The 71,852-nt window shown below is 39.3% G+C and overlaps 4 protein-coding genes across 5 annotated transcripts in view; 2 read left to right on the top strand and 2 right to left on the bottom strand.

The window, feature by feature from the left end:
• LOC120560679 (serine/threonine-protein kinase N2-like) overlaps positions 1 to 6,534 on the top strand; it is a 19,666-nt gene extending 13,132 nt beyond the window's left edge. Inside the window, exons 17-20 of the mRNA XM_039803433.1 lie at positions 907 to 1,049; positions 1,176 to 1,283; positions 1,659 to 1,739; positions 2,216 to 6,534. Coding sequence (XP_039659367.1) covers positions 907 to 1,049; positions 1,176 to 1,283; positions 1,659 to 1,739; positions 2,216 to 2,419 — 536 coding nt within the window. The 3' untranslated portion in view covers positions 2,420 to 6,534. The remainder of the gene's footprint in view (positions 1 to 906; positions 1,050 to 1,175; positions 1,284 to 1,658; positions 1,740 to 2,215) is intronic.
• zdhhc12a (zinc finger DHHC-type palmitoyltransferase 12a) lies at positions 6,444 to 15,118 on the bottom strand. Of its 2 annotated transcripts, none has more exons than XM_039803434.1 (5): positions 14,762 to 15,118; positions 10,901 to 11,034; positions 10,685 to 10,765; positions 10,046 to 10,215; positions 6,444 to 7,707 (listed from the first exon to the last, which is right to left on the bottom strand). In XM_039803434.1, the coding sequence occupies exons 1-5, from the start codon at positions 14,856 to 14,858 to the stop codon at positions 7,392 to 7,394; spliced, it is 798 nt and encodes a 265-aa protein (XP_039659368.1). In that variant the 5' UTR covers positions 14,859 to 15,118; the 3' UTR covers positions 6,444 to 7,391. The 2 variants fall into 2 exon arrangements, with proteins under 2 accessions (XP_039659368.1, XP_039659369.1); XM_039803435.1 differs by having other exon boundaries at positions 10,046 to 10,212.
• Positions 15,119 to 15,841: 723 nt separating this feature from the next.
• slc25a25a (solute carrier family 25 member 25a) lies at positions 15,842 to 23,150 on the bottom strand. The gene is made up of 10 exons (XM_039803801.1): positions 22,989 to 23,150; positions 21,294 to 21,420; positions 21,086 to 21,173; positions 20,875 to 20,986; positions 19,460 to 19,618; positions 18,569 to 18,721; positions 18,363 to 18,470; positions 18,085 to 18,252; positions 17,564 to 17,714; positions 15,842 to 17,236 (listed from the first exon to the last, which is right to left on the bottom strand). The coding sequence occupies exons 1-10, from the start codon at positions 23,148 to 23,150 to the stop codon at positions 17,052 to 17,054; spliced, it is 1,413 nt and encodes a 470-aa protein (XP_039659735.1). The 3' UTR covers positions 15,842 to 17,051.
• Positions 23,151 to 31,220: 8,070 nt separating this feature from the next.
• Positions 31,221 to 66,846, top strand: fam102aa (family with sequence similarity 102 member Aa). The gene is made up of 12 exons (XM_039803503.1): positions 31,221 to 31,341; positions 31,432 to 31,736; positions 52,808 to 52,928; positions 54,418 to 54,447; positions 57,173 to 57,289; positions 58,628 to 58,674; positions 59,741 to 59,892; positions 61,838 to 61,942; positions 62,642 to 62,837; positions 62,945 to 63,066; positions 65,541 to 65,610; positions 66,484 to 66,846. Exons 2-12 carry the CDS (start codon positions 31,594 to 31,596, stop codon positions 66,527 to 66,529), a joined length of 1,149 nt encoding a protein of 382 aa, XP_039659437.1. The 5' UTR covers positions 31,221 to 31,341; positions 31,432 to 31,593; the 3' UTR covers positions 66,530 to 66,846.
• The last annotated feature ends 5,006 nt before the right edge of the window (positions 66,847 to 71,852 follow it).

The raw sequence follows: 71,852 nt of genomic DNA, 5'->3' as shown, positions 1-71,852 counted from the left end.
ATAACTTTTTCTTAAATAATCCAGGTCATTCTTACATGGACAGCAACCAACCTTACAACCTATATCCACATTATAAATTATATGTGAGCGAAATGTTTTTAAATGCAATACGTGAATCAATAAAAGGTTTCTTACCATCAACACAACATCACATTTCAGCAAGTCATGTATCAAAAGTTTTGCCGACTTTCTGAGTTGTTGTTCCGACATGAGGGGGCGTTCACATGGATTTTCCCATTTGGGAACTAAGTTGTACAATTATTCGGACACAACTTGGATGCAGCATAAGTACATTTACTAAAGTACATCCAGTGGACTTTTGCATGCGGGTGAGCAGTGAGCTGGCAACATGGAGGGAGGCTCAGTTGACTTAGTTTTGGTTTTTCTCCACTACAACTTTAACAGATTTACAGAAATTGTGATTATCGTCATTTTCAAATTATTCTCATGGAAGTTTTTTGCTTGTAGAAAAATGAGAAAATCATAAAGAATAGGTGCAATCTTTGTGTTATCAGCCCATTAATTTCTAAAGCTGAGCTGGGAATACTCTCAAAGTCAGAAATGGTCAAATTCTATACACAAAGGCTTTAATTACTCACACTTATGATCCTTAATTTAAATCGTACTCAACACTCTTCTTAAGTCATATCAAATGTCTGTAGCGGAGCGCTTCCAGGACTCAAAAAGTTAGCTTGAGGTGCTCTTTGGATGGGATAAATATAATGTAGAAACCAATAAGGAAACTCCAAGGCACTCTCTTATAGAATGATACAAAGCCTTTATTTATGGCTTAGTCATCATAAATCTTCAAGTACTCTGACGCGTTTCGGCATACAAGCCTTTGTCAGGGAGTCAATCCTCTTCTTAAGTCAATCTGCTGTGATTCTTTTGTCAATATTTCGGCAGGGATGGGTCACGGGGATCATACCTCGACTTTCTGTGGGACTCCTGAGTTTCTGGCTCCTGAGGTCCTGACAGACGACAACTACACCCGAGCAGTGGACTGGTGGGGGATGGGCGTCCTCATCTATGAGATGCTCGTGGGAGAGGTTGATTACGCATATTTTTGTTTTTCTTTCATCAGTTTTTTGCATGTCTAGTTGCAAGAGTAGATTATCAATGCGAAATTCCAAAATATAAATCTCTAACGGAGCATCTCTCTGCCCTGCTACCAGTCTCCGTTCCCCGGTGAGGATGAGGAGGAGGTGTTTGACAGCATCGTCAATGATGATGTGCAGTATCCAGGGTCTCTTCCTCCTGATGCTGTCGGCATCATCCAGAAGGTATACAAGCCTCTTATCTGTTGCTGTCTTAACTCCAATTTTATTACAATTACTTGATATATTTATACCTTATTTATTACCTTCCCACTAATTCACTAATTGGGTATATTTGAAAACCTATAAATCATGATTAGAATAAAATGTTTTATATACTATAAATATATGTATTTATTTATTTTTTAGGGTCAAACAAATACACACACATATAGGAAGATAATAACAATACCACTAGCTGTTATGGCTAAAAGGTGAAGCTTTAAAAAGGCAACAAAAGATGTTTAATATCATTGTAGAACCAAATGGGACTGCGATGCTTCGTATTACTTATTCATGTTAAGTATATTTAATTTACAATCCTGGATCATCTGTCTACAGTTGTTGAAGAAGAATCCTCTGAAAAGACTCGGAGCCGGAGAGAGAGACGCAAACGAAATCAAAGGAGAGAAATTCTTTGAGGTAAATCCCTTTCTTGAACATTACGTACTCTCTAAAGTTACATATAATGGAAATACACAATTACAGTATATATATATATATATATTGGGGTGCACGATTCAGAAAATGTCACGATTCGATTCAATATCGATTTTTAGGCTCAAGATTCGATTCAAAATCAATTTTCGATTCAAAAACGATTCTCGATAAAAAAAAAAAACGATTCACAGTATGTAAATGTAGTTACTTTTCCCATGTGATTGCAGTAGACATACAATTAAAAAAATATATACATATTTTTTTATTTTATTTTTAAATTAAAAAATATGAATTGATTTTTGGAATTCTATGAATGGATTTTGAATCGGTCGAGCTTGAATCGTGATTCAAATGTGAATAGATTTTTTATATATACTGTATATATTGTTAAAAGTTACAATAAAGTGTTAACAACTGGTAATATTGCTTCAACATGAAAGGGCAACTTTGTCTTTCAGACCATCGACTGGGAAGCCCTCATGGCCAAGACGGTAAAACCGCCGTTCCTGCCGTCAATCAAGGAGTCGATGGATGTCGGCAACTTTGACAGCGAGTTCACTCGACTCCAGCCAATCCTGTCGCCTCCCGCCAAGCCCTTCGTCCTCTCTGCGGAGCAGCAGGAAGCCTTCGCCGACTTCGACTTCTGCGCCTTGCATGGATGAAAGAAGAGCTGAAGTAACCAGGGTGGGAAAATGATTACATTTAGTTTGCGGCTGGAATGTTTGGCCACTTTAGAGGACCAAACATCATCATTTACGTTTAATCAACTCCCCTATTGGCAAGTAAAATAATTCATTCATTAATTCAAATAATAATTTATTTATAAAGTGATTAACTACTTTATTTATATATTTTTTAATAAAAACATTAAAGATGTAGTTTTAACAGTTGGACTTGCAAGAACATTGACAGGACTTTTTTAAACTTTAGTATTTGGTCTAGTTTTCACTCATTAATTAATAGTCAAAATGGCACAAAATGAATCAGTGACAAATGTCATGATCGAATAAAGTCCTTTTTCTAATACAAATACTAAAGGTTTGCCAATTACAACCACAAATGTGACATGAGTTTTTACTTATGGACTATTGTATGTTGTAATGGCCATTAGTCATCATATCTTTTGACAGTTAGACTTAATTGATCAATCAAAGGAAAAAAGACTTAAGGAAGACTTCAACATTTTGGGAGATAGTCTTATTTACTTAATATCATACAGATGATATCTGTACAAAAAAAAGGTTACCTTCAGCAGAGCTTAGCTTAGCACAAAGACTGGAAACAAGGGCCAACAGGTGGCCTGGCTCTGTCCAAAGGTAACTAAATCTGTCAACCAGCCCTGCTAGCTGTTTCCTCATCTCCAGTCTTTGTGCTAAGCTAAGCTAATCAACTGCTAGCTGTACAGTATAGCTTCATATGTATCGTACAGACATGAGAGTGGTAGTGATCTTTTCATCTAACTCTCGCCAAAAAAGAAAATCTGTGTATTTCACAAAATGTCAAACTATTTCATTAAAAAGAAAAGAAATTATTTGTTAGTTAGCCCTAGTTTGTTTCAAAAAGTGAGTTTTGGAAGCCAGAAATCTGACCTCCCAGCCTAATAATCATTTAGCTATTTGTATTGATCAACAATCCTTAAAGAAAGTCTCCCACCCTGGTCTTCGTAGTACCACTAAATGAACGAACACCTTGGATATTTCTGCAGCTCAGTCATTTGCAAACAGGACTCTACATACGATCCCGTGGCTGATTTTGCTGACTGTTCTCACCGCCATCCAATCGACAGCCAATTGTCGATCAAATAAACCAGGCAGCATATTTTTGTTTTGTTTTTAACAGAGCAAAGAAATTAATTATTACCCTTTATATTCTCTGTGGAGAGTCAAGCTTTGTTGTGACTGTTCCTTCAGTAATACAACTCACCTGCTCCTGCTATAAAGAGTTTATTTATGAGAGCTGCTCAGGTGAAATGTTGTAAAAACAAATACAGGATGCTTGAAGAGTTTATTATCACATTATCACATCTTTATTCTTCTTATAATTTAATTTTAATACTCCAATATTGGATGATTTGCTATGTACCAGTCAAAATACAAAGTAGTACAAACAAAACCTTAAATTATAGTAGCCGTGCAATACATGTAATACATAATACATAAAATATGTATGTATAGTTTTGGTGAGCCCTTACATGCATCCAGTGTTCCTCCGTTTGACGTCATAATTTCAGCCACTTTTCCTCTTGCCACATTACATAATTTTGCTAATTTTGCACCTGATACACAAGTAGTTAAGGCAGAGACTGCCTGGACTCTGTAAGAGTCTGTAAGTTGCCTTATGTTGCCTCATAAATGTATAAAATTATGATTGTCATACCTCTCTGGAAGTTAACACATACTGTAATGCTGACTCATATTCACGTGTGTAGCAGTGTTTGTTGCCTAAGTTGCGGGTGCATCAGTCACAAATGGGGCATAATTATGTGATGTGGTAAGAGAAAATGTGTCACGGTTAGAAGAGCAGGCAGCAGGAGAAGAACAGGCAGACTGGTGCAGTTCAATGATTTATTAGGAGAAAGGCTTACAGGCAGAGAGCCCAAAGGCAGGTAGAAATGATGAACCCACTCAGGTCAGGTGACTGCAGGGCTGATGAGGGAAGTGGGAACAGGTGTGCAGGTGGGAGGGGATTTCAGGTGGGCTAGCAAGAGAATCTGAGGGCATCTTATGGACGGTTCAAGAATGGCAGATGTGGGGAGTGTACATGGCCTGGGGGAAGTCAGCAGGTGACAGACACAGAGAGCCAGACAGCAAAACAACAGACGAGACAGTCCTGTTGATAAAATGACTCACGGATCATAACATAATATCACATAGGAAAACTGCAATGGTACAAAGACAAACTAATAACACTGACTGAAAGACACTTAATGGAAAATTACAAAAGAAAGCCTAATAATTGTCCATAAAGTTAAATCAACACCTCTGAAAGTCTCATCAAAAAGCAATTTACTTATCAGCTTCACCAAATGAATTTACTGCAGAGCTAATTGTCTTGTCACATTTCCATGATTTTGGTAGAAGTAATATGTCAGCCACGAAGTAAAATGTCAAGCTTTAAGTTTCAAAAATCCAGGATTGGTCGGTTTATAATAATAGCCACAACTCCAAAGCTTTTACACTTTCAGCTTAGTTAACCAGCTGTTAGAGCCAGCTCAACTGGCAGGGAGCTGAAGAAGAAGTACTCAGATCTTTTACTTGAGTCAAAGTAGCAATACAACAGTGCATAAATACTCTGGTACAAATATAAGTCTTGCATTCAAACTCAAAAGTACGAAAGTAATTGGCATCAAAATATACTTGAAGTATATTGGAGCTCATTTGAACTACTTTAGCCTATATACTGCTGGGCAGCTTGTGAATCCCACATATCAATTAACCAATCAATTATAATACATTGTAATTTATTTGTTGATTTATATTTTTTGTTGACAATTTAAAAAGTACAAGTACCTCAAAATGTATTTAAGTCCAGTACTTGAGTAAATTAACTTTTATATTTTTAAATATTTTACCACTGCAGTACACAAATTCACTATAAATCTACAGACCTTTGTTTAATAAAAGTTCAAACATCATTGCCTTTTTTAAATAAATGTATACATGTAATTCTTGCCTCTAATAACCAGTCGTAGCCTCTTCAAGCATCCTGAGTTTTGGAGATTGAGCTCGCTTTGTGGCCTTTGCTTATTTTCAATATTTACCCTTCAGAGGTACAGTTCGTGCTGCCGTTTCTATGCATCACTGTGACAGGCTTCGCCCACTGCCTTGACCAAACAAATGAAACAAGCTAACCCAATTTATGGTTACAACTCTTTTTTTAAATATGGAAATGTTCAACGTTTATGTCAAGTCATTCCCTTGTAGCAAAGACGCATTCACACGTCCGTCTCCACCTGACTGTTTTCTGTGCGTGTAGAAGTGCATGGCACCGTGGTGAACTTGTGCACTAGAAATCCTGTAAAAGCTAGCGATATATTAAAGAGAAGCCATAGAGAATCTAATATAGCCATAATGATAAGAAACATGTGTATTTTGAATTTAGCATATCATATTCTGTGATACTAAAGCTCTAATGATGTCAGTGCAATAAAAGAAGAGGAAGAAGAGGAGCGGCAGGGACGAAGCTTTAAGATGCATGCCCTATTTTTGTTCAAGTGCACCAAAAAAAAATCCTGATATTTCCATTTGGCTCATTTTTTTGGGGATATTTTCAAACTCACAGCTGAGTTTAAAAAACATTAGCACTAAGGGAGAGCTTGCGCAACTACTGGGCACTGTATCAAAATTAGCTAGGTGACTTTAAAGAGAAACACTAAATCCAATTTTATGTACAGTCATTTTATCAAACTATTAATTGATCTAGTCCCAGTCTTTAGTGTTCACAGCAGTTCTTTCATTATTCATCCACCTGCTTTGGAGAAGATTGTCAGCTAAATCAGTAAAATGTAACAGGACAAATAGCCGGTGTTGATTTAGCTGCTGTAGCACTTTAAGTTTCTCCTGCTGAATTTTACATGCTACTTGTGTGTCAATACTGTATTTATGTATGTATTTATGTATGTATGTGAAGCATCCTGACGAGGAATGTCAGTCTGTACAGATGTACTCTATAACAACATGCAGATCATCAGTGTTTTAATGTACTTTTATTGTCAATAAATACAAACCGAACAAATACAGTAAAAAAAAAAAAAGGTTGTAAAATATTTGCCTCTCGGTGAGAAGATTATCTCATAGTAATAGTCAAAATAATCATCAATATACAAACAGTTACATTAAATCAAAGGCACAAGACATAAATCGCACCAGACGTAAAGGCGATTAGTGTTCAGATGTGGAGGTCACCACTCTCACGAGGCAACAACGCAAACATTTACAGAAAGGAAAGTGGTGACTAGACCTGAGGAATTAAATTTAATAACCTTTAGTGTTGGGTCTTGTAATCTCATGTGTACTAATCCCAGTGATATTCTAGACATACTGCAGGCAGAAAAGAGTCAAGTATCAAACTGTGAAGAACCAATAAAAAGCGCAGAATGTCAGATTTGTAGCCTTGCTTACTTACTCTTTTGTCGGATTAAGCTTTAATTATAATAATATATTATATATAAGATGCATCAATTTCAAAAAAGACCCTAAAGATCCTGATTCGGGACAGCCATACCTACACCAAAGGCATTAGGATTTATCCTCTAAGAAACATAAATGTTAATTTATTTAATGACAATCCATCCAATAGTTTTTGAGATATTTCAGTCAGGACTAAAGTTGTCTGACCAAAAAACAGGCCAATGTGTTTTTAAAATGTGTTTGTAGTCAAAAGCCAGCAAATCAAAGTATCATGTTTTGTTATCTGTATGAAAAATGTTGGAAAAGTTGGTAAACTATATATATAATAAGCTTACTGCACGTCTGCTCTAACAACCAACAACGTTTGCAGGTAGTTAGGAAACATTTCGTGGTCCACTTCAGTTGTAAACTTCGACCTAAAAGGTAACATAAAATAATTCAAATCTCTGCTGTCGAGGTTCAAAAATGATTTTCTTTCCCGGAGACGTGCCGTCTGGTTGGAGGTTCAGACAGAATTTGGGGTGTTTCTGTCGTACGTTTGCTCCCACGCCACCGTCCTGCAGATGCAGAAGAAATCCCACATGTTGCAGAAGACTCCGCGGTCAAACGGGTTCTCCTCGTCGCCGCAGTTCTTCAGGTACGCGATCCTGTGACGTGACATGAACTCCCAGGTGGTGCAGTTGATGGAGACCAGGTAAAGGTGGATGCCCAGCAGCATCGCCGCCACCACAGAGAAGACACCGACGACAGCCAGCGCCGCCAACAGGAACCCGTTCACTCTGAACCACAGCGCCCATGTGAGGCTGGGTGAGATGCCAGACCTGAAGGACAAACACTAGTGTTAGGACGAATATTATCATTATATTAAAAGGTTGTTCTCTTACCTGAACAATCGCGGGCAGTCTGAGGGTCTCGCCAAGCTACATATAACCCCCCAGCAAGCATCATTCACATCACCACCAATCATATGGTTATTTTAAAAGGTGCCCTGCCACACGTATTTCATTACTTTGTGGTAATGTCTGAAGTTCTACCATGGACTCTGTAACATTTTTTGTGGTAAAAATGCCTTGGTTACCTTGTTTCAAGCCATTCTAGCGTGGTATAGAAAGCCTGCAGGAAGACTCAGCTCGATTTGTGCCAGTTCTCATTAATATTCAACGAGCTAAGCTGCTTGACTCTGATTGGCCAACAGCTAGCCAATGAGAGCCTGGCTATCAGCATCCTTTACCCAGCGCAACTGGGCGAGCTCATGAATAGTAATGAGCTCAGGCAACACCACGTCAGACTAACCAGCTTTTGTATTTGGCCTGATTTCTCCGCTTATTTCTCTTCAGTGGCTAGAGCTGACAGAGGAGGTAGCAGTTCATTTTCACATTCACAACATAACACAAACTTATATGGACCTAACATATTTCAAAAAATACAAGTAAAAACGGTTTTGTGTGGCAGGGCACCTTTAAGGTTTAGGTTATTGGTGGTATAGATTAGACTTGTGATTTTTTTTCACCCATCTATACAGTCATTGCTTATTATTTAGATTTGATTTATGGACAATATATTGGTGATATTTTGGCAGGAATTGATAATAATAATGCAAATAATCTTAATGTTGCAAAAACAAAGCAAGCATGGCACATTTGTGACTGGTAGAAATTATCTCATTGGTTGGGCTAAACAAGTTGTTTTGGCTAAGAAATATTAGACTCAAAAAGCAAAAGAACAGCGAAGCGAATTTAGCCAATTAGCAAGTTATCTTTAGTTAGCTTAATTAACCTTCAAAGTAGTTGCACTAGACCCACTTATATTTATTGACATAAATGTCCCGCATCTGGCTATTTCCCAAACCATGCCCCCTTCATCCCAACATCAGGAGAAAGTTATTAATTGTATATTTATGTCACTTAGACCATGGGTTCCCAACCGTTTTGCCTTGTACCTCTCAAAACCAAGCACTTGCTACGCCTCATCACGTTCAAGTAAAGAGTGACGTATTCCTTGTTTTATTTAAATAATTTTGTTGTTAAAGAAGTATAATGATCAAATAATTTCCAAGAAAAGGAGGGCAACGATTGGAGGAAAGTCTGATGCAACTTTGTGCAGCACAAATATAGATATTTTTAATGCTTTCCTCTTCTGTTAATCATCTTAGGACTCTTCGTGGGAGTCTCAATCACTGAACCATGACTGTTACTCCTTTTATGTTCACATTAGTCCGTCTTCCTTGTCCCAGCTGCACCAGCCCTGTGCTAGCTTCTTTTCACTGGCTCCCAGAATTGAGTTTTTAAATTAATTGTCTTTTAGACACTCATGCTGCTGCCCCCTTTTTACGTCTGGGACCTTTTCAACCCTCAAATGTTTTTGAGGCTCTCTCCTAAAGCGATTGGCATTTCTGCAGTTGAGACTGAAACACAAGACAGATTTAGCCTCTAAACTGTGGATCTGTATTGCAGATTTTTTGGGGAAATTGTTCACCACTTAGGTCAACTTGTGTCACTTTCTACATAGATTGACTTACCTTCTATATTTTACCAAGTTAATATGCATACCCATCAGCTTTCGTTGTAGTGCTTACCAAAGAGTTCCTTCTTTGTCATTCATGTCTTTCCATTTAGTATAGTTTAGTGCAGTTTAATTTATGTCCTCTGGCTCTTCTCACTGAGCTTTAATCCAACCAGTGAGTTGATGTGTGTGTCATTAAACCTACAATCTACAGCATGCTTTACAGCAGTTCAGTCCTACTATAAAAGTCAGCTGGGTCGATTTCAAAAATTAGGATTACTTGAACTTTGAAAATTGTAGTTGAGCAACCTAAACAAACTCTTCTTTTTCTTTTTGTTAATATTAAACTGTTTGCATGATGGAAGCCATAATACTGCTGACATTCTCATGATAAAATGCCTGGGAGCAACTTCCTGACTTTGTGGGAGACAACAACATAATTTCTTATTATGACTTCAGTTTTACTCATAGTGCTGCTGTAAGTGCTGTAAAAATGTGACTCTACTTGCAAGTAAACAAACTTTGAGACAATTTCAGCGTTTCTGTCCATCTCTTGATAAATAACTATCGTAACAGCAACACATTAGAGTACCCATTAACCAAATGTAAACAGAGAGTAATCAATCAATTTACTGGTATTCTCACACTCTCACGTACAGGGCGATGTGAAGCGCCCACAGAAGAGCGAGCAGCTGCACCAGCAGGTAGACGATGAACCAGCGGTGGTTCCTCTCTCCCACGCAGTTCTCGATCCAGGGGCAGTGGTGGTCGAAGCGACGAACGCAGTGTTTACACGTCTGACAGTGCTTCGCTCTCATTGGCTGCTGCTTGAAAAAGGGGAAAGAAAGCGAGAGAGGTGCTATTTCAACTGGAAACAAGTTAAACCATTCTCCAGAATGAAGCAGTGGATATAAATGGATATAAGCAGTATGTCAAAATACTGGGTTGTTTTATCTCCTTTACAGCCTTACTGATTGCACTGATCTGAATCGTCATGCAACATGGTGACAAGATGTTCCACCACAGTGAACGTGTTGTCCGATTGTAATTTTGACAAAGTTGCATTATTACTACAAAACAACAAACAATATTAATACAAATACATCAAAAGAATATAACGTGTTTTAAATACAGCGAGGAGAAAAAGACGATCTGCATTTGAGTTTGACGGGTTGGAATTGAAACAGAATATATAATATACAAATGATGTGACTGTGCAAATGTGTTAAAGACAAACTCATGTTCAACTTCAGATGCTGCTGGACACAGAGTGAGTTTGAGTTGGCAGCTGGTTACCTGCAGCAGGCAATGTCCACAGCGCCGCAGCCGAGGGGTCGAAGACTGAGGAATCATCGACTCCATTTCCTCATTTGAACCCTGAATGCAGCACACACTGATGTGGGTCAAATGTGTACAGGTGTGACCTTTACTTAAAGGACTATAATAGGGTCCTAAAGTCCATAATGTGTCTGTTTGGTGTATGAGATGTGGATTTTAGTTAGTTCATCTCACCTTGACACTGTCAGCGAGAACGAAGCCAGGGTCCATTAAAGAAACAGCAAAGTATAAGAGCACCGACAGCACGACCAGGAGGAAGAATAGAACTGGCAGCAACAGCTCGCCTCGCTCCTCACACTTCCGCAAATCTGCACACACATACACACACACACACACACACACACACACACACACACACACACACACACACACACACACACACACACACACACACACACACACACAAAACCAAGCTTCTGACCAAAATGCACTGAGGAAATGATATATTGGACTATTGGTGCTTCCATGCAATAGTATATCTAACCCACAGTTGGATGATATGGTCTAGAACAGTCACACACGTGTATTTAACAGTAAAATAGACTTTCAGACCACGAAAATACAATATTAACTGTATCATCACACCTCTGTCATATATAATGATGTCAAATGGGGCCTTCCACTGATTTAACTACTTCAGTCAAGAAAAACAGTTGTATTAGATATAGTCAGCTGCAAATATGGCTTGACCCCAAAAAAATTCTAACAAAAGATTTTTCAGTGGTTTACAGTAGTATCAGATGTACCTAAAAACATACTAAAAGTTTACCAAAGTTTGACTTCAAGAAAGGCCCCATTTTCAAAATGGCGGCCGCGGGTCCTTAAAAAGACCATTACTCCTTTGTATTCCTACTACACCATGAACACTGGTACCTTATACATGTTTTGGCCATTTAATATTCTAATTAATATTCTAATTAAATAAGCACAATTTATATATATATATATATATATATATATATATATATAAAAAATTGTAATTGTAATTATAAAATTTCCCTTAAGTAATTGAATATTTCTCATATCATTTTGCCTAGTGTTGGTGGTTTCTGTCCATCAGCTCCCTTCTGATGAACCTCTACCACATCAGAGCCATCTCTTAAGTTTTTACAGCAAATGTGGCAAGTTTCTTGGTTTACAACAATATGACTCATGTTCAAAGTTGGAGTGTACTTTTTCCTCAAGCTAATCCAACAATGTCATCCTCTCTTAATACACTCACATTGTTGGCCTTTCTCATGTGTTAGAAATCTTTCTAATGTTCTTTTGACACCCCCATAAAATGACACTGAGCATGTGTCTGAGAATAAGACATTTGTGCTGTAATATACACTACCGGTCAAAGGTTTTAGAACACCCAATCTTTTTAGTTTTTTTATTGAAATTTGAGCAGTTCAAGTCCAATGAATAGCTTGAAATGGTCCAACGGTAAGTAGTTAACTGCTTGAGGTTAAAAAAATAAGTAAGGTTACTCAAAACTGAAAAATAATGTACATTTCAGAATTTTACAAAAAGGCCTTTTTCAGGGAACAAGAAATGGGTTAACAACGTAAAGCTGTTCTGGAGGTTGATCAAGCTTTGAATGTTGGTGCTACCAATTCCCACAGGTGTTCCAACTTGTCTGGGTTACTTACATCCCCCTCTGTTTGTGTAAAAGTATTGTTGGAACACACTGTGGTACCGTACCCTCGTGAGCATTGTATGAACAGTATTGTACTGCAGAAAGTAGTGTGTTGCTATAAAAATGGTGGGAAAAAGAAAATTAACAATGGAAGACCATCATAACACTTAAGAATGTTGGTCTTTCCTACAAAGAAATTGCGAAGAAAGTCAAGGTGTCAGTGAGTACAGTATTCTTCACCATCAAAAGACCCTTAGAAACTGGGGGAAACTCTGACAGGAAGAGGTCTGGCAGACCCAAAGCCACAACAGAATCAGAAGACAAGTTTCTGAGAGTCAACAGCTTGAATGATAGGCGGCTCACAGGACAACAGCTTCAAGCACAGCTTAATAGTGGTCGTAATGAGCAAGTCTCAGTTTCAACTGTAAAGAGAAGACTTCGAGCTGCAGGTTTGATAGGTCGAGTTGCAGCAAGAAAGCCATTGCTAAGACGTCAGAATAAGAAAAAGAGGCTTGACTGGGCCAAGAAACATCGTCAATGGACTACTGAAGACTGGAAGAAGGTGTTATGGACTGATGAATCAAAATTTGAAATCTTCGGTTCATCACGCAGGATTTTTGTATGTCATCGAGTAGGCGAAAGGATGGTTCCTCAGTGTGTGACATCAACTGTCAAACACGGAGGAGGAAGCCTGATGGTCTGGGGCTGTTTTGCTGGATCCAGGGTCGGTGATTTGTACAGAGTGAAAGGCACCCTGAACCAAAATGGCTACCACAGCATTTTGCAGCGCCATGCAGTACCCTCTGGTATGCGCCTAGTTGGTCAGGGGTTCATCCTACAGCAAGATAATGACCCAAAACATAAGTCCAAGCTTTGCCAGAACTACTTCAGCAACAAAGAACAAGATGGTAAGCTTAAAAACATGGAGTGGCCAGCACAGTCACCATACTTAAACCCCATTGAGCTGGTTTGTGATCAACTGGACAGAAAAGTGAAAGCAAAGCAACCTACAAGTGCCACACATTTATGGGAACTTCTGCAACAGAGTTGGGAAGAACTTTCTGAAGAATATTTGATTTCCATTGTAGAAAGAATGCCACAAATTTTTTTCCCTTTTTTATCCCCCCAAAAGGGGTTTTTTTTAAAAAAAAAAAAATTTATTTTTTTTTTTTTTTTAAAATGTAAATGATTCCATGATTTCTTTTTTAACTTAAATTTGTTCTATTCTTTCATTTGAGAGTACAATGAGACATTGAACTGCATGAATTTCAATTAAAACCTGGAAAAACTGGGGTGTTCCAAAACTTTTGACCGTAGAATACATTTTTTTTTTACCCACCACACGGAGGAGGGGTGTGGTGGTGGGGGGTAAAAGTAATTTAAGTTACTTTTGGGTGGAATAACTTTTACATTGAATGTCAAGTCTGTGTTTTAGCAAAAAAAGGGTATGTGTCCAAAAACGCATACTGAATAGGAGTTACATGACATAGGTTAAATCGTTTACATCTCTGATTCACCCCAAAAAAGATAAAACCTTACTGTTCTCTCACAAAATGTATTCCATAAGTATGTCATCATGTCAGTGCAATTTAGACAAGTCCAATGGATTCATAGACCCAGAAAACATGGGGTTAGACACCAAGATTACTTGGCTAGGTCAAATAATGAAGGAGTTATTGTTATATTATATTATATGTTATAATATTTTGAGGGCTTCCTGCCCATCTTGGACGCCATCTTGAAAATTATACTTTTATAGTGGTCAAACTTTGGTAAACTTTTAGTATGATATTAAGGACACCTAATACTACAAAAAACAGCTGAGAAACCTTTTGTTAGAATTTTTTTAGGGTTAGGTGTTTTTTTTTCATATATGCAGCCGCCTAATAAGATAAACCTTTATTGATCCCCAGCGGGGAAATTCGTACAAAACCGGAAAAAAGAAAGTATGGTTCCAGCTTCACAAATGTAAGGATTTTTTATGTTTGCTGTTGTAATTATTTAAATCTAGCATATGAAATAACTCCTGTTTTTTTTTCTTCTTCTTCTGCATTGAGTATTATTATTATAATTTTTTTTTTTACTTTTAATACTGTAACAACATTTTTCTGATTATACTTACATACTGGTACTTTTACTTTTTACAACAATACATACATTGCAAACAACGTGGAGCATAAATAATATCCAGTTAGGGTGTATATGCAGGTGGTATTTGAGTTTTCAGGACTATCCAAATAGAGCTAAAGCAAATAACTTTGGGGTCAGCCTGGAGCTAACACTACTATTTACAATTGTGTTGGTGTTGCCAAGAGTACTTGTTTACAAGTGTTAATTGTTTTAGGTTTAGGTGGTTAACTGGTGGTCTGTTGTTAGCGGTTTCAGACACCTTGTCCCAGTTTGAATGAACTTACCGGTGTTGTGCAGGAACAGTATGAGGGTTATAACCCAAGTGAGCAGGGTGTGTGTGGCCCGAACCAGAAACCCGGTCCGAAACATGTTCTGCATCATTTTAATCTATTAGCACCGCTGCTAACTAGCTAGCCTCGGTAGCAACAGCATAGCTAGCTATTTTACGAAAATAAAACAAACAATATTTAAATACATATTAAATAAAATACGTTTTTAACTAGGCTAGGAAATAAACGTGGAATAAATAAAGTTATCATGTAGCTAGCTACAGTAATACATGCAGATTTTTTATATTTTTTTCTCTGGTTGTAGCTATATTATCCATTAGCCTCTTCCTTATTTTGATACGGAGAGTTGCGAAGGACAAAATAGGCGAACTGAACCCTCCGCGAAAAAAGTCAAACGAGTTTTAATCGACAGTAATCCTATGTTATATAACAACCACTTGTTATGTTATACGTGTGTGTGTATTTATTGTATTATAATGCTGCAGCTGGTAAAGGTAAAGCTATTTTTAATTATTTTATATACTGCTGGGTAGCTTGTATATTTTTTATTTTAATGTGAATCTGCAAATTATTTGAGGTTATCAAATAAATGTAGTTAAGTAAAAACTAGATTTGCCTCAGAGTGGAGTAAGAGTGTAAATAAGCTAAAATTGGAAATACTTCAAGTAAAAGTACCTCTAAATTGTACTTAAGTACTTGAGTAAATGAATTCAGTTACATTCCACCACTGGTAATCCTAGTCAACTGTTATATAACACTGTTTACAAATCCCATCCCATTTAAATATCTGCAGTTTTCTGCAGTAATTCTAATTTTTTTGGGCTTTTCCACCTTTAATTGACAGGACAGCTAGGTGAGAAAGGGGATAGAAGGGGGAGTCATGCAAGAAATCACCAGTCAAATTCAAACCCACAACCTCTGCAGCTCACCAGAACTTGGGGGGGGGGGAATTATGTTTTTGTCTTAGCTCTGCAGTCTTATCTATCCATGCAGATAGTGGCAGCATTGGACAAATCACAGCTCTTATACTGTATCTACATGATTCTGTACAATAGGAAAAGACTCGAGACTGTCAAGAATTTGCATTTTTTATTTGCATCAAAATGGTCCATTAAAACAAGACTAAAACTCCTTTACAAAAGAATTAAATCCTAATACCTGGATTGAATTCAGATTCATTCAGAGGCCCTTCAAGCATTGATTAAAGTGCATTATGTTGCTAATCCTTTTCAAAGCCCTTGTTTATCCAAGTATAGATGGGATAAGAAAAAAATAACTGCTTTTCTGTGAATTAAACATCTGCCCTTAACCTGAGGTCAACATTAAGACATTTATACCTTTAAAGGCAAAACCATCTACACATAATCTGAACAGTTATTTTTAAGTCTCAAACCTCATCTACAGTGCTTAAGGAGTACAAACTCCAACCTTGTTCAAAACATTTCAGACAACTATATTTAGTGTTTCATAGCCACATGTTAAGGCTGTTGCCTGGTGTTCATTTCCCACCCTGAAAACACTCACTGCATTTCAACAGTTATCAAATCGCACATTTGGCTCTGCAGACAGGAAGCATGCAGCATTGTAAGTCCTCTCCCTCTCTCCTAGACAATAAAAACAATAAATATAGGACGGATGGAAATAAATACTCCATTGTCTGTCACAAATTCTTGTCATCCAATCATTCATTCATCTGGGAAAGGGGTGGAGAGAGAGCAAACTCAACATGTGCAAAATCCTCTCCTTTAGGGAGGATCATTTCTTACTATAGACATAACTGTTAAATACAACTTTTCAAAAGAGCTCAATAAATGCTATGCTATCTGCCATGTAAATAGTGCTCTGAATAGGAGTCGTTTTCAGTAGAGTTGTGTAACACTAATGCTGGTGATGCATTGAACTGACCGACCAAAGCTTAGTGTCACACACACAAAAAAAAAATAAAAAAAAAAAAAAGACACTTGCTCAGGCACCAAAACTCAAAAATTGTAGAAAGAGCAAAAACCATTTGGTCCTCGATTAACAAATTACCCACATCCATACAACGTTTTTCGTTTCAGCTCTTAACACAAACTTATTTAAAAAACAAATAGCAGCAGTCACAATCCTGACATCCTGAGCTCACAGAGTCCATAACCTCCACCTTGGCCTTTCCAAGTGGCCTTTCTCGTCTTTCGTCAGCTGACATTCACAGAATGAGATCGTCCCACAAACCCCCAGCGGGGCCAAAGGTCCGCTTGTCACATTCAAGCTTAGAAGTAACATGACAATGAGAGGGCTGGTTTCAGCGCGATTTCACTCCCAGCTGTGTCTTCATGTGCTCATACACCACGTAGCTGATGCTGACGGCAGGGATGACTTTGAGGAAGTTGGGGGCCAGGCCTCTGTAGAGCCCCGTCGGGCCCTCGGTCTGCAAGATCTGCTTGAAGAAACCAGACATTGTCACCTGCTGGTTGCCCCCTGTTGCAGCTGTAAAGAAAAAAAAATAAAACCAGTTACACTTAAGATGATGGGAGAAATATTACTGTGACTAAAGAATTAGGAGCTTCCTCGTTTGTCCCTCTTTTTCCATGTCAAAAATTCTCTGGACTCAAACAATAAATCAATATAATAATAAGTAATAATAATAAGTATTTGCTGGTTCATTTACGGTCAATTGATTAATCATTACAGCTCTGGCCTAAATTCTTTTTTGTTTAAGCAAATGCCAAAAAAAAAAAAAAAAAAAAGATACTTTGAGGTTCAAAAATGCCGTAATTGACAAAAGGTGCAGTATCTGTGGAGCAGAGGCCTCACCTTGTGCTTGCATGCGGGTGCGGACCAGCGCCAGAGGATAACTGGCGAGCTGACCGCAGGTGCTGGACACTGTGCCGCAGGCCAGCAGGACGAACACGCCCGGGTTGGTGTCGTTGGTGCCGTACTGCTGCAGGTAGTGGTTCTTTAGTGTCTGAGGAGGGAAAACCATGAGATGAGAAAAAAAAAAAGCAAATTCTTTAAACCTACGCTTGTGTATATGGCTTTTGTTGCAGTATTATTTCATTCCAATTGTGTTATGCATCTCAGTTTGGTGCAGTTTTATATTGGCATTGACACTATGTGCAAAGTTAAAAAAGGCAAGAAAAACTGTAAATGTGCAGCTGAAAAGATTAACATTCTTCCTCTGATTAAAAGTAGAGTCACAATAATGAAAGGGAATGTGTTTAGTTCATTAGTAAGAAGATGAACTAGGCTAAGAGGCTAGAGGCTAAAGAATGCAAGCCGAACAAACCCACGGAGATTTAGATAGTGCACGTGTGTGTGTGAGTGTGAGTGCTCACCTCATACACTGCCAGGTCGATGCCTGCATAGGGGATGATGCCCAACATGTTGGGGACGTAGCCTTTATAAAACGCTGCAAGTCCTTCCTTCCTGATAATCTGCTTTGCACAGTTTAAGATACCCGAGTACTGCCCGGTCTTCCTCAGAGCAAGACGGGTTTTCAAGACCTGGGACATATACAATAAAGAAAATGTCAAACATTTAGTTGCCAGCTCCTAAATAAAGCTTTCCTGATGCTTTTTATTTTTAGAGCAGATGTAATTAAACTGATAGTCACCTCCATGGGGTAGATGGTGCTCTGGGCGATCACTCCGGCCAGAGACCCGGCAACAAATCGCTCCACGATGCTCAGAGTCTCCTTTTCGCTGCAGATTAGTTGTTTGATCTAGAGAAGCCAATCGAGAAAAAAAAATTACATTAATACATGAACACTAAGTGTCAGGAATTATACATTCGAGTTACAGCAAGCGTCACTTGTCATACCTGCTCATACGCCATGAACTTGAGGGCTGACTCGGGGGCAATTTTGAGGATGTTGACACCGTTTCCTCGCCACAGCGACTTCACACCACCCTCTTTGATCATCTGCATCATCCCGCTCATGATGCACATGTTGTTGGTTCGAGAGCCATAAACCTGAGATTGAAGAAGTCGTCAATTAGATACAATCCTCATACTATTTGGAGACCTGACTTTGTTTTAATGGCTTGTGAAAAAAAAAATAAATAAATAAAAGTGCCATACGTGACTTTGGACCCTAAACTAGGCCAACAAGGTTTGTTTAATAAGTCGTTGAGAAAATGACCCAATCGATAGGGGCTCAAAGTCGACTTTCCACCTGACAACTGACGCACATCAGTTCCACTGACACAGATCTGACTCTGCGCAGTTAAGACCTTTATCCCATTTATGACGGTGAAGTTTACGCAGTTGAAGGGGAGACGACCCAGTCATTGGTCGGCAGAGTGGCCTGGCTTTAACAGTCGTCAGTGCCTGGACTCTGGCCCCCCCCACTCTTACACACTGTCTGTTAAACATCAACTTGTTTCTGGCTCTTAGGAAATCTAGTTCCTTCTGGATTGTGCCACCTGCGGTTACGAAACGAGGTTAATTGCGGCTTCTGGGAGAACCTCATTTACATTTTGTTTTAATTCAAAATTAGATTTTTAGGGCCTAAAATCTTACAAATTCGGCAGGTTTTTGGAAAGATTTACATTATGTCTGGGTGGCTAAGAAAAATGGCTGAAAACTGGTCCATATCACCCCACATGCTGATGATAATTCTCTACTGTAAGATAAAGAGTTTCCACAACTTCATCGACCCACTGCCATGTTCCCAAAGACACCACACTTTCCCTGATTCCAGCACCTTACCTGCATCATGACTTTGAGTCGATCCAGGGGAGCGGTGAAGGTCCTTGAAACGGCTCCAGCTCCTCCACCTGCGACCAAGTGCCTCCACAACATCCCAGTCTGCTTCTCCTCTACAGTGAACTCATCAGGCACCATAAGGTTCTCGCCTACATCGAAGATCTGCCAAGAATTGAGAGACAAGAGGAATTATTAGTTGGAATGATGGCCTATAAGACTAATTTCCCTACATTTGTAGCTGCCCTGTCCAAAGACCTCACTAGAAGGGTCCAATGTCATGAGATGGTTTTAGTAGAACTTTCTTTATTTGGGCTATTCGTTTGTCTTCACCACCAACAGCTGTCATTTAGAGTTCCTCTTCTTAACCAAACATCCAGTTAGCCAGTAAAAATCTACACAGGTGGCACTAAAAACCTGCCGCTCTGCAGGTGTACTGTTCTGAACAGTTCTCTTGTGGGCAGCACATGCATCACACTCTCATGCCACAGTAACTAACCACTGTGGCCGTCATTGAGCACCAGATTTGTTCTTACAGACAGCCCAGCAGGTGGAGGTCATGATTCAACTGATTTCAGTGGCTAAGTAAGGACACGCTGTACTGCTGTGAAATCTGAGCCATAATGTTAATGAGGCTCCAGTAAGGTACAGGGCAAAGTCCATAAGGAGACAAAATGATCCAAGTTAGGAGCAGGATGAGGATACAAACTCCATCTGTCTAAACCTGCAGCATTGGATATCTGGTCCCCTTTTAACAGAATTCTCAAATTTTAAAAAGGTTTCATCAGTAATTTGGCTGCATTCTGCTTGGCCTCCCAGGACGGGTAACTCCAGATCTATTCTTAGCCCCGTCAGTGTCCCCTCATTAGAAGGAACAGCCATGACGTAACTTGTACAGCACCCCAGATCACACCTACCTCCTGCAGGAGCACTGCTAGATAATTTCAGTTTCCACTTGCTGACTGATAGTTGCTCTCTTTTACATAAGATAAATCCTTCCGACATAATCCTCACGGAATGGGACCAACTGAGTTCATAGCTTAATAGGGGCTTAATTGCTGACGCACAACATTGAGCCCTTCAGGGAATTTGCTCTTTCCCAGACAGGAAGAAGGTGAAACACCCTATGTACTTTGATTAGTTCCAGCTTGAGTGAAACCATTATCGAACACCCTGATACCGTTATCGGAACTAAGGCTGGGTCAAAATAGGACATGGGAAGATTTATGCAACACCAACTTCTGATACAAACAGTGGAATTCTTGTTATTTCCACATTATTTTTTCTTCAAATGAAGAAAAAAAAAATTATTCAACTTCCCTGTGAAGGTTCTGGTAGTGAATTTTTACAGCTCAGCTGTCTCTACATGAGTTCCCTTTTGGGCAGAGACTTGTGGTTTCAGTGCAGACTGTTGAACTAACCGTGGAGTGTTTCCAGTAGAGGATGATCTCAGGAATGTTCTCAGTCTTCTCCACCAAGGGGAAGTTGCTCCAGTCTTCACTGCTGATTGTTATCATTCCATTCTTATCCATGCTTTAAAAAGAGAGAAAAACGTAAGAAAAAAGTAAGACATTGAGCACCTCAATCAAACAATCCAGGATTGCAGTGGATGAAATGGACAAATTAAATTACCTCTTAAGGGCTTTCTCTGCATGCTGCATGGAAATATGCACACCGAGGTCCTTAAGAGACTGCATGAACTCATTAGGATCAACGTGGCCTTAAAAAGGAAACAAAGAAAAGGTGTAAGAAAAAGTTGTCTCATACTGTAGGTGAGCTACTGACAAAGTGAAAGATGAAACCAAGCTTCATCTGCAACGTCTGGGTTCCAGCCTCATACCTGCATTCTTCTTGTTGAGACTTTTCACCACAAGCTTCAGATCTTTCTCATAGTCCTGCAGATAGTGAACAAACTCCTCAAAGTCCAGCTGTCCATCTGCATTATTTTCTTCCCCTTTTAAGGTTTTCTGCAGGGTAAACATATACAGGCAGTGAGACATGGTTCTTTGTTTTGAGTAAGATACAAAAAGGACAGCAGAGTTTGAATAATTTGAGTTGGGGGACTAAGAATTCCACTTAATCGATGCAAACCAAATTTGATAGTACATTGTTTCTACACAAAGCTTCAGGGAAAAACCACAGAAGCAGATGACATGGTGCAGTGGTGTGCAGAGAGTCACTTGCACAAACCCATTAAAATAATTCACTTCCACTTATGTAACTGGTACATCTAGTTCTGAATGCACTCCAATGTCCTGTCTGACTGCCAATCCTGGCTGAATGTGACTGGAGGTTTAAACGGTGTCCTTACTTGTGTTTTATGACCCCACCAGACAGCATTATGACCCCATTTGCTAACCCGAAATGCTCTTGGCGTTATTAAATTACTGGGATGACAAGTTACTCCCAGAACAGAGGAGGGGGGGTTGGTCAAACTCTGGTCTTATCTGTGACCTGAACTGCAGGCTGAGCTGCCAACCGCTTAAATCCAGTCTAAGCTCACACGTCCTGAGCTAAAACAAGACGAGGACACAGGCAGTCCTCCAGCCTACTGACAGTGTAAACCTGACCCCGCTGCCCATAGGGCAGGCACACGGCTGTCACACTGTAATGATACTCTGCAGAACATTCTGCTCTCCCCTGCAGCTCACATTAAACTACCTGCACAACTTCACCAATGTGACTTCCTGCACGGCCAAAGGGGAATTGTATGTCGAATCTTAATTCTATTGCTATTCCTGTACTAAGTGACCAGGTTTGGTTAGTGTTTGCATGCCATTTTCCTTAATGTCTGAAATACCAGAGAAAAAGCCAAGTGGCAGTTGACTTTGCTGGAGGCCCAAGATGCTAACCTATATTGTCATACCAAAGTAGTTCATATTGAACTATTTTTTTTTTTGCACGTGCAATCATGTCACTCACGAAGAAAAATGTGACCCCCTTAACTTCTGACCGGTCAGCATGAGCATGAGTCACAGCGCAGTGCAACCTTTTAGCACAAAACTCGAGGAACAGTTCAAATTTCATGTGTAAGTAATAAGTAAATTAGAGCTGTGTGCATTTCTCTGGATTGAGAGATTCCCAGTATTTATAAAGCACCTCGACCTGCTTTAGGACTTTGAAGTCTCACTTTTTACAAACTCGAAGCTTTAAAGTACAGAAATTGATTAACATGAAATCAGACACTAATTTAAGCATAACGTTACAGTTGCATATGGCAGCATATACTGACTTCACCTACTTTTCAAATTCACCAGCAATAGCATAGCATAGCATAAATTCCTTTTTAGGGTGGATATTCCCTGAATGAATTACGGTCTGTAGCCCGCGCTAGGTTTCGGTAGCGACTTTTCTGGAAGCCGGGTAATTTTGCGGCCTAGTCGTAAGGTCTTTCGCTACCCCATGTTAAAGCTTTCCGGTGCCCGGAAAGAAAGGATTTAGTGATGGTCAAAGTAAGGAGATTTAAACAAGCAGGTGGTTGTAATTGTTGACACAGATATAAAGCGATAAGTAGGCAAGTGTTTCTCCCGCTCACCTTTCGCCACCTTTGGTAGGTTGAAAACTCCTGCGACGGAAGGAACACGCTCAGTTTGTTAAAGAGGGACTTCAGTTCCGACGGCAGTCCGTTAGATTCAAAATATTCCACTTCAACCGGGTCTGAGTTGGACACGGGGACGTAAAGGCACAGGCCGAGCATGTTTGGCTTCGGAAATTTTAAAAGAAACTACAATAAATAAATAAATAGCCCCAGCGATGTCTCTACTCCACGGGGTAAGAGAAGAATGAAACGCCGGTAAGGAAACGCCGGCTTCTAAAGTATGAACCCGTCTTGAAGGGTACGCCCCTTCCCGGAATAGCTTTACGACATTGGCTGTACCGCCGGCATCCTAACGTCATTTTACTACTGACCAATCGCTGAGGCCTCCCATTGATGGGCTCGGCTCGATCGCGCCTTCATCTTGCGTAAAGTAACGGAGAACGGCCAGCCAATCCTGTTCCCCCTTTTAGCCAGCAAGGATTGACCAATCCCGTTTTTTGTTTAATTTAAACTGTGGCAGAAGGATTGACTGTAAAATTAGTTATTACTTAATTAGTTATTAACAGTCTTTGTGCAGAAGTGGACATAAGGGGCTCCTGGCGGGTATATGAGCCATGAACTCCTAAAACTATTGATACAAATTAAATATAAATATTATAGGCTTATGTTATATTTATAAATAAATAAATACATTAAATTGCTTTGGAAATATTACTTTCATACAAAGTTTGAGAAAATTAATATTTGTTGTGTTTTTTAGAGCCAGAAAATGTGTCAGTATTAACTATTAAGCAACTTTAACTCTATTATCCCCAAAAAACAGGCCAACAGAAGACCATCAACATTAAAATGCTTTATGCTCAGTTTGAGTCAGACACGTCAAAACAGACTCATCCAAAAATATGTATCAGTTAGAAAAACAAACTCACAATATATTAAAATAATAAGTAAAAAAACAAAACAAAGTAAAACATGAATAATCGATAAACAAGTTTTGATTTTGACAAAAAGTGAGTAAGTTCCCTCAATTTATTTCTGCTACTTTAGTCTCAATTAAACAGAAGCTTTTGGAAAGCTAAAATAGTCCTGATCTGTCTCTCTGCAACCAGTTTCTTTGCTGATGTTACCACAGATAATAATATTGCATAATTTATTTGCCCATGAGTGTGAAGTAGTTACATTTAGGCCTGACCTCTCTGTTAAAGGCTGGAGGGAGGGATGAAGGCTGAAATAAACTGCGACAACAAGGATGAGCGCCAAAAGGTGCTGAAGGAACGCCAAGTGCTACTGCAGAACCTCACACACACACACACACACACACACACACACACACATACACACACACACACACACACACACACACAAACACACACACACACACACACACACAGCAAAGTTCTGTAACTTCATGCTATTGATGGAGTTTAGCTATTTTTTCTCTGCTCCAAAGTTCCAAAGAAGGCAAGTTTTCATGCTGCATGCAGCAAAAAGTGATATTTTAGACAATATTGTACTTTGGCCCGTGTACTTCTGTTTCATAAGACAGTTGTTGTTTTCCCAGTTTAGTGTTGAAGAACTCGACTGGCCTGCACAGAGCCCTCACCCTGAACTCCACCAAACACGGCTCTGTCACACAAATCTGTTTAAATCTTTTTGAATTTTTGCTTAAAAAAAAACATTGGATAGTTTTACCTCTTACATCCTCAAACAGTTATTTAAATTACAGTAAGCCATTTGAGAAGTTAGAGGTGAAATGTCTCCAACAACTAACTAACTAACTAACTACTTCCAGTGGTCTTATATGTATTTAACTATTTTATGCAGTCTATATAGTATTCAACTATATTTTCCAAGATCTATGTTTGCAGTCATTTCAGCAGCTTACAAACTCAACAGTCCATTAACACAGAATGCAGATAAAGTCCAGTGTAAACCAAAACATGTTGATGTTCAATCGTTTGCGTCACTCAGCTGAAGGTACATGATAAATGCTGAGACACACTTTAACCTGTGGGATCACACAAACAGTCCAGCTGCAGCAGGACTAAAACAGGGGAGAGGTGAGGGGGCGTAGTCTTATCAATGACAGGGAAATCTCAGCGTGGTACAACCCAATGATCTGGTTGTTGTTTGACTCAGGAAAGGTGCAGTTTCACAGTTGGATGATGGTGTTTTTGTGGTTGTCGGGACAAGTAGGGAATATGACGTTCCTTATCACCAAAGGTTCACTTTGTCTTTGATTCGCAACATTTACAAAGTCCAAAGACGTAGTATGTTGTCTTTTATACAGAGGAAAAACAGGGACTACTACTATTAACAATACCAAGCCAAAGTTATATAAAAATACAATAGAAATCGACCTTAATATACTAACTGAGCTTATACTTTGACCATTCTAGTATAATTTAATTCAGTCCAATTGAAAATATTGTCATTTTTTCTCTGTACTTTTACTCGGTCTATTGAGAAGGTAGGCTAATAATAATAATAATAATGATAATAATAAATTGAATTTATATAGCGCTTTTCATGGACTCAAAATCGCTTTACATGGGAGGTATATCACAAAAACAGAACAAAACAAAACAAACAAAACACAACAAGATTCAGACACATTTGAAAAGGGAGGGGGTCGTGGGCTAGGGATAGGCAGAGGTGAAGAGATGGGTCTTGAGGCGGGACTGGAAGATGGTGAGGGACTCAGAGGTGCGGATCTCTTGGGGGAGGGAGTTCCAGAGCCTGGGAGCTGCTCTGGAGAATGCTCTGTCCCCAAAATTGCGGAGTTTGGACTCTTGGATGGAGAGGAGACCAGCTGAGCTAACTTAGCTTCTTTTTTTTTTACTGCAATCTGTACTGTGTACAACTGTCTTGACCATTTATATTAACAGTCTGCTTGACAAGCAGTGTTTCACCTCTATTCACACACACAATGAGGCATATTTTCAGTTGTGATTGAACTGTATTTTTTGAGTTACTATATAGGCCAACTTTGATCTTGACATAGGCTAAGCATTCTGTAGCAAATAACAATAAACCCACTATTAATTACATTATCTTAATGCAGTGTCACTACTTCAACATGCATGTAAATAATACAAAAAAAATGACGAACGTTATGCACTCTAACAATGCAGCCCTATTTCTGATACTGTGGGGGGCAGAAATGTTGCCGTGGGGGGCCGACACGGTCAAATCAAAATAGAGGAAACACTGACAAGATACAGCATCAAAGTTAATAATAGGCTACAAGTAGATGGATCCATTCTGCCTTTCCTTCAGTACTCTGCTGCTCTCTGCTGGGTGAACAAGAGAATGAAGTCTGCTTAACACTCAACAACCTACTGCTTAAAAACCAGGCTCGCGCAAAATTCAGAATTTCAGAATTGGCCTCCATTCAATTCATGAATTGGTATTTTAATAGAACTGACTCCGCCCCACAGGAAGTTGAATTTGAATTTGAATGACAGGAAGTGGAATTAAATTCATGGCAATTCAAAGAAATTCCACACAGTCACACAACAGAAAGAATGTGTTGAATCTCACATACATTCAGTGTTAGGAAGGTTACTTTGGAAATGTAATTGCTTACCCATATTAAATTTGGTTTGGATTACTTAATTTGGATTACTTTATCAATGCAAAGCAATTTCCTTTTGATTTGATTAATTAAATTACACATTTTACCTCAGTAATACAACTAAATACAATTACATTAATTTAGTAATTTAATAACATAATTTCATTACACTTAACTAGTCACTCCTCAACCCTGCATACATGTTGTTCCAAAATATAGAGCACTCTTTCAGAGAACAAATATTTCTATTAATTCCACAATTGAATTGTTTTCTTGATTTACAATAAGTAATAAGAAAAAAGTGTGCTTGCATGCTTTTAAACACATATCATATCCAGTGTTGGGGGATTACTTTGCATTACTTCCTTATGAAGTAATGCCATAATATAATCACATTTGGCTGTAACTGAGTAATGTAACACATTCATGTTACTGTTACTGTTGTTGTGAGTTGAAGGTGTGTTTGAAGCCCTTTATGAGCTCTATGCCAGGCTCTTGCTGTGTTGCGCTACAGTAATGAGTTACTATCCAGAGAGAATAACAAGTAAGGTAATGCATTATGTTTTTTTAAAGTGAATAATGTGTATTACACGTTCTTGAGTAATGACCTCAACACTGATGATATCAAATATCAGTAGCATATACCATCAAGAGATGGTTTTCAAAATAAAAGACTGTCTGTCTGTTAACTTACTTGTAGATGCCTTTTGAAATGTGAAGTAGCCTTGATGGAGCCACAGACTGGAGCACTGCAGTGCTTGCATATGGCTCTGTGGTTTCCAGGTGTTCTTGTTGGAATTGGTTCTTCAAAATGAACTAGTACAGATGACCTTTTAGGCCTGCTATTATTTTCCATGTCGCTGTTATTACAGGTGTCAAATCTATAAACGTTTGTAATCTGAAGTTGTAAGGTACTTCTGAAACTTAAAAAGTCCAGTATTGACCATCAAATTGTGTAGAAAAGAAGCTTTCAAACAAATGTCCACCTCACATTGTTTGGCAACAATTTTAAATACTTGGTTAAAGTAAAGCATTCTGGGAAATGGAGTCATGTTCCATCATGTTCCACAAAATTACAATTACAATAAATCAAACTTAACTATTTGTTCTGTGACTAGAGCTTTAACATTCATTGCTGGGGGAAAACATTTCCTGTTAATGTAATCTGTAGTAGTTCAGACTAATATCGTTTATCGAATATGTAATGCAATCATATTTGACATATATTGTAAAGCTTCATTGTTAAACACTTCACTTAAATTATGTATATGAATTTCTTTGAATTTTTATTGAATTGCAATTCTGCTTCCTTTAATTAAAATTTGAATTGTAATTCTAGATCCTGTTTTTGACATCAATTCAAATTCAAGAATTGAATTGGAATTTAGGAGTCATTCTCAATTCAATACTGAATTGTGCACAAGCCTGTTAAATACTTTATTAGCGCTTGTGAAAATATACATTGCTTCATCAGATATCACATAAATACAAGTATAAAAATATTACAACGATAACTCCAAAAAAATATGATTCTGTTGTGATACAGCCTAATACAGTGCCTTGCGAAAGTATTCGGCCCCCTTGAACGTTTCGACCTTTTGCCACATTTCAGGCCTCAAACATAAAGATATAAAACTGTAATTTTTTGTGAATAATCAACAACAAGTGGGTCCCAATTATGAAGTGGAACGAAATTCATTGGCTATTTCAAACTTTTTTAACAAATAAAAAAGCGAAAAATTGCAAAATTATTTAAGCCCCTTTACTTTCAGTGCAGCAAACTCTCTCAGAAGTTCAGTGAGGATCTCTGAATGATCCAATGTTGACCTAAATGACTAATGATGATAAATAGAATCCAGCTGTGTGTAATCAAGTCTCTCCGTATAAATGCACCTGCTCTGTGATAGTCTCAGAGGTCCGTGTAAAGCGCAGAGAGCATCATGAAGAACAAGGAACACACCAGGCAGGTCCGAGATACTGTTGTTGTGGAGAAGTTTAAAGCTGGATTTGGATACAAAAAGATTTCCCAAGCTTTAAACATCCCAAGGAGCACTGTGCAAGCAATAATATTGAAATGGAAGGAGTATCAGACCACTACAAATCTAACGACCCGGCCGTCCCTCTAAACTTTCAGCTCATACAATGAGAAGACTGATCAGAGATGCAGCCAAGAGGCCCATGATCACTCTGGATGAACTGCAGAGATCTACAGCTGAGGTGGGAGACTCTGTCCATAGGACAACAATCAGTCGTATACTGCACAAATCTGGCCTTTATGGAAGAGTGGCAAGAAGAAAGCCATTTCTTAAAGATATCCATAAAAAGTGTCGTTTAAAGTTTGCCAAAAGCCACCTGGGAGACACACCAAACATGTGGAAGAAGGTGCTGTGGTCAGATGAAACCAAAATCGAACTTTTTGGCAACAATGCAAAACGTTATGTTTGGCGTAAAAGCAACACAGCTCATCACCCTGAACACACCATCCCCACTGTCAAACATGGTGGTGGCAGCATCATGGTTTGGGCCTGCTTTTCTTCAGCAGGGACAGGGAAGATGGTTAAAATTGATGGGAAGATGGATGGAGCCAAATACAGGACCATTCTGGAAGAAAACCTGATGGAGTCTGCAAAAGACCTGAGACTGGGACGGAGATTTGTCTTCCAACAAGACAATGATCCAAAACATAAAGCAAAATCTACAATGGAATGGTTCACAAATAAACATATCCAGGTGTTAGAATGGCCAAGTCAAAGTCCAGACCTGAATCCAATCGAGAATCTGTGGAAAGAACTGAAAACTGCTGTTCACAAACGCTCTCCATCCAACCTCACTGAGCTCGAGCTGTTTTGCAAGGAGGAATGGGCAAAAATGTCAGTCTGTCGATGTGCAAAACTGATAGACATACCCCAAGCGACTTACAGCTGTAATCGCAGCAAAAGGTGGCGCTACAAAGTATTAACTTAAGGGGGCTGAATAATTTTGCACGCCCAATATTTCAGTTTTTTATTTGTTTAAAAGGTTTGAAATATCCAATAAATTTCGTTCCACTTCATGATTGTGTCCCACTTGTTGTTGATTCTTCACAAAAAATTAGTTTTATATCTTTATGTTTGAGGCCTGAAATGTGGCAAAAGGTCGAAAAGTTCAAGGGGGCCGAATACTTTCGCAAGGCACTGTAAATGAAACACCTTAATGTGGTCGCTAAAAATCATAAATTATTACGTCTTTTTACTTTAATTCTTTGATGATTCAAAGTTTCAATAAACATTTCAATATAAGTTATTTATTTTGATTTATTTAAAATCTGTACTAGGCCTAAATCTGGTAGGCCTAATTGTGCCGCCTTCAGTGCTATCGGAAATATAAGCAATTAGGAACAAAGAGCATGTGTGGTCCAATAAAGCAGTAATAATGATCGTGAAAACGCCTGAGACATTTTTTATTTATTTAATTGGACGGAGTATTTGAAGGCAATATTAACACCTCAGGGAACATTAACTGATTGATTAATCAACTAACCGGTGAAGTCAGCACAAGTAATTCGATTGTTTTGTCATTTCTGGAATAAAATAGCAACTATCGAAAGTAATGATCACAAAACAACATAATCTGTATCTCGTCTTAAACATCAGTTTTTTTTTTCTTTTGTTCTGGAAGGATAGAAATTACAACGAGTCCCTAAAGGTAACATAAAGGAACTTTATTTCACCGTCGCCACAAGGTGGCGCTGTTTCAGCACCGAGACTGCAAAGAGCTGTGTCAAGTTAACAAGGATGAGCTGGTGAGAGACCGGAGGTTAGATGATTTAACCTTTAAAAAATAAAATTCACAAAGGTATCTGCAAGCTATAGAAATAGCAATTAATTGTTTTAAATTTAAATGGATTTAAATTGTTTAAATGAATCCTCTAACATGATGATGACAGCAAACTCTAGATATATTTAATATTTGTTGTTTCATTGTGTAGACTATTGTTTGTATTCAAGTATGTTGGTTTTATAAAGTTTACAAAGTCTTTCAAGTTTTCAAATAGTGAAAGTACATAGTTTCAGTAGCTTTGCTAAACGTGACTTACTAAAAGTCATGATATTGTCAAGCATGAGTATTCAACAAAAGGGCAAATAATATTAATTATTACAGTTCAATTTTACACGTAATTAATTGTACACATTTATTGATTATACAAAGTTTAATCCTTGCTTTGTCAAGCACAGTTTAAATAAATTAGTTCAAATAGCCTACCATTAGGCTACTTTTAAAGTTAAAGTTTTTTTCCCCAAAGAAAAGATGTACGCAAAGAAACAGCATAAACAAACTTTGTTGTTGGATTTGCAAGGATTCTTTCCAACTCTGTTTGCTGCTTGGTTCGTTTTTTAATTTGTAGGCCTAACGTGTTCAATCAGATTTAGGCTAATCCCAGTGGTAGAAGTACAAAGATCATTTACTAAGTAGCAATAAAACATTGTAGAAATACTCTTTTACAAGTCAAAATCGTGCATTCAACATTTACTTAAGCGTAAGTAAAACTACCTCAAAAGTACACTGATTTGATTTAATTTCTACCACTTGTTAGCCTATTTGCTATATGTGGATTTATATAGTTTTTATTCCGAAAGGTGTCAACCGGAAGTTCAATTACGTGCTCTCAGCCAACTTGATACTACTGGCGCAAAGTTCCTCCTCTTGGTACCGAAAGAAACGGACACGAAACGTCTTATTATTCTGTCATTGAACGGCTGCCGACGACAGTCAAAGCACCCGAAATGTCTCCCGGTAAGTCGTTTTTCACTTTTAAACCACACACGTCAACAGTTTCTGTACGTTAATGCACGTTATTAACGGAAATACGGTTTTTGGTTTTAGATTTCTGCGCTGAATCATCTCTGAAGAAGCGGAGCTCGTATGAAAACACAGACTGAAAACATCAACAGTAGTTAGCTGGCGCAATTCATTTAGCTCTAGCTTAGTTTGGAATCTCTCTTGTTAGCTTTAGTCGTGTTTTATGCGAGCGAAGACACCAAAACAATGGCGTTCTTCGTGAAAAAGAAGAAATTCAAGTTCCAGACCCATCTGACGCTGGAGGAGCTGACCGCTGTGCCTTTTGTCAACGGAGTGTTGTTCTGCAAGATGAGGCTGCTGGATGGAGATTTTGTCGCTACTTCTTCCAGGTAAAAAACACCGCAAATCACACGAAAACACCCTCAAACATCACTCCAGTCACGCAGAGCCTCCATTAGAGGCATTTTAAAAGTATTTTGGTAAAATTTCACGTAATTTCTCTCTCTGCCAAAGTCACTTTAACACACTTACTTACAGGAGCTGAAAGTGCATTTATGGAGCTGTGTAGTGGATGTCTTGACTTTTTAAATAAACTTCATATGGAGTTTCTATAATATTCTAATTGGTTCCTACACTTGTTTGTGGCGTGTGTATTGATATGGTAAATATATATTGTGATGTTAGAAAACTTTAATTTCCCCGAGAGGCAATTAGTTGTACAGTACAGGCATATTGACACATAATCCACAACACAAACATTGAACCAGACATCTACAGCACTATTTATCTAACACATCAATATATAAAATACAATAAAGGAATATATTGCACAATGTCATAACTAAATAAAATAAAACCACGGCACATTATCCTACTTCACATCTATTCCCCCAGTCATACCCCTCCCTACACCTTATTTAATTGGGTTATTGCCATAGGAATGAATGAGTTTTTTGCTCGGTTTTGCAGTCACCATACAGGATTTCTTGTTGTAGGCAGTCTATGGTTTCCCCCCATTTAGTACCATAAAATACAAAATTCTTTGCTGTCTCATCATTGTAAAATTTCCCATAAACTCATTGTTATTGCTTTGTTGCACTGAAGTATTTCAGGTACGAACATTATGCCATTTTTTGCAGCTCTGCTCAGAGTGGTTCATGACAGACTGTTATTCTCAAAGTTACATTTAAACGCAGGGTGTTGCCATGTTAAGTGGCCTCTCTGTGTATCTGCACTGGCACCTACTAGACTAAACACAACGCAACCTCTCAAACCAAGCTCACACTGGCCAAATGATATTGGCTACTTAGCTCTAAACCTCCCTCGCTTTTAGCACGTAGTTTCTGGTTAACCGGCACTAGGATCTGATGAACTTGATGATGGCATTGGCTTTTCCCTCATTCATGTCACATAACTCCAGGTTCAGATTCCCTCCCTGGACTCCGATAACATCAACAACTTTCATCTGTTTTTCCCCTTCCCTGTCTTTGATTCACTAGATGAGATTATACGGCGTTAAAAAGTCTCGTCAGATGTCCGTTCCAGTGTTTTTGCACTTGTTTAAGAGTACAGACAGGACACAGTGAGTGTCTGGAGACAGTTTGACCTTTCGTGACCTCATTATGCCAGAGAAAATCCTGCTTAAAGAGTTGCTAGGTTGAGGTAGACTTGAAAACCTGTAACCCAATTTCCCAAATGTAATGGACAGTTTGTGTTACAAGTTGATTGTCATGTTAAGTCGTCAAGATTTTCCTATAAGTGTTAAAAGAGCCTCAGGATTGTCCTACATGAGCTAAATAAGTGAGCAAACATCACAGAAAACTGGTCGTATATATTTTTTTTTAACTCTGGTACTTGTTTATTCTCCTTCTTTTCAAACCCATCATGAAGCACAAAGACTGCTTGGCTGCTCTTTCTTTCGGTTACTCTCTCTTGCAGCATCTGACCTACTAACACAGCAAATCACACAAAAACGCCCTTGAACAGGACTACACACATGCAAAACTTCTTTTAGTGGCATTTTTAAAGTCTTGGTACAATTTTTAATACAATCTGGAAAAGTTGTTTTCCTCTATCAGAGTCACTTTTAATAAACTTACAGGAGCTTAACGTGCCTCTATGGAGCTATTTAGTGAATGTATTTAGTTTACTTTTTATACTTCATGGAGTTTAAAATAATCGGCATGGTTCTTAAACTTGTTTGAGTTTTTTTTTGTGATACTAAACACAGGGATTTGCAGTGACTAAACAGGATTTCTTAAGTTTTAGGTGGTTCTTTTTGGGTTCTCAAAGACTGCCTTGCGCTTCCTCTTACAGTCTGCTCTGCTTAACTAACCTCAACTTGTTAAACAACATGAGGCGTTATATTGTTAGCCGGCTAAGTGTTTTATTGGCAGAGAGTCTCTGCGCTGCTGCTAACCCATTTTTCAGATGAAAGGATGGACCTGATTTTCCAGGACTGGCTTCTGATCTGTTAAGTAAAATATGCCCTACATCCAGGACTTGAGTTGTCTCAGGTTTGTGGTGTAAAAACAGGAGGAAACCCCCCCCCCCCCCTTTTTTTTCCTTCTCTTTTTATCGAGATTTTTCCACACCCTGTTTGTACCTTGTGTTCAAACAGGCCCCTCAAACTTCGAGTCCTCCGAGCTGACTGATCTGTACGTGGGAGAACGCTTTCTCTGTGTCCTCAGTTAAAGCAGATCATCCTCTTTGTATGCACTCAACCTGTGTGTGTTTTTTTTTTTTTTTTTTTTTTTTTTTTTGTGTGTGTGTGTGTGTGTGTGTGTGTGTGTGTGTGTGTGTGTGTGTGTGTGTGTGTGTGTGTGTGTGTGTGTGTGTGTGTGTGTGTGTGTGTTGGAAAGAGGACAAGTAAACACTGACAGATCACGGTCATCTTGATCATGTTTCTTGTCAGCGGATGTTTGCTTTTTCTTACCTTTTTTTTAATCGGGGAGGAAAGGGCAAATTGTGAGTTTTAGTCTCACGAACACCGATAATCTCTCCGCTTTGAGTGAAACCTCGGTGGGCAGAGCCAAAGAACTACACCTTTTGTGGAACAAATGCTTAGCCCTGCAACTAATGTTTATTTTTTTTATTAACAATTCACCTATAGATTATTCTTTTCATGAATTTTTTAGTCCAGAAACAGTCAGAAAGTGAAGTAAGAGAAGCTGGAACCTACAAACGTTTGACGTATTTAACTGATAATTCTGTTTTTTATATCGCTTAATGTTTTTTATATCTTTTCTTAATGCATTTCTGTCTTGTATAAAGCACTATGAATTGCCTTTTTTGTTGTTAACAACACTCATTTTAGCACAATCTGTCGTAAATCGTGGATTTTTGTGCAGAATGTAAAATATGTAGAAGCATCACATATTAGAAGACTTTAACTAGATTCCTTCAGCAGTTTTTGCTAACAGCATGGCTCTAATTTGGATTTGTTGGTCAATCCACCAATTTGGTCCAAAGTGAACTATTAGACGGATTGCTATGAAATTTGTTACAAATGTTCAAAGTGGATGAATCCTACTGACTTTGGTCAACAACTTTTGGATGAGTTGCAAGCACATTGCTCCAAGTGCAGCCTCGCAGAGCTGTAGACTCTCAGGCTGTGTCTCATTCCGCATACTTCCGTCAGTACACTGCTAATGTGCACTGACCACTTACTGCTGTAGTGCCCACTTTCGATGGTTAGTATTGTCCCAAAAGGAACACTTCTATTAAAACACTAACCGGAAATGACAAGCGGTCAGCTCGGCTTGCTGCCTCTCAAAATCTGACAAAAATCTATTAAACTGACCTTTTGTCGATCAAAAAAAACAGACCGATTCAGCAACTGCACGGCCTATTTCTCGCATAAAATGTTTTCCGAAACACTTTTCGCTGAACTATTTTCAGATCGTATTCTGAGCGAGCCGCCATTATGCTCTGTTGTGAAATCCGGGAGAAGCCAGACCCACGTGACGCGTTCGTCCAATCAGCTGCCGTCGACGTCCCTGGTCCCTCCCCTTTCCGCTTTGTAGTCAAGATGGAGCCCGTTTTTAGTGCGCGTAGTGTCCATCGTTCCACGCTGAACTTTATGACCGTTTTTAGGGGGTCATCAGTGGACACCAGTGGTTCTCAAACTTTTTCACATCAAGGACCCCTAAACTGACACAAATTAGACCATGGACCCCCATCTGATAAGACTTTGTCCCAGGGTCCCCTACCTGATGGAATTTTTGCTTTTTAGATGTTTTAGTACAGAAAGTGAATGAAACCCATGAGCAAAATAGCCATAACATCTATCATTGTCTTACTTATGGATGAAAATATAGTGAAAATAAATTATTCCCCTTTTAGTTGGGAACCCCCTGGAACCAATTCAAGGACCCCTGGGGGTCCCCGGACCCCACTTTGAGAACCACTGATCTACACTATATACTTAAAACTAAGTGTTTAAATTGTGCAAGTAGTCGGTTTGAGACACAGCCTCAGTCTTGTTCAATGTTAGCCCTCGTTCTTCATGTTAAACTGAAAAACAGGAAGATACAAACAACAGACCACACACACACACACACACACACACACACACACACACACACACACACACACACACACACACACACACACACACACACACACACACAACCAGTAGTTCGAAGAAATGTTTGTATGGATATCTGCTCCTAACTGCTAACGTGCAAAATCACATGTTCAGTCACAGTTCAGTTTTACTGCATTGTACAAAAGTCTGATTACCTTACTTTAATATAATCGTGCATGTAAGCGTTTGTCCTGCTTTAGTTTATACGTAACATGAAAGTTTATTCTTTTGTCAACATTTGTTACGTTGTGATACACAAATGTTGTTGGTCTTTTGGCTTCGGCCTCTGAAGTTCAGTTCGTGATCCATTGAGATTCTTTTTTTTTTTTTTTTTTTGTTCTTACCTAATAAAATGTTTGTTTGTCAAAGTAAAACTGCAATTTGCTGAGAAATAACAAACTAAAAGCTCCTGTCCTCAGCAGTGAGGACTGCTCTTTTAGAGGTCATTCCCCTCTCTTGAGGTTATATAACAGATTCCCTCCCTCCCTCCCATCTCAGTTATCATCTCTGTGACTGAAAACAAGGCCCTCTCAGAGGAATAGTCGACGGCGCAGGGAGGCTCCCTCCACGGCAGACAGAGATTAGCGTTATGTCACAGATCTGACAAACCCGGTCTTTGTACGGGGGCCTGGCCGGGGCCTCGCCTTGTCGTGGGTCGGGAACAGTGGGGGGAATTAACAGCAAGTTTATGCAGCGGACCAAGCTGCACCACATGAAAACACTCCCTGAGCCCCTGTTCGCTCCAAGTCTGGCTGAAAGCACAGAGGATCACATGCTGTAAATGTGACCGATATGCTGATTTTTGTTTGGCCTGTCTGTTATATGTCATCCACTTGCGATGATGACTGAATTTCAGCTGCTGCTGTGTTTTCCTCATGAGTTTTGGGACCCTGATGGATTCTTAAGCTAGTTCTTTCAGAGAGCATTAGTCGTGCAGCTCCTTAAGAAATAACCACAATATGCAATCAAGCAGAGTTGAGACATTATATCAGGATGTGAAGTAAGGTCAGCAGCAGACTAATGTCAACAACCAGTGTGGAAAGTTTTGCAGAGAAACTAATGTCAGATATCGTGGCGGCTGCTTTTGACTGGCGTAATTCCAACACTATGCTTAGTTTTATATTTACAATGTGCAAAATCAGAAGTGCTCAAGTGTCTTTTAAATGTCTTGTTTTGACCTGCTGTCCAAGCCTCTGAGAAAAGCAGCAAATCCTCAAATTTTGAGATGCAGGAAACTGCGAATATTTGGCATTTTTACTTGATAATTGATTTAAACAATTAATTGTCCGTCCAAATTATTTCAGCCCTTTTTAATGAGCGGTTATATCATGAGCCTTAGTGGGCATTCATGCCGAGAAGAGTCCCGCATTTAAACAATGTGAGGTCCTGTTTTGGAATTCCCAGTTTGACTATCAGAATTTGTGAATTCAAAGACTTAACAGACGGCACAGTGGTTTATAATACTCTGACGCAGGATTTTACAACTCTAAAGTTGAAAACTTTAGAGTTGTACTCAGCCTTATTGCCCAACAATACAACTACATGGCGAAAATCTGATTGTTTGTCATGCATTTGAAGGGACAAACTTAAAGTTTTGGTACAAAATATTGACTGATATCGAGACTGAAAAATAGACACCAATTAATACACAGTTGTCTAAGTGATTTAACAAGAAAACACTGCGGTGCATTTATGACAATTGGAGACAGCAAACAATTTGTATAAAGAAACAAAAAATGACTAAAATATTATGTAATTCTACTTAATACTTCATTAAAATGTTAAAAATGTAAGTATTTAAGTGCAAACTTTTCTTTCTGCCTTCATGTAACAATACCAAACATTTATGTGCACTCAGTTTCCAGAAACAACACCCTGCAAAACACTTTCAAAAGATTTTATAATGAAAAACATACAAAATCTCACTTGAACTATACATGAACTATTTTTTTGTATCAGCACTGACTTTTTTTAAATGCTTTGAAATGCAATATAAAATATATTTAAGGTTTATATAAAATATGTTACGGTTTCTTTCTCTTGTTTGTGGCACTTTGCACTGAGAAAACAGATAACGGGTGAAAATTACACAAATTCAATTTTACTCTACAAGTAAAGATATCCAAAAATGTATCATTTTAAAACTGGTGTGGGATTCCAAGGAGTGGTATAAGCTTGCAGCTTTACAGTTTATGCGGCCAAATTGTCTTCACTTAGCCTAGAAATCTAGACGCACCCTAGCGGCAGCAAATGTAATTTGCAGCCAGGGTCAGTCTAGCAACTCTCCGTTGGCTTGCGAGCTGGAAAAAAGAAATTCTGGTCAGGCCAATCACATCGTGTATAGAGTCGGTGGGCAGGCTTAACATAAGGACGGCAGAGTTGCGACGGTTCCGCGTGAATTCCCTGCTACTTGAAAACAAAGAAGATGGCTGCTGCTGCTGGCGAACAGCGGTCTTTCGAATCGGCTTTAGCCGCGAGTCTGGAAGACTTGGAGTTAAGCACTGAAGTCATTCTTAAAAAAAGGAAGATGTGTTCGGAGTTTTGCCAACCGGATACAGCAAAAGTTTAAACTGTCAACTAGCGTTGCTCTGGTTGGCTATGAGTGCAGAGGGAATTTGAAAGACAATCGTTTATCCCGCCCCTCGGATTGAGCCCTGCCAATGGGGAGTTCCCAGACCCAACATCTTGATGTGGGTCTTTCTTGTCAGGCTAGTCTTCACTCTGTGCAGCTTTAGAAACCATATGGTCTCCATCCTGATTTTTGGCAGAAAAACATTCAGTTTCAGAGTTCAGGCTTTATCAGCCATCTCTCGTATTTCATTTGAAGAAATTTTAGACATTTAGCCTGTCTTTGTATCTACAGTATACTGTTCCTGACATTTTCAGAGCACCACCAATGCATGAAGCCAACTGTAAAGAGTGTGAAGACAACCACAACAACCTTATTCATAGAATAGAATAGAGTCGACCGAAGAAGATAAAAGAAAAACAGTAATGTTTGTGCAGTTAGAGGCCAAGACACCTGACAGTAGGGTGTGATGGAGCACCGAGTGTTCAGGTGAAGGCAGAAAAGAAGTAAAGTCTTAGTGAAACACGGAGCTTTGAGAGGCTGCAACGAGCGTTTCTGATGTGGCAACATGGACAGATTGGGTTAATTTCCTGTTCAGATACTGATTTAACCTCAGCAGTGCAGGGACACATCACACACACATACGTACGCACGCACACGCCATGTTTAGTAAGATGCTTTAACCACACACTCCTACAGATGCATCATGTTACAGGGTCCAATGAGGGGTTAGTTTCCACAAAGTTAAACAATACAGTGAAGTCCAAAGTTTGAGTGCACTGACAACGTCTGTTTCTGTATAACTGACATGAACCATAACCATGAATACAAAAAGATTACATAACATGCCAGGTTGTAAAACACTGACATTTCCCTTTTAATATTACTTATAATTCTGTGCATTGCTACTTGGAGAGCTTCTTTATTTGGTCATTTGGTTTTATTTGCATTTAAGTGTAAACTGACACTGATTCTGACACCGTACTTGTCCAGTGTCATGTCACGTCGTTGCTCACAGGTCGCGTATCTCTTAGGACCATTCAAAGTACGAGGAATATTTGGGTGGAGTTGGCAGAGCTTCCTGGCTGTCTGTTTGTCAGGTGCTATCCAGCACTTGACTGGTTTGAATTGTTGTAAATGGCCTTGTTGAAGTTTTTAAGTGATTCTTATTCTTTGTGTTCTCATTGATTTCTTGTTTCTCTAAATTTGTCCCAGACATTCAGACCTCTATTTTTCAATTCATTACATATTTATGGCATTTTTCTTTGCATTTCTTTTATAGTACAACCGTAAGAGAGACAAGAAGCATTGATAGAGAGGGGGTGATGACATGTAACAAAGAGCTCCTGCAATAAGAGTTCAATGGCCAGGCTATAGCATGCACCAGATGCACCACAACATAAGAAGTAGTTAAGCTACAGTAGCACGTATGTGAGATTTAATGCTGCTTTTCTGGAGCCACCTGTTTACCTGCTTTCTCACGTCTGTGCAACCCTGTGGGTGGCTGCTTTCACTGTTTTAAGTGCCACGCTCTCATGGGATCTGCTATGAACTAACCTAATTCTTCTCAGCAATGTGGAAGAATCACGGTTCCCCTGTGGTGGCGATGGCACAGAACACCAGTAGTCATTAACCTCAGGTATTGATGGTGATGTAATAGCTTTGTTTACCTCCCTAGTGTCTCCATAATGGGCTGTGATGGACAAACAAGCCTGTTTAAAATAATGTCTTAAAAAATACGGACACATTTCTCAACTTTTTCCAAATTACTAATACAATAAGTCATTTAATCACTTATTCAGTCGACAGAAAATGAATCTGCACTTTTTTTTATAACCAGTTAATCTTCATCAAGTAATGACAAAAATATCTAGTTCCGAATTCTCGGATGTTGAGTTTTCTCACTATAAATGATTTATCTTTGGGTTTTCGGCTTTTGGTCACAGAAAGAACATTTGATATTCAATATTGAAAGTAGAAAATAACAACAAAACGAAGAAGAAAGCATTTTATGCACTTATACCTGTTGGATGGACTAAGAATCAACCAATTAAAATGTAGAAATGTGTTTGTATTGTATATTGTAAATAATGTGGCTCGGGAAAGGGAAGTTTGGGGTCCCCTGCTGGAGCTGCTGCCCCCGCAACCCGACCCTGGATAAGCGGATGACGATGGGTGGATGGGTGGATGGGTGGGTGGGTGGGTTTGTATCGTGGGTTGAAAGATTTTAGGAACATGTCCCGTGTAAAAAAGCCATGAGTGAAGCAGCCAGGGAGTTGAGTGGAAACACAAGCAGGAAGTCATCCCTGGAACACCTCTGTTTTTAGGGTTTTATCAGTCAAGATGTACCTGCAGTGCTTTTGTGCTCACGAGTGTTACAGTTAGAGAAAGTGACGCTTTTGTCACCTGGTTGGACATTTGGCCTGTGAGAGAACGGAAGAGACAGAGAGTAAGGGAAGGAAGAAATTTGTGAGGAGAGTTAGAAATTGACTGGGACGAGCGGCTTCTCAACAGCTGTTTCCTGTTTTCATCTCACTTTTCCAGCCGTTAGCGTTTTGGTGGGATGTGAAGGGAGGTGTGCGTGTGTGTGTTTGGGGTGCGGGGGTGATTCGAACATTATTCCTCTGGTATCTGGCCAGGTAATCAAAATTTCTCTTCCTCCACATAGGGGAATTCCTGTGAAATTGATTGTTAGAGCTTCTTTCTCTAAGTTTGACCTTTTGTTTCTTACTCTTTTCATTTAGTTTTTGTGTTGTTGTTTTTTTTACACAAAGTAAAAATTGTAATCCTGTGACGTAATTTAATTTACTGAAATAAATGAGTCATTGTCATAAAGGCACAGTTCTTATAAATAATTGATAACTTAGATTGCAGCACTTTAACTTTAAAACAGCTCCATGATCACAGAGGCCAGACTGTGGTGTGGGCTATCTCGTATTCTTGTTGGCAAGTAATCACCTAGTCAGTATGGATAAGTACATGATTACAAAGTACATGTTCAGCATAGGAAAGTCTTACAATGTAAGGGCAAAATAGCAATAAACAAGTAGAAAAATACATACAAAACATCTTTAAACCTCTCAATCTTTAGGTTTAAAATATAATGCCAACTACCTTTTGAAGCTCCTTTTTAAAAAACAAACAAAAAAAAAACAACTGGATCCTACATTTCCCATAATGTAATGCAACCTACAAGCATCTTTATTTATACTCAGTACCCCCCCGTCCCTGTCCCCAGCTCATCACTCTAATTCCACACCTTCAACACTTGTAGTCTCCAAGTCCAAAGTTGACAAAGCTCGTCCAGAGCCACAGAAACAACATTGTAGAACTATTTTCACAGGTTCTATAGTAATCACTGTGACAAGTTAACTGACTATTCATGTGAAAAGTTTATAAATTCAGATTATTCCTTAAAAGTTACACAGGTATAAGGGTGAAGGGTCCCACGTGTTGTTGTTTTATTGGTGGCTAATTTAACACTTAGCCAAAGACAACTGTTGGAAATGAGCCTTTTGGCAGCGCTGTTGATCAATATGCAAATAAAATACTGAGGGAACATGTAAGGGACAGGATTGGGGACATATCCAGGGTCTCTTCAACAGATGGTTGTTTAAAGGTCGTTAGTGTCAGCGAGGAACGGCCCTGTGACCTTTTTGAGTACAGGAACATGGTCTGTTACTCCTCGCCCCTCCTTGGTCGTCCTTACGTCACCGTCCCCTCTGCAGGATCTGTCTGCTTCCTCAGCACTCTGCTCTCTGCACTGTTTATCTGAGCCCTCTATGCGACCTGACCCGGCCGCGCTGCTGTTTGTATTTCTGCAAACGGCCGGGGCCCCCAGGAGCCACGCAGCCGGGATGGGAGATAAGGATCCCATACTGCTGCATTACTGACATGTTGAGTCATCACATGCTGGGGTCCTGTGGGGGGGGGGGGCAGCTCAAATCAGGGTCTTCATGTTTACATTTCAGGATTTCTGACGACTTTAGGTGTGGAATCACAACGTTACTTTGTCTTCTTCAGTCCAAATTGTATGGGTTAAGTTTTCCTTGTTGTTGCATTTGTTGTGTTGGCATCATTTAGGTTCAGTGTTGTTACATAACTAGCCAACCAAGACTTTTAAACACAAGTAACATGGGGTCAGAAACAGCTCGCTTACTGGACTTTTAATAACCTGTCGTCCTGCCAGATTGCAGATTTTTGGCAGCAGGGAAAAGGTCAAAACAAATCTGATTCCAGTTCCTGTAACTTAAGCTCAGCATGATATATTTCACTTTATTTTATTATGTAAGGTTTTCCAAGGAGCAGGACAGCTGCTTAGTAGAAATAAATTTCCTTGTTACAAAAACAAGCAAAAAAGCAGTCCATCCTCATTTTCCTCTTTAAAAGTATGTAAAGTTTATCAATTTGACTCCTAACTAGGAAAGCCTCACTAGCTATGTTTCCATCTACACATTTTTATACGGCTTATGCGATAAACACGGATGGAAACATTTGCCGTATAAATAACGAATTGCGATTAAGTTTGGTTGGAACCAGAGGGCCATGGCTTATCTGGGTCAAGGGACGGGCCAATACAATTACACAACAGGTCAAATCCGAAAATGCTTCAACATAAGGGTTTCTGTGAAGTGTCTCTAAACCAAGATCTCCCAGAACAGTTTGGAGCGCTCTCGTTCCCACGCCACAAGCCGCCTCCGTTGTTGTCGGGCATTTACGTTCATCTGCATCATCATAGCAATGTGTTGATAATATTGTTGTTTTGATATTATAGCTTGATATGTCGCTATAAGCTGGCACATAAGCACTATTACAACTTGTGCAATATTACTAATTTGTAGGTAGATGGCGCAATCCATTTTGTCTGGCAAAACTTTGTTCGTAAATGTCAGCTAGAATGCTGTGCAATTCAGTGCGAAAATGAATGGAACCACCATAAAATGTCTCAAATCAATTCAATATACCAATCTGAGCACAAAACAGCATGTGACGTCATTATGCACAGGTTTTTATTCTCTTTAAACATCCCATGACATGGTGCTCTTTGGATGCTTTCATATAGACCGTAGTGGTCCCCTAATACTGTATCTGAAGTCTCTTTCCCCAAATTCAGCCATGGTGCAGAATTACAGCCACTAGAGCCAGTCCCACAATGAGCTTTCCTTAGGATGTGCCATTTTTGTGTCTCTAGCTATTGAGGAGAAGAGAGGGGGGGGCAAGGTGGAGGGTGGGGGTGTGGCCTTGACCAACTGCCACTTTTCTCGTTTGAAAGCCATGATGTCTCTCTCTCTCTCATGGGTTGGCCAAATTCTCTGGGCGGGCAAAGCAGAGAAAGGGGAGGTAACCTTGCTTGTTATGACCTCATAACAAGCAAGATTCCAGATCGGCTCATCTGAGCTTTCATTTTCTCAAAGGCAGAGCAGGATACCCAGGGCTCGGTTTACACCTATCACCATTTCAAGCCAATTGGGGACCATAGGCAGGCTGGGGAACTTATATTAATGTTAAAAAACCTCATAAAGTGAAATTGTCATGCCATGGGACCTTTAAAGCTGTTGGATGGAAACACACTTTCACCGGCTTTGTTCACAGGAGTTGTTTTTACCGAACTTCAGATAATTCGATTGACAAGTGGATGGAAACTTAGTGACTGAGGTCAATATTTGTGTTCATGTCAAGATGGGCTCTAACAACAGAGTTACAGACTAACAACAAGGAACAAGTAACACAAAACATCTCACAAAATCACATTTAAACAGCGAGTATCGACTCTAGAGGCATAATGAGAGACACAAAGTGTCTCCCCTGTGCTTTCTGACCACGGTGGGAAATCTGTAGCAGGAAAAGTTAACCCTCTCCTTGATTTCATGTTGTCTATGTAGGAGAACCAGGAAATGAGTCGGGGGAAAATGCCACGGCCAAGCGGACCAATCACAGTTTTTGTAGTCTGCGTGGCTGCGACGTGTACTTACATTTCTTTTGAGAGGTGCGCGTAAGGCTACGCCGTAGGGTCCGTATCTCCACATACCTACGTACATACCCATGGCGTCGATTTAACGCAGAAGCATAAATTGGCCTTAAGAATCATATAAAGTTCACAACTTAGAAACGACCTAAAAAGCCAGCTTAAAGATGACCAAAGAGCTTTCTGAAACCCTAAGTAAGGCTATAAAACTGATATAAATCATTGGTGGCCAGAGGAGAAAGCAAAGAGTTTCTGAAGCAGGATATTAGGGCTGTGTATTGGCAACAATCTGGCGATACGATACACGGGTCACGATTCAATATATTGCAATATATTTCGATACTGTGTGTAAGGCGATATATTGGGATTTTTTTTTAAATATAATTTTAGAAAAACTAATATTTAAAAAAAGACATGATGTGCATTAAAGTCAAAGTAGTTTACTTTAGGTAAACAATTCAGTACACAGAAAATCAAACTGCCAGTTTGGGATTGTGGTTCACAGGTTCTTGGTGAGCTCATTTTTATATGCTCAAGTAGGCCAAAGTTCAGCCATAGCTACATTGTTAGCTTCTAGCAAAAAGTCAGGCACTGTTAGGCAAGGACACTAGTGGTGCATCTCAGCATAGTCATCTAGCAGTAGGGGGTTTAAACACAACATAAACGTGACCCACTGTCTTACGTGAATATTTTTGAATATGACATTTTTCTCACACCCCTATAGGATATACCAACTTTTTTTAAATGTATGTGCTGAAGTTTCTTTGTTTGTAAACTGAAGACTCATGTCTTCTACTTCATATCTTGGGTGTCTTTGTGGCGTCGCAGTTACGTGGCATACCATAATACCTAAGTTTTGGGTACCATTGTTGCATGTCATACCTCCTTCTCTTCTATGTTTCCTGTAAATAATCTTAAAAACTACTTTATATTCTTTCTTTCTCTTCCCAATAAAAACCTAGTCCCCCATTTCCTCCACTTCCTCCTCTGTTTGCTTCTCTGAGGTTTTTGAGTTAATACATCCTCTCTTCCTCTGCTTTCCTACTACTTCCCTAATCTACTCTGGATATACTAATATAGTCAAAGGAACATTTTGTTCCATCTCTTGTTGGCTTTATCTGCCTTTGACTGTCCTTCTTTTAATTTGCGTGTAATTGTTGATGATGTAGGAATTTGAGCCTACATTAGAATACATTAAGTTTCGGGGGGAAAGTCTGCTGGCAGTCTTCTGTCTTTTTATGATCTCTGTTCTTGGTTTGAGGTTCTGAGGCCGAGCTCACTTTTGGATGCCGTCTCTTTTAAATACAGAACACAGCGTCTCTCTCTCTTTTCATGAACATTTAGTAGTGACAATGAATTAAATATAGGTGGTGGTACCGATGTTGTAGAAGTCCTGAGCTGCCACTCCTCCATCTTTAGGATGATGTGTGTGTGTGTGTGTGTTTGTGTGTGGGGAAACATCAGACTTTGCTCTATTTTCAGCTGTCGGAAATTACGTTTTGGGTGAGGCAGTTTTCTGTTTGAAACGCACTAATTTAGTTCAACATGATGAAAGTTTTGCCCACGGGACAAATGCACGGAAGAGCACACGCACAATGACGGCCCTTGTATTCGTTTTTCTTTGCTGGCGTTATCATGTCTGCCCTCAGTCCTCTGTTGATGTGAGCTCTCTTCAGCTGGAGTGAGAGCAGCTCCAGTATCTGTCTACTGTCTGTGCACCAAATTCTTTGCATCAAAGCTTTGTTTAATCCACATAACTATATACAGCCCACTGTGTATCGGACGGATGATTATTACTGTCGCACAACGTACTTACGAGCTGTGGACAGGTGACGTGAAGAAGAAGAAGGTTGCAAATGTAGGGAAGAAAGTAGCCAGAAGAGAATCGACAGGCCAGAGAAAATGAAAGAAAGTCCAAAGTTTGGGATCATTTCAAGCTCTGTACAGTGTGTCTTTTGTTAAACCGACCTAGCTTACCACAGTAGCATGACGTCAATGCCTCAGCATCTCTGCAGAAACCTGACTAAGACCTGTCTTATTTTTCTGTATATTTATTATAGCTCTTTAGTAAAGCAATATCCTTTCTTATCTGATAACTCAATTAATTGATGGAATAATTGGTAGAATACTCGACCAATGAAATCATTGATAGCTGCAGCCCTAATCCCCACTTGGTCTTGACTGATTAAGCTACTTGCCTCCACTTTTCCCAACCTGTAAAAAAAAACAGAGGTTTCTTTATTTTCTGGCTTTTCAACATGCTGATTTGATTACTTGCTAAATGCATTGGAAAATTGACGTACACAGTGTTACCTCCTGAGCTGAATCAGAATTGTGTCTTCAGGTCAATTAAAGGTCCCATGACATGGTGCTCTTTGGATGCTTTTATATAGGCCTTAGTGGTCCCCTAATACTGTATCTGAAGTCTCTTTCCCGAAATTCAGCCTTGGTGCAGAATTACAGCCACTAGAGCCAGTCCCACAATGAGCTTTCCTTAGGATGTGCCATTTCTGTGTCTGTAGCTACTGAGGAGGCGAGTGAGTGGGGGGGGGGGGCAAGGTGGAGGGTGGGGGTGTGTCCTTGACCAACTGCCACTTTGCTCGTTTGAAAGCTTTCATTTTCTCAAAGGCAGAGCAGGATACCCAGGGCTCGGTTTACACCTATCACCATTTCTAGCCACTGGGGGACCATAGGCAGGCTGGGGGAGCGCATATTAATGTTAAAAAAACTCATAAAGTGACATTTTCATGCCATGGGACCTTTTAAGTTACTAGATGACAGTGTAAACAATTAGCCTGGCTCTACCCTCCTCAATTTTCATTTTCCTTCAGTACGTGGTCTGGGTTTGCGCTACATTCGCGGGTTTTCTCCGGCCAAATCTTTACCTGTCCAATCAGCGAACAGAGGGAGTGGCTGGGAACAATGACGTTGAGGTTGTGCGCTAGTTTGAGTTGTAGTTCCGTAATGGCGGCGGAGAAAGATGCAAGCGAAGCCATTCGGTCCGTTGTGGCAACGCTGCCGAATATCCAGAAGTTAAAGCCAGAGTAAGAACAATCTTTGCTGAGTTGTGTTGGTGGCCATAATGTTGTGGCCCTCCTCCCCACGGGGTTCGGGAAAAGTTAGATTTTCCAGCTCGCTCGGTTAGTGGTGAAGGAGTTGGCTAAGGCTAGCGATGCTAAGCCGATAGTTGTTGTTGACATACGTCACGACCAAATGTTAGCGGTTGGTTAAGGCAGATCCAGAGTGGCTCTCAGATCCTTCAAGGAAGTTAACGCTTGTCAATGGAGAGAGGCCAGACTCTCTGTACAAATGAAATGTACCAGAGTCTGGTAGGACCAGGCTAGTAAACAATTCCCTCATTTGTTACATTTCAGTTTTGCTGTGTAAAATAGAGGCACTCCTTTCTCTTTTTTCTCTTTTTTTCATTTAAAGTCAGTGTTATGAGTGTCGTAATGTTTCTGTGGTGTTGGGTGTAACCAGACAAATTCTGATTTCAGTGCTCATAAAAGCGTGTAGGCTTCATGACTCTGGATCTGATATAGTATTGGATATTAATCTAGTTTAGATCAGAACTGAAACAACAAGACCTCATGTAGCTCTTTGTTTTTGACAAAAAAAAAAACTTGCAAGATGCAAGTGTAATGTGAAAGGCAAAAGTCAGAGTTTGGATAATCAGCCAGAAAACGCTCTGTTAATGCCTTCACTGACAGATTCCTGTTAAATGTTACTACACTCCCAGCCTCCTCCTGCCCAAACGGTAAAACACATGAGAACAAAAAGAGTGAACAGAAGAGGCACAAAGGTTGCAGGTGAGCTTAAAAACAAACGGTGGAGGTCCTTTTTAAAAACGTCTGAGGCTGAAAGAGAGAGTGTCGGTGTGTAAGCGTGTCCTCCTCCTCTGAGCTGCTGGCAGAGAGTGTGAGGTTTCCATGGAGCCTGAACAAAGCCATCTGGACTGAGGAATGTTGTTGGGAACGCTCCCCGTTACACACTGGAGAACCAATGGTGTGGGGGTCCTGATGAGAGAGAGAGAGAGAGAGAGAGAGAGAGAGAGAGAGAGAGATTTTGTGTTTCTACTCTTCTGAGAACCTCTCGTGTTTCCAGGGAAGATGCATGAAGAAAAATCCTTATTTTCACCTCTCTTCACTTTTTCAAAGAGTGGGTTGAGGATTAGAAGTTTAACATGTTATGTGGTTTAGTTTTTGGTGTTTTTAATCTCATTCTTGTGAATTTTACCAGTGCTTTACTTGCATGTGCCACAATTTTTGTTTAAGCACGTCCAGACCTTTTAATTCATGTTGTTTGTCTTCTAATATTCATCCATCTAGTCTATCTTAAAGAGGACATGGGAAATTTTCTTGTAAACAAACAAAAGTTATGTTTACATTCAGTGGAAAATACATCGTGTGTGTTTTGAATCCAGCTTACATCTATGTTTACTATCTGAGCTCGCAGTCTTCTTCTTTATCATGAATTTTTAGCTTGGCTGGTGCATTGCAGCATATTTTTGGCATCTACCGTAACATGGGAATAGGGGGAAGAGTGTGACACCATTGGTAGGACATGCAATAGTTTGCATGCATGTGCGTCCTCATGTCCATAAAGTTGGGATACAAAAACAAGTAACTGTATTCCTTCTGTAATTCTTAAAGTTACAGAAAACATGACTTAATTAAACACACAACGGACCTGCCCCCACGGCTAAAATAAATCCTAGAGGAAACCCTGCTCCCTGATAGAAACCTCACAGCATTTTTAGTCTGAGCTCAATTATGTGAAGACAATGAAATACTGTGATTTATATATGTACAAAAGATGGTTTTATGTCTGAGAAGCGTTATTATGGATCCCACGTAACTTCTAGGCAAGTCCCGCCCTACGAAGCAGCTTGGTTGGTTGGGGTTAGGCATTGACCTTGAGTGGTTAAGGTTAGGATAGCCGATTGGTCAGCCGATAGGACCCAGGGGTGTTGGACCGGGGGGAAAAAGGGGACTGAGTACCCAGGGCCCTCATGTGAGGAGGGCCCAAAAAGATGCTAGAATGAAGAGCTGTGGATGCGGGTAGGGGCCCATAGAAAATGCCTTTCTACAGGGCCCAGACCAAGTGCTACACCCCTGATAGGACCTGAACAAATCGGGTTACGTTACCTTGCGTAAGCATGGATGCCTGGCCAATAGTAGTGTGTGAATGCTATTGAAGGGCGGGTCTTGCCTAGAAGTTGCGTGGGTTCCATAATAACGCTTCTCAGACATAAAACCATCTTTTGTACATATATAAATCACAGTATTTCATTGTCTTCACATAATTGAGCTCAGACTAAAAATGCTGTGAGGTATCAGGGAGCAGGGTTTCCTCTAGGATTTATTTTAGCCGTGGGGGCAGGTGTTTTTGTGTTTGTTTGTGCCTCAGTGTGAGCTTTGGTTAACATGTTTGTCATTGTTGTATTTGCGTGGACACATGTATGTGTAAGACAATTTTAATAAATATATTGTTTGAAAAGTGGTTAAAGGCAGAGATAGAATAGAAGTGGTAGAAATCGCACAGCGCATAGTGGAGCGATGGATAATGGTGAAATGGTGGGGGGAGGGGAGTTTGAGGAGCAGCTGCTGCTAGTTACCCTATTGTGTGTGTGTGTGTGTGTGTGTGTGTGTGTGTGTGTGTGTGTGTGTGTGTGTAATTTGCACATTCTGTCTCACACAATAACTCAAACTGCCTCATGTACATTGATTAGCATGAATCCAAACGACTGAAATTAAACGTAATAAAATAGAATTCAATTCAAACAGAACATTTGAATAATCCATTAGTCGAGTAATCAACTAATTATGTCAGCTCTTTTGTTTGTGTCAAATTGTGCCAATTTATTCCGTTCTCCTGGCAACAGGACTTAACAACGACTCGATCAGCTGATTGAGTCGACTTCTCCAACACTTTGTTCCAGATCCTGATATCTCAACAACTTTATGCCAGATTGCCATTGATTCCCTGTGTATATTAATGATCCCTAGAGAATACATCCAAATGTTTTTGCTGATCCCATGACGTTGCCGCTAACACCATCAGGCTAAGATGTCTATTTGTACACAGGAAATACTAATGAATGGAGTGCTCACTACTACGCGTTTACATTAAGTACATTATTCCTGTTAACATTAAAGTATTCATTTAGCTCCAATCTCCACTCTGGCCGGAGTTTTTAGAAAGACTCGTTTTCAGAGGCGAATTCTCCGTTTGCGTGTAAACGAAAGGTACAAACGAAGGGAAATGTCTCCGTTTGTAAAATTAACCATGTATGTGGTCTAACAGGGTCTATGACAAAAGAAACTTGAAACTCGAAAGTTTACATTATCAAAATGTACATGATCAAGAATATCAAGGCTGTACTCGTATTTACTTGATGTTTCTGAAGTAGCTTCAATAGAAACCGCTCATCAGTACCAGTATTTCTCTTTCACCTTTTGATGTGAAATACAGTCCCACCCCAGCACGAAGCACTGTGTCTGTGATTTATATGTTGGAATCAAGAAAGCCTCATGTGACTCCAGGAACATTTGGCCATTCAGTTGATCTACTTCTTCTCAGCATGCGTTGGACAGAATCCAATGAACGTTTCTAAATGAGCGGTTTGCCATTTTAAGAGATGAACACAGCTTCTTTTTTTTTTGTTGCTTTCATTTGTGATTGACAGGCCAATCACACAAATGATGATGCTCTTTGCTGGGATGGTATTTAACTGAAATGTTTTGGTTGACAGAATGATAGTTGCTCACAGAACAGGGTAGATTCTCATAACTTAGAAATAATGAAGACCTGCATGTAAGGATTTCCCCCCCATAATTGGTATGTAGCATTTTGAGTACAACTTCAAACATCTTGACTTTATTTTAAATTTCTTTGGACGTCTCCCTGTTTTAGCACCAGAGACGTTCATATTTAACTACAAATAACACCGTAGAATTACTCCTGCTCACTGTGCTCCGCTGCTCTGTGGATGGCAGCTTCCACCACTTTGGTCAAGACTGAAATATCTCAAGAAGTATCGAGTCAATTGCCATTCAGTTTGGTACAAACACCAATAATTCCCAGAGCATAAATTCCAATGTCTTTTGACTTTTCCTCTGACTTTTGACATTTGTGATTTTGAAATGTCAGCATCCAGATGAATTGTAATAACTATGATCCCTTAACTTACTAAAGACATCCCAGCCTCAGACTAAGATGGTGAACATGGTCAACATTTGGCATGCTTAATGTTAGTGAAAGCATGTTAGTGCTGATGTTAGCCTTTAGCTGAAAACACTTCCTCACAGTGCTGCTGGCGAACATAGTTTCATCTCTAAACAAACAGGAGTGTTGTCTAATTTTACAGACGACATGTTGGGCTGCAGAAATTTGGATGGGAATCTTGATTTGGCAGCACATCAAATGTCACAAGTGATATATTAAACAAACAAGGATGTCTCACACATCTACATTCCAAAAGAAAAATCTCTGGTCCCATGAGCTTTTGTTTTTAGAAACAAACCAATCTGTTTTTACACCTTCTGCTTTGTTCCCACCCGTTAGCCAGGATGTATGGATACTTAAAGGTTTTCCACTTGCATTTTCTGACCAGATAAACTGTTTTTACAGAAGTCGTTTGACCATTGTACACTGTTTCCTTGACAGGTTTTCTTGTCAGTTAAACAGGAGGGAAAATCTTGAGAGACAAACCAGGTTATACGTTAAAGACTTTCTTGTTGAGAAAATGTCACCAGTTCACCATCCTCAAAATGCTGCATTTACCCACAAAATCAGTAAAAGAAACCGCTGAGTTTCAAAAATGAAAAACTGTAATCAGTGTCAGAAGCCATGGGAATCCGCTCTGTAATTCAGTTAGTTTTGGAAAAACTTTCTCACAACATGTTTTCTCAGTGTTGCTCTGTTCCTCAGTGGACACACTGGTCATGAAGCTGTGAGAACGGGATGACATAACTGGGAGGAAAAAAATATCGGTTGTTCTAAAGTCAGAGAACACAACGAATCAAAATTATGAGTTGCCAAGTCTTGAGAACATTTGACTTTGACCTAAATGTCAGGAAAATAGCCGTGGTCTACACATAAATACACACTTTAGGTTGCTGCCATTTTACATAAGATGTCTTGTCTTTGTTATATTTATTGCCTCGGCAAAGAGAAAAATGAATCAAACTATCATTAAGCAAAGTCTGCAACTCAAGAAGCGAGGAGTAAGCAGGAATAGAAAGGCATTTCAAAATGAATAATTCGTTGGATGCACAAGAATACAGAATACCAAAGATATTTATGTGGTCCTGCTGTTCCTTTTTTCTCCTTACAGACAGGAGGTTCGAGAGAACTGCGTTCGCTGGAGGAAGAGGTTCACCTTTGTGTCTAAAATGAGCGCCAATCCCCACACCGGCGTCCTGGATCCTTCAGTCTGCAGGGTGTCCGTTAGGAAGGTAAGACTCTCAGAAGTGCCCTCAAGTTAAAGCAAGATCAATACAGTGTCTTTCAATCTTTGGGATTTGAACTGAAATAATAGAAATCTACAATCCTGTTGAGTCAGAACATACAGTGATGTGGCTGTAGACCTGTTTTACTTGAGTGCCGTCATTATTTGCTGTTGTGAAGGATGCGATAGTTATAAATGATATTATTTACCCATCCATCGTCGTTAGTAAAAAAAAAAAAAGAAAAGAAAAGGGAAATACTTTTGGCCCCAGAAGAGGAAGAATAAAAATATTAAAACTTCCATTTAGTCAATGTCCCCACAGTGTTGCATGACCGGGGAGAATACTGTTGGAACTTGGATTTTTGAATTTGTTGTGCAGAAAAGCATAAATGACCCTCGATCATTATTGAAGCACAACGGTGCAATGTGCCTCTGAATATTGAGTTAGTGTGTTTATCTTTGGGCCCTCTGCACTCTGCTCAGTGGTTAGATTGAAGAGGTTTAACTGTGATTTGTCAGCCCATAGTATGTTCAGCTGACATTCCAACGGTGCTAACCCTAGACTAACCTTCTATTTATCTTGTTTGAAGAAGAGCTTTGCTGAAGCAACATGTTGCTGGTTAACTCCAGCTTGTTATATGCTGAATTATTGTGCACTTTAAACTGAAACGGGAACCAAACTTGTAAACATTAGTGTACAATTTTAATGGATACCTGCCATCCAGTAATGTTTCATTGCAATGGTATAGTATGATGATGAATCAGCCGAGGTGATTTACAGGTCAAAAGATGTTAAAATGTCTAGGTTATAAACATCGTCATGTATCCTATTGATGAAGAGAAAACCTGCTGCTATGCTCGGGGCACTTACCTGTCCGGTTAAGGATCTTCCAACAGTGTGGATCACCTGGAGCAGGTTTTTGTATATGCTTTTTGCATTTGTCTTCTACATCTTCACAACTACACCACACTACTTTGTCAAGCTGTCTGTCTTTGCTAAATTTGACCAGAAAATTCCAACATCTTTGGATGTCTAGATTAAATATAACCATTGTTTAAGTGGTTATATTTAACCTTGTAGTTAAGACCTGCTTCACATTGAAACATAGCACTTATATACAGCTTATTGTAGGCATCTTAAAAAAAAAAAAAGTGCCAAATTTAAACCTGTATGTGTAGATGTCTTTTCTCTTGTATCGATACCCAGCCGTACAGAACTGCATCTACTAACAAACTTGATTGACTAAAATAATTGTACATGATGTTTTAGGAGGGTTGGAGACAGTCTCACGAAAAATGTCTCCAGGATATTTTAGTGCAGACTTGATGCTGAAATTTCCCATGTGAAAGCCGCCTCAGTGCCATGCTCTGAGGAACCATGAGTGTAGTCTCAGCCTGTAATTTCAACTATCTTGTTGGGAGCCCTGTAATTGGAGACCACTGTAATATAAAGTTGGATCACCGGGTTCATTACTGTCTTCCTGTTTTCCCTGCAGGAACTCAAAGGAGGAAAAACATATACGAAGGTAAGAGCTTTCGTCTCCCTCTGGGTCGCCTCACCTCTCACGCTCATAAACACACAGAAACAGTTACAGATGAGCTCTCTGTACGTCTTAATGCCATGTCGTGTAAATATTAGCATTTCTCCCAGCGCTTGACGATCACGCCACTAGCAGGGCGTGACAATAAATCCAAAACCTTTATTCCTTACGTTCACGCTTGCCGGGAATCTGCAGAACATCCTGCCAACACCTCTCTAACCGTAACTGTAAGAGCTCCTGACAAATGAGTCATGCCTCGTCAATTAATTGCAAGGTCAAACCCCTCGTGAAGATACACTTTTGTCGATGCGTGCACGTTGTTGCCCGAGAGGAACCATTTCCTCTGTTTTCGCCCACCCTCCATTTAGGTTTCCTTTTGGCTAAATATATCCAGCTTCCCTCCTTAGAAGTTTGCTTCCTTTAAATACACACCTATGAAAACAGAAGCTCCTAAAGAAAAGGGAAACCTGGAGAATGAAGAATGGGAACCTTTTAGCTTGAGAGAAGCTGCAGAGTTAATTAATAATAACATCACACATTCAGTTCAGACAAAGGCAGTTTCCATACGGCAAAAAGCTGTGACGTTTGTTTTAGAGGTAAAGGTCATGTAGGCAGAGTCCTAATCAGTGTAATTTGGGGCTGTGTATAAATCAGAAATTCTAATGCCGGGTTCAGACTACAGGATATCAGCCCGATTATTGCCCAACCCGGCAGACACAGGGTGTTGGATCAGGAACGACAAAGGCCGCCACATTCGATCGTTTGGCGCTGTCGTAGTCGACGACAACTGCTGCCACAACCTCTGCCTGTCAGTCAGTAACCAGGGCAAGAAATAGTTGTGCCTGCTTGTCTCCGAGGAAGTGTAACATCAACAGCACCGCGACCGCTTTCGGCTCGCCATTAATATCATATCGCATCGCAGCAAACGCTGTCTGCGAAGTTATGAAAAACTGTAACCACACTTGAAACCACTTTATCTGCATTTCCGTGACTCACTGTGACTTCAACAAAACTGCAGAGCTGACGTAGTTTGCATCGTCTGCAGCTCTGCTTGAGTGTGCGTGTTTGTGTCAGAGCTCTGCTCTCTGTCAATTTTCAGAGAGGACAGATAAGCTTGCGCTTACGCGCTCTCAGGTACCAAAATTTCAACGTGTAAAAAAAGGGGGCAAATTTACTGGTCGCACATGTGCGACTGGATGTAAAATTCAGTCGCATACTCTCAAATTTTGGTCGCAAAATGCGACCATTTGGTCGCAATCTGGAGCCCCGTAGTAAGCAATACAGTCTATATAAAGTTGTTTTTGACTATTTATTTTAGCTTTTTGTGCTTCATGTTTTCCTGCTCTCCCTCTCTATTTTCTCTTACGTATTTTTTAACGAGGTAGTGAAGCTTTTGGTTGTATTTTGGGAAGATAAATAAACAAAGCGAGAGATCACTCGTGGACCAAAACATGTAGATGTGAACCCACAAACAAACTGATCTTGCAATGGGAATCCCTCTGCATTACTTCCCTCCCGTAGTTCTCACTGATGGGTTGTGAAAAGGATAATTTCACCCGTTTGGTGTGCCCTAGATTCCGAGGAGTCATTCCCAAATGGGAGATCGACATTAGTCCTGCTCTGGCCTACCTTTCATGTTGTACTTAATTGAGGTCACAGAGACTCAATTAATTAGTTAAATAGCAACACCACCAACTGCTCACTCAGCGTATCTGTGGAGGATATTATCAGCAAACTGTTTAAAATGTAATTATCTTTCTGCCTTCATCAAAGCCACTTTAAAAATACAGCCTTCATTCTTCAAATACGCCGCACTTTCGCTGCATAAATTGCCGATTTCCGCGCAAAATATGTGGGGCTTGCGTGATTTCATAATCCCCGCATTTTTGTTGCAAAAAAATCACATATATCTTAGCAGAAAGTTGAAAAATGTTGCGTTTACTTCACACAAGAGCAGCCATTTCCCCCTGTTGCCATGGGAATGTTATGAAGTGACGTAATTACGCGACGTCAACATCATAGAAAAGCAGGGTGTTGGGGGAATCACTTTTTTTTCTCTTTTTCATCAAACCGCAGTTTTTGCAAGTTCCCGCAATTTCATCGCATTAAAAATTGCATAAATATCCCGCATATTCCATCGCATTTTTTAAGAAAACGTGCCGCATAATCAAGGATTTTTGCCCGCAACAATCACAAAAAAAAAAAATTCTGCATTTTTCTGGAAGGACTGTATAGAACTCGTCTGCTAGCGCTGCTGCTAGTGCCGCTAGCTAGTAGTAGTAGCTAGCTAGTAGTCCTTACCTAGCTAGCATGTGCGACTCCCAACAGAGATGGTACAGAAGTGAGATGCCTCACTCTGTAGCTAAAACGGAGAACTCAACACACAGGGTGAAAAGAGGAGTTGCAGCAATGTGCAGTACAACAAATATATTAGATTTATTAAAAATTAAACCATGTAAACCTATTCTGGTACAACCTCAAAATACAATTATAAACCTGAAAATGAGCGTAATATGGGCGCTTTAAGATGTGGGGTTTTTCCACCCTGTCATACATTAAAACTTCAAAAGCTTGGGACTTTCACAATGTGAAATTGCTAGGTGTGCAAAATGATGGGTGTCGCAGAAATCTGTTGTGCCAAACGTGGCCAGTGAAGCCCTCCATTAGTGAATCTAGATTAAACTGTTCTTTTCTTCTTCCTTATCCTCAGCTGGGCTTCACAGACCTCAACATGGCGGAGTTTGCGGGTTCTGGCTCCACTGTGCGCTGCTGTCTGCTGGAGGGATACGACACCAAGAACACACGGCAGGACAACTCAATACTGAAGGCAAGGAGATGGCTGTTTTATTTTACAAGTCTGTGCCCTCACGGTATAAACAAGAATTTAATTGCATCATAAATTCTATGCCTGAAGCAAGCTTTATCATTAACCGTGAGACTTTGATCTTTGACATTTGACGTTTTATTGATTGCTTCCACTCCACAAATGTAGCCCGAAGCGGTCCGCGTGATAAGGTAGAGGATCAATAATCCCTCTGTCATGTATGTCATTTAAGTGCTTCGGTTTTTCTGTCGAAAAGCAAATATGTTTTAGTACTTTAATTCCATCTAGCGCTGAAACGAGAAGTCAATGAATCAATTTTTCACAGCTACAGATAATTGATCATCAATTCTTTTGTAAACATTCCCTAGTTTCAGTTTCTCAATTGTGAGGATTTGCTGCTTTTCTCTGTCTTACGTGATCATAAACTGAATATTTTGTTGGTTTGACAAAAAAAAAAAAAATAAAACAATTTGAAGATGTCACCTTAGCCCCCAAATCACCATTTATTCATAAGTGCTGAACACTGAAGCAGTTTAATGTCTCTGTGGGTTCTGGTTTGTTCACTCTGCAGCGCCACCCAGAGTTCCTCCACTCACACGGCTATGTAAAAACAAAGCCAAGACAGTCACGAGTAGTTTTGTCATCTCATTCCTCTGGAAGACGTCATGTTGTGTGCGTAAATCGCACGACAGTGAGCTTACTGGAAATCCACTCCAAGCTTTTCCAGTTTGTTTTTATTAAAGCAGCCAACAGACTGTTCAGTAGAAACATGTTCATCATTGCTTCCCACAACAATATAGGTCAGTTATCGAAGTTATACTGGAGTTTATAGTGATGAACACATTCATTCATCAATAATTATAATCCAGTAATAAAATATATATGATTCTGAAATGACCCATTCTGCATAATAAGTAGTTATTTATGATTGACATTCTGATGCTAATGTTTTTCTACTTTTACTTAAATAGGATTTTGAATGCAGGGCTTTTACTTGTAACAAGAGTATTTTAACACTGTAATATTGCTACTTTTACTTAAGTAAAATATCTGAGTACTTCTTCCACCACTGCCCTTTCGTGATACCGTAGTGCAGGAAAGCAGGAAAGGGAAAGAACATGCACCACAAAGAACAAAAGGCAGCAATTTCACAACTATGGAAAAGTATTTCAGCATTTTGTTACTGTTAGATCAGAGATAAGAAGAGAGCATCTCTTCACATGTTAATAAAACAGACACGTTTGCTGTTGCTGACATTTACCTTTTTATCATGTTTTGCAAATGAAAAAGCAATGCATGTTAAAATTCTGTGGTGAAATTGCTTCTTACGTCTTTTTAAAGGTGATCATTGGAATGACCCTGCTGTCTGGCGATCCGTGTTTTAAAACGTGAGTATTTCAAATTGTGAGATTTCAGGATGGTCTGTCTTTGTGTCACAGTGACTTCTAAATATATAGGTTGAACGATTAACCACACATTATTCATCACATACCCTCCATCAGCCTATTAGTCTCAATATGAGTGTGGAAATCATTTTTAAAACATTTTGACCTGACGAAGATCTGACTAGGACTGAATTGTTGGGTAACGCTGTACTTGAAGGTATCGACATAATTGTGACATGACACCGTCATAACTATGACATGACATGAGCGTGTCATAAAAGTTATAAACAAGTCATAAACATTTATGACTTCTGTCATTAAGTGTCATTGGGTTTTTGTCATGACAAGTTGACATTGTTTGGGTTGTCTTGATTATGACAAGTTGACATTAATCAAAGTGACATTACCAGAAGTTGTCTTGGTCATGACAAGTTGACATTACATTTATTTGGAATGTCTTTGTAATGACAACTTGACATTACCCAGGATGACATTATCAGCGGATGTATTTGTCATGACAACTTGACATTAAATTTCTTTGGAGTGTCCTTATTAAGACAACTTGACATTAAACAGGATGTAATTATGTCAAGTGTCGTGTCATAGTTATGACCGTGTCATGTCATGATTATGTCGATACCTTCAAGTAAATTGTTACCAATTCTTGTCTCTTGAAATGCAGTTAAATACAATCATTTCTAAAATCATAGAGGTTTTTATATCTCTATACCTGTTTTTTGTCACATTGTAAAAATTGATGTCACACGTTTAAGTTTTGTGTGTTTTTCTCTTTTGTTGTTGGTATTTTGCCTCTGCCTTTTTGTCAAAACAAGTCAACATATGTGTTGGAGGTGTGTTTACAGGTATTAATTGGTGTCTTAGTAATTTATGTACATTTTTAACCTTTTGACCACATTGTTAAAACATTTTTGCTCCTCTGTCCTTTTGTTAGCTCAGTTTCCCCACAGACAATAAAATGAATCTTATCTGTGCGTTGCCAAGCTAAGCAGCTCTGTCCTCATTTAATCTTTTCCAGACTGATAAGTTGTGCTTTCTTTTTTTCCTGCAGGCCTCCCAGCACAGCAAAGTCCATCTCCATCCCAGGACAAGAACACACCCTGCAGCTGGACTGTAAGGGGGAGGGAACAGCCGAGCCAGGGCCAGCTGGAGGGGTTTCCCTGGGACGAGCCAGCAAGCCGCGACCCTCCATCATCAGCTCAGGTACAACTCACATCTGGGCAGAAAAATTTAGACTTTTTTTTAGTCAGGGTTGTACTCCCCCTGGGGGCACGCAGAGCCAATTCAAGGGGTCATACATAACCAGGGGGAAAATGTTGAGGGCATGTAAAGTTGAAATAATCTGTTTCATGAAGGAACAATAAGCAAACAATGTGTGCTTTGATGCTTGCAATGCTGTCAAGATTCTTTTAGATAGAACAACGTGTACCAGATGGATAGATTTTATTGTAGAGGAAGAAAAGATAAATGCAAAATATGACAAAGCCTTTCTTGCTCTCAAGGGCACTCTCAGTACATTTGGAGAGATTGGTGTCTTTTGTTTCTAAAACTGATGGCCGTTTTGGGTCGTTTAACTTTGAACTTTTTCAAATTGCAAGTTTAACTTGCAATTTTCATTTGCACATTACATTTTTTAGAAATTATTTAATTTATGCACAGGGGGCATGAATTGTTTTGGCATGACAGACAAAGTTTGCCTTAAGATCACTGTATAAGTAATCAAATCTTTTTTTTTTCTTTTTCTTAAAAAAGAGCAATATATACAATCAAAAGAGTAGGTATGTACACTACCGGTCAAACGTTTGGGGTCACTTAGAAATTTCCATTCCACTACATTATAGAGAGAATATCAGCTGAGATCAGCATTGTTTTTTTAACCAGGGCAACCGTTTTCAGATTACATTATGTGCTTACATAATTGCAAAAGGGTTCTCCAATGTTTTCTCAGTTAGCCTTTTAAAATGATATCAGATTAGTAAACAGAGTGTGCCTTTGGGACATTGGATGAATGGTTGCTGATAATGGGCAATGTAGATATTGCATTAAAGATCAGCCACTTCTTTCTACAACAGTCAAAATCTGCTGCCCTGGTTTAAAACAAAAACAAAAACAATGCAACTGATCTCAGCTGGTATTCTGTCTGTAATGGAGTAGAATGGAAATTTCTAAGTGACCCCAAACTTTTGACCGGTAGTGTAAATGTGTAATATACTGTATCTGGAAACAAACGTTGTACAAAGTATTTGGGTGTTATTCTCATATGTTGAGGGATTTGAAAGAATGATCAGATTTGCTACCAGGTTTAGAATAAATAAAATGGTATTGAATCCCACCCCGATTTCCAAGTACAGTAAAGTGTCAGGTTGTAAAAGGAATTGAGACAAAGTTTAGACCGAGAACAGATCATCAATGACAAACACAGAGCACTTCAAATTCCAGAACAACTAAACAACTACTGAACTCTTAACCTTAGAAGTAATAAAAAAAATAGTTCTCAGTAAAAATGATGTCAAAAAGACATGAGATTAAGAATAGTATGAACCATAAGATATAGTGTACTTGAGACTGGACTCTAGTCTTTTAGATCTTGGCTCAACCCCCGAGCCAGATGGTTTTCATTCTGAGCCAAAAACCTTCCCGGAAGAAGTTCTAAAAAGATATTTTTGAGAAGATGTTCCCCTGCGTGGAAAACTAGTAGACAATGTTAGTATTTTGTTCAGTTTAATAAAAAATAAAAAAATAAAAATTAAACCTGTTTTTGTTCCAACTTGGAAAACAACTTGAAAGGCTGAGGTTGTTCACAACAGCGGAGTATCTGGTACAGTAATATGTCTAAAGCACCTTCACCGCGCGAGAAAAAAAGTGCACATTTTCAAGAGTATTGATCAACGTTTCGTCACATGCAAAGGTTGGTTTACAAAAGCAGTTATGGAAAACCTAAAAACAGTTTGACTTTACAGAAACAAACCGTACATGGTTGTAAATTACAACATTTGTGAGTCAGAAATGGCTGCCATCTCTGAGTTCTGCATCTCTACTGTGAAAGTAAACCAAGACTTCTTGATGTCTGAATGAAAAAATATTTTGATTCAAAATAAATACAAATGAGGTGGTAACCGTGTTGTTTTCCTCCTTTTGGTGCATTCAGGTCTCCTTGAAGAATCCGAAGCGAACCACTCCAGTACTGCAGAAGTCTTCCAGTCTGGTCACTCTCGTAACTCCAGCTATGCCAGCCAGCACAGCAAAATCTCTGGTACATGATACAAACATTTTAAAACCCCAAATCTTAGGTAAAAGATTCACCTGCAGTTCCCACATGTAGCCTTCATTATAACGTATTTTGATATTCCAGAAAAATGCCTTTCCAAAATAAGGAATACAATTTTTTTTTTTATATGGGTCCTGTAATTTCCCAATATTTTTGTAGGAGATTACCTATCCAATAGTCTATATCCACGAAGTGCCGCGGGAAATTCTGCCGGATGCATGTCTTTTCGCCGATGTCTGTTACCATCCGCTTTCTTTGTGTTGGAATTTTAAACTCCGGTGGATTTCTGAGGACTATGGTTAACTGCTCCTCAGATCTCTGCAGGGTAAATCCAGACAGCTAGCTAAACTGTCTGTCCAAATTTGAGTTCTCTGGCACGAGTTAAACAACTTTTGAACGTACACACGTTCCACCAAAACAAGTTCCTTCCCGAGGCTATTTTGCAGCGGCTCCGTGCGGAGCTTAGCACCGCCCATGACGATTGTGATTGGTTTGAAGAAAATAATAAACCAGAGCAGGTTTTTCTCCCATCCTGGAATGCTGTGTGGACTAGCCAGACCCTCCTCCGCAGCGCTTGTGGAGGAAGGTCTGGCAAAGTGAGACTACCTACCCAAAGTGGCACACAGCTGATGTCTTCTAATGTCTCCTATGACTTGATAAACTCCCCTTCTTGTGTCGCTGCAGGCTACAGCACTGAGCACTCCTGCTCCTCCAGCCTGTCAGACCTCACACACCGCAGGAACACCTCGACAGGAAGCAGCGCCTCTGGGGGCTTGGGCTTCACTGCTGACACACCTACAGAGGGCGACAAGGACGCCGGACGTCCAGAAAGACCCCCTCGACCCCCGCGGCCCATCTTACCCCCTAACAGGCCCCCCAGGTACAGACACAGAGCACAGTCTTTCGTCAGTGCTCTGGTCATGGGATTATACTACATTAACTAACTACATTTTTCCTCTTTTCTTTTTTCTCATCGCTGTATTTCAGGCGGAAGCAGGACTCGGTGGTGAGTCAGCCCTCTTGGGTAAACGACACTCGCATGGATGCAGACGACATTGTGGAGAAAATTGTCCAAAGCCAAAACTTTGCCGATATCAACAACACTGAAGGTACAGTGGGAGTTTATAACCGCTTAGAAAGAATAATCCCAGGTATTGATTTATTTAGAGCTTAAAACAAGGAAAAAACAAGCAGAAATGCAGCTGAAGCTAAAAGACCAAAGGGTTTAGTTACAAGAGAGTGGACTTTGACACAGGCCTGTTAAAAACACATGCTCAATAAAGATAAGGTTGAAAATCTTCAGTTAGATCATTTATCACAATATGCAAGGAAGGAAACAAGCAGATTGCTATAAACGTGTGAGTTTTACAGCACAAATCTGTAAAGTTTTCCATCCATCCATATGGTGGAGTGAAACACTGAAAACTCAGCCCTTCATCTTTTCAGTAAATAATAAATCTGTGTTCATGTGACCTCGTTGGACATTTTCATTCAATATCAACAACAACAAGGTGAAACTATTTTACAAATGCTGCATTAGAAGTAGGGCTGCACGATATGAGGAAAATAAGCAATCTGCGATAACGTTGTTGAATATCGCGATAATGGTATTACTTGCGATACATTAACAGATATTAAAGTGTACTCAGTTCTGCTTCAGTATTCTGCTAAAATACAACAAACTGCTTATTGAATTTATAAAAAATGAGAGGAAATCATTTCCAACATTCTTTTATTGAACAAATTGAACATTGAATTAAATATAAAAGGCACCACTAAAAAAAGAAAATTTTAAAGTGCAGTTTTTACTGATATTTTCTTTCAACTAACACAAAATATCTCTGAGTGTCTTTCGTGATATGTCGCAGCCTTTTGCGTTACGTTAATTGCGCCAGTTGACGTGGCGATGACGATAAAAAAATCAATATATCGTGGTTTAAATGTGTGGAACGTTGTTAATAAACTGTAATAACATTACCCCAGGCTTTGGTTTAATTTTCTAACCGAAATTGTGTGTGTGTTGTGTGTGTGTGTGTGTGTGTGTGTGTGTGTGTGTGTGTGTGTGTGTGTGTGTGTGTGTGTGTGTGTGTGTGAGAGATGTTGAAAGGCAAAAGATGGCAAAAGTCAGCTCTGTTGTTTCCTGTTATGGCTCTCTGGTTAAAGGTCGACTTATGCTCAATCATAACTAGTTCGTTCAACGTGTTGTTCGTCCAAGTCCAAAATCAAAGGTGTTTAGAGTTGTTTTGCCACACTCAAAAGCGGTTGAAAAGCTCGCCGTCAAAGAGAGGAGGTAGACATGACATTGTTAAAAAAATGATAACCGACACATGTACGGACAATTGTTTTCAGTTATTCATCTACTGGATACTGTTGATGTGTAACTGTGCTAATGTCTTGCTGCTTCCTGTTGCTCCGTTCTAAAATCATCTGGCCAAAGGACTACAGCTGAAAATTAGCTGGCTGGCTAACACTGGCACATTCACATTTACATAATGTGTGTTGTCCTTTATAAAATAAAGAATAACAATCTGTAAATACTTTGAGAAAATAGTTGTATCAAGAATGGTGAAAAAGGGGAGCTAAGAGAGAAGTTCGAACTCTGTCTCCTTTCTCAGCTCCAATCAGCTGGCCAATCCCAGCGTGAATGTTGGATTGCCGTTTTGGGAAAGTTACCAGCTGACAAAGGGCCCTTCAAGGGGGAAAACTTTCTGAACGCAGTGCAACGTAGAGTCTGGCCCTGTTCATTTTCTATAAGACACGAGAGAATTGTAGGGTAGCAGGCGATGGGACCGAACAGCAACTTGCCAAGGAAAGCAGAAAACTTAACTTGCGAAATTCTGTGGTGATTGCCCAAAAACTGACAAAGAAAGAAACAGAGAAGATCATCAATTAGAAGTTCCTTTATGGCTCCAAAAGTACAGACAGAACCAAAACATGCTGCTTGGCATGTCGCATAAAATGTTAGAGAAAGTCCCAGTTTGTTCGTTTACACGATGTTTGCCAATAAATGATTAGTCTAGATTTGAACTCATCTGCCACCAAATCAACTACAGACAAAAAAACTAATAGACAATACATTCACATTACACAACAAATACACAGTACAACAAATAAATAAACCCATCATAAAGAGCCATTTCAGACATGATTAACAGCTGAAAGGTTCTACATCTAAACACCACATCTAAAAGTGTTCATTAAAAAATTGGACCACTGCTGGAACAAAAACACAAGCTACTCATTACTTTATTAGCTTGTGAGCATCGACACGCCCCTCGATGAAGATGTTGGGAAGATGAGTGGTTTATGGGAAATGTAGTCTTAACTCCACAGGCGATGGTGTGAGATGGAGGCTATCGCTCTTTAACATGTTCTCCTTTGTTTACAGTGAATCTCTTTTGTGTGAAGGTTTAAAAGTTACTCTGACAGCATAATATTGATGACCGTTAACTCCTGCACCATCTTTGGACCGAGCTCTCCTTCTCCAGCGCTGCGTTTTGTCACCTTTTTATTGTCTGTGTGTCGACGCCTTCTGGTTTATGTCAGCGGCTGCTAACTCCGTTTCTGTGTTTCTGGCTTTCAGACAGCAATCTGCGTCTGTTCGTCAACAGAGATGGAACCACTGCGCTCAGCGGCATCAGGCTTGGAAACAGGTGAGCAGCTCGGTTCGGACTTTTCTTCACTTTCAAATGTCATCCTCTCCTTGATTCACCCCTCACTGCCACGATCTGGTTTTAACAGTTCTCTCTTGAGAATGAGACCCTGTGTCTCAATGAGATTACCTGTATAAATAAAAGTTAAATAAAAACATCTGTCTATCTCTTCCTCTTTTCCTTTTATCCCTTTCACATAACTTTATCAAATCTGCTGAACTGCCTGAAGTAAACAAGCATCAACATACTTTACCAAAATCAATATTATGTTTAAGGCATTAGTTTTTGTTTTCTCTCACTATAACCCACCAATCCAAATAGAACTCAGATACATTTTCCAAAAAGAAGTCTTAAACAACACTTCGGTTTCCACACATTTCGGTTGAAAGCCCCCCTTTCTTATGACTTACATCAGTTTGACGCTACGCAATAAACTGTAAATAAATGTACGTGGTAACCGTAAAAGTGAGCATTAAATAACTTGGAAAGACAAAAAAAAGTCCAGGGTAATCACCAGGAAGTTCAGTCAGATGTTTGAAGGTGCGCTTTGGGGTTGGGAATTCAATTAAGTGTAGAAAAAAAAAAAAAAAAAATCCAAGACTCTCTTCTTCAAAATGATTTAAAAAGCCTTTATTTTACTGGCTATTTCATAATAGAAAATGTTAAAGATGTAGGGAGAAGCAACTCACCCGTAGCAGCACAGACAGCCTTCTTCAGGGTGTGCTCACTTATAACTTGTTCACACACACGCGCACGCGCACGCACACACTCACACACACACACACACACACACACACACACACACACACACACACACACACACACACACACACACACTCTGACCGTTGTCCCCGTATGTTTGGATCTTTGCAGGGTGTCTGCAGGCGGGTACGAGCCCGTGGTGATAGAGAGCCATTAAAGCGAGCAGCAGGAGTGGGGGACATGTTGGCCCGTGGATCGTCTCGTCTTCTGTCTTGCTGGTTTCCCCGGAGCTTCGGCCGGTCTGAAGCTGTGAAGGGAAAAACCTCGTCAGTTTGCACTTTATGTGAAGTTTGCGGCGGCACTTGTCTGCCCTCCCTTCAGCTGTTTGTCTGTGATGTTGAGGGCCACAACTCAGAGTGAAATGCACAAAACGTTTCTTTGATACCGCCTTGTGGTGTGTTTATCTAGATTTAAAAGAAGTCCTGAGATTTCAGGGCTTCAATTTGATCTGTTAAATGATAAAAGATACAGAAGTCCCAAATTCGTCCCTCGCGTGTCACCCAATTGATTACTTAAGCTGATACGTGTAACAGTAGCTTTAATAATAGGATTTTGATAGTTGCTTTTCTTAGTCATACATTTCAATAAGTAAAAAAAAGTACAAGATAGGGCCAGGAAGCACGCAGGCGGGACTGAAAGTAACTCAATATGACCTAGGGTGTATCTGGGATGTGAGTAATGGTCATTTTATTAAAAACTTAACTCCTGCAGGATGATATGTCCATCCAAACCAACAATCTTTTTGTTGAGTCATTTTTCTTAAAGCCCCTTTTTAAGTGACAGGTTAATAGTACGTAGTAACTTTAATTTGGCTCCAAGTTGTGCAGATGAATACAGATCTTTTACTGTGTATTCAGTGGATGTGTTTTTTTCTTTTCTTTCTTAAACACATCTGTAACAAGTTACTTTGACACATTTTTTGTCACTGCAAAACTGTCCGAAATGGTGAGCAAGAATCTCACTGGGAGTTTAGTTAATGTGTAACGTTTAATTTAGATTCAACAGGGAAAGGTTTCCACCTTTTTTAAAAGACCTTCCAAACCAAGTCCCAACAGCAAAACAGGATAAAATAATTTAGTTTTATGCATTGCATAACAAAAAAAGTCCAACATGTCAACTTGAAGTGTGTTAACCTCCACCGACAGGCCGCACACCCAAACACTGAATGTGATCAAGAGTTTAGAAAAACCACTGAGGAGCCGTGAAGATGCAGAAACTCTGAATCACTATACTTTTTTTCTCTTTTTGTTTTGAAGTTGTAGCCGTTCGCTGTTGAACAGGGGAAAGCGGTAGAACCACCTTGTGCCTGTAACGTTTCTCTTGAATGATCCTCAAACGCCACGAAAACTGTGATAGCAGAGTGCTGGTGACGGTGACGAGAGAAATATTGTTTCTTGTTACAGTTTCTTAGTTCGGTTTTGTGTCCGTCTCGTTGTAACTTGCAGGTGTAGCCATTTTGGGAAATCCCACATGTTGCTCCATCTCCATGAAGGACGACTTGTAAAAGATTCAGTTCCCCTCTCTCCTCAGCCATTAGAAATGAAAACTAAATGTGAGGTGTCAGCTGTGGTACAAACTGTTCTGGTTTTATTGTGAAGAAAGAGATTAACTCCATGAAGAGGGATTGCTGCAGTCTTTGTTGCCCCCTGGTGGAGTAACGGCTTGCTTTCAGGTTTTTGCATGAGTCCTTGTCCTTTTACAAGGATGTTTACTTCCACTTTGTTTAAAGCTGTTTTCAGATCAACAAACACCAAAGAGGCGGAAAGATGACAGAGTTTCTGTAGCTCAGACAAACACGAAAGAGGAATTGTAAGCAAACCAGCTGGCTGGTTGATGATTTTTGTGTGTGTGTGTGTTAGTTAAGCAAGTTTTCTGTTTGGAGTTTGATGTCCACAAGAAGTCTCAAGAAAGAACAAGGGGGATCTTTTTTTTTTGTTTATCTTGTACAGAGTCTTAAAATCTTATTTTTCTGTTTTGTAAAAAGGGTTAAACTGTCAGTCTGAGAAATAATGCCCCCTTCTCGAAATGCAGGTCGAAAAATCCCTTGAATTTAGTTAAATGACATGGATTTTATGTGCCAAGATTGGGATATAACTAATGATACTTTTCCTCATTGATTGAATCTGCCGATAATTTGTTCAATGAATCTCTTAATTGGTTAATCGTTTAAACTATAAAATGTCTGAAAATTGTGAAAAAGTCAAATATTTTCCAAATATCTGACCTCTTTAAATTGATTCTTTTGTCCGATTAACAGCCTTAAACCAAAACATATTCAATTTGCAAATCGTATAAATAGAAAAAAAAAACTCACACATGGCAATCTGGAACAAGCAAATTGAGATTTGTGGCTGAAAAATTACTGTTTATTATTTCAGGCCAATATTTTACCTTATTTACAATTACAAAAAAAAAAAATCAGCTTTTAAGACTCCGTTCGTTATCGGTAAAAGTATTTGCATGGACGTTATTTTTTCTTCACACTTCGCTGGTGGAATCCAGCTCATTATATATAAGTTCACTACCAAGCTTGTATTTTGAAGCTGTATGTTTATTAATCACATTTGGGGGATGAGCCACTGACTGTATGGTCTGAATTTGGGTTTACATCACCACAGCCTTTAGTATTCTTTTAAAGCATTTATTTATATAGTTTTGTTCCTTATTCTTTTTTTTGTTTGGAGGTTGGTTATAAGCTATGCACACAACCCACCTTCCTAAGTTTTTTTCTATTAGTAATTCTAACAAATGATTCTATTGAAACGAAGCTAGTATAACCGAAATTTATAGAGAATCAAGTTGGAACTTTTTCTCTTTGTTGGTATTTCTGCAGAAATGACTAAACAATAAAAAGCTTATCGGAGTTTGTTTCTGTGTCGTGTTTTTAATCATCAGTGTTGTTCTATCTACAGTATCTATATCCTGTTTCACATTAAATACTGTAACTGACAGTATCATACAAGGAAATGTCCTCTGTAATATTTCTGAGAATTCAGTGGGTTTAACTACACGAAGAGGAGTTTATATTCTTCAATTATACAAACTTTTAAAGAGCGATTACATTTTTTTAGACTAGATATCTTAAAATATTGTAATACAATACATTTGCTGTAAACTTGACATATTTGTGATTCTCTTCCTCCAGCAGAAGAGGGCGCTCTTCACAATTATTATCTGCGGAAATGCTCTGTAGATGGCAGCATCCATTCATACAGTTTAACTGAGAGCCACTGAAGGCAATGCAACACCTGGATATTTAGTTTATTGTAAACTTAATCCCACACACTTTATACTTAGCCTACCTGCACTGCTTATTATGCTTATTCAAATCTACTGGCACTGTATATATGTTAGGTATTCATGCCACTGTTTATACTGCTCAGCCTCTATATAGGTACTTTAGTGTTTATTCCACATTATATTGAATCTATTCTGTAAATTCTGTAAACATTGCTCTGCACTTTACTGCTTTTTTGCACTTCTGGTTTAATGCTGAACTGCATTTCCTTGCCTTAGCACATCTACACTGTGCAATGACCATAAAGTTGAATTTAAAGCAATATAAAAAGGAACACACAGGTGTTTTCACTTAATTACGCTAATTAACGTTGCTGCTTTTTATCACAAACTGTGCAGACTTTATCCAGCGCCATTTTGGCTTGTTTAACCCATTCATTGATTCATTGCAGGCAGTTGGTGGTGCAGAAGTCAGAGAATTTGTGAGTTTTCTCTTCTGTATTTAAGATATATTTGGTTAATAACACGTAGGCTATAGATGTTTTTGTAACGTTGATAACTGGATACCTTTATATAATTTTTTGCTAATTAAGGCTAGCATTGGTTAAACTTAGCATTAGTTTCACCAATGCTAGCGCTGCTAACCTTAATTTACAAATGTTGGACTGTGTTTTAGCCAACTAAATACTGATTATAAATGTATAATAAAATAACATTTGTGTGTATATATATATATATATATATATACACACACATACATACATACATAATGCTGTGTTCGATAATTAAGAAAAGCTTTATTAGCCTAGTTATTCTGTGTGTTTTATTTTCAGACACTAGCTATTATAATACTCATTGGTGGAAAGAGTAGTTACATTTATCTAGTAGCCAACTCAGAAATATTTTGCTAATTTAAATCAAACTCTGTCATGGCAGATACACTGAAATACAATGCCCACACAAAGGAGGTAGAGTGGTTCTCCTTTTACCACATGTTGGTTCGATCCTGCGGACTGCTGCGGCGCCCTTGAGCAAGGCAACTTTAGTTACTTTACAAATTCAGATTAAAAATACAGAATATAAATAGATAAACAAGAATAATACTTTATCCATCCCTTGCTGAAATTCAGAAACTACGCAGCAGTAAAACCTATATATAATATTAGTCTATATCCACCAAGTTCCACTTCTCGCCGGGAATTCCGCCGGATCGTGCTCTTTTCGGCCGGATATACGTCACCTTCCTCTTCTTTCTCTGTGTTGGAATTCTAACCTCCGGTGGATTTCTGAGGACTATGGTTAACTGCTCCTCAGATCTCTGCAGGGTAAATCCAGAATTTACTAACTTGTCCAACTACATACATGTAGACATATGAGCAGTGAGCACTATATTCAAATGTCTCAATTCACAATGTCAATTTCAAAAAGCACAGCATTCAATTCAAAATGTAAAAATCAATACACATCAGTACATCAGCCCAGCACACAAGCCAAAAAAAACTAACAAAAAACATTTTCATTATGCAAAGAGAAACCAACACTTGCTTTCCCCCTGCCAAAAATATCAGACATAATCAAGGGGATTTTTCAAATGTAATTTATTAACTTATCCAGATACATACATGTAGGCATATGAGCAGTGAGCACTATATTCAAATGTCTCAATTCAAAATGTCTATCAATTCAAAAAGCCAAAATCAATACTATATATTGCAGCATTGTGGGTCGGTCAAATATGTATTTTTCCGACTTTATTTCACGGGCCCTGAAAGCAACTCCTCTGATTGGTCAAAAACTTTCAAAAGCATCATAGGAATGCTAAAACTGCTTTAGCATCACAGCTAACGACAGTAAAAGGGCCAAAAATGAATAAGATATAGACAAAAGACTATCAATATTAGATCTAAGAATATGGAATTATTGCACAAAGTCCTCTGAAAGAAATACGAGTTCTAGGAAAAGAAGCGCAGACTGTGGACACTTCTCTGCATACTGAATAAACTCACGAAGTACACCGGCCCGGCCGTGCTGAGCATAGACATAATATAGATATAATATAGATATATATTATGTCTATGGTGCCGAGTGCTTGGAAAACACGTTGAAGGGTTGGGCGCAACTAAGTCTCACCCTTAGAGCACCATCACATGGTGCTCTTTCAAATTACAAAAAATATGCTGAGACATAAGAATGCGTCCCATGACCAAAAAACACAGAGAGGAAAGACAGGAAGGAGGGAGATA

This window comes from Perca fluviatilis, chromosome 6, assembly GCF_010015445.1.
Source record: "Perca fluviatilis chromosome 6, GENO_Pfluv_1.0, whole genome shotgun sequence".
Taxonomy (NCBI): domain Eukaryota; kingdom Metazoa; phylum Chordata; class Actinopteri; order Perciformes; family Percidae; genus Perca; species Perca fluviatilis.
The sequence above is the reverse complement of the archived record's forward strand: the minus strand, read 5'-3'. Positions and strand labels throughout refer to the sequence as shown.

Excerpts from the sequence above, each read along its gene's own strand:
- slc25a25a (XM_039803801.1), bottom strand. The coding sequence starts at position 23,150 with ATGCTCGGCCTGTGCCTTTACGTCCCCGTGTCCAACTCAGACCCGGTT. Across the intron at positions 20,987-21,085 it reads GCAGAGAAAGCCCTTAAGAG|CATGGATAAGAATGGAATGA; the intron begins GTAATTTAATTT and ends CTCTTTTTAAAG. Across the intron at positions 18,471-18,568 it reads AGTTCATGGCGTATGAGCAG|ATCAAACAACTAATCTGCAG; the intron begins GTATGACAAGTG and ends TGGCTTCTCTAG.
- fam102aa (XM_039803503.1), top strand. The coding sequence starts at position 31,594 with ATGGCGTTCTTCGTGAAAAAGAAGAAATTCAAGTTCCAGACCCATCTG. Across the intron at positions 52,929-54,417 it reads GCAGGGTGTCCGTTAGGAAG|GAACTCAAAGGAGGAAAAAC; the intron begins GTAAGACTCTCA and ends TTTTCCCTGCAG. Across the intron at positions 63,067-65,540 it reads CGATATCAACAACACTGAAG|ACAGCAATCTGCGTCTGTTC; the intron begins GTACAGTGGGAG and ends TCTGGCTTTCAG.
- zdhhc12a (XM_039803434.1), bottom strand. The coding sequence starts at position 14,858 with ATGATGCAGAACATGTTTCGGACCGGGTTTCTGGTTCGGGCCACACAC. Across the intron at positions 10,216-10,684 it reads GTGGACATTGCCTGCTGCAG|CAGCAGCCAATGAGAGCGAA; the intron begins GTAACCAGCTGC and ends CCCTTTTTCAAG. Across the intron at positions 7,708-10,045 it reads TGGGCGCTTCACATCGCCCT|GTCTGGCATCTCACCCAGCC; the intron begins GTACGTGAGAGT and ends TTTGTCCTTCAG.